The 72,089-nt window shown below is 36.0% G+C and overlaps 3 protein-coding genes and 1 pseudogene across 5 annotated transcripts; 3 read left to right on the plus strand and 1 right to left on the minus strand.

Annotated features, from left to right (window-relative positions):
* Positions 1-24,180: 24,180 nt before the first annotated feature.
* Positions 24,181-27,099, plus strand: LOC143558364 (putative protein phosphatase 2C 15). Of its 3 annotated transcripts, none has more exons than XM_077047208.1 (9): positions 24,181-24,305; positions 24,766-25,004; positions 25,078-25,249; positions 25,325-25,478; positions 25,587-25,650; positions 25,743-25,850; positions 25,964-26,089; positions 26,342-26,577; positions 26,656-27,099. In XM_077047208.1, exons 2-9 carry the CDS (start codon positions 24,789-24,791, stop codon positions 26,873-26,875), a joined length of 1,296 nt encoding a protein of 431 aa, XP_076903323.1. In that variant the 5' UTR covers positions 24,181-24,305; positions 24,766-24,788; the 3' UTR covers positions 26,876-27,099. The 3 variants fall into 3 exon arrangements, with proteins under 3 accessions (XP_076903323.1, XP_076903324.1, XP_076903322.1); XM_077047209.1 differs by having other exon boundaries at positions 24,181-24,282; XM_077047207.1 differs by lacking the exon at positions 24,181-24,305 and having other exon boundaries at positions 24,481-25,004.
* Positions 27,100-27,578: 479 nt separating this feature from the next.
* LOC143558365 (PR5-like receptor kinase) lies at positions 27,579-36,010 on the plus strand. The gene is made up of 4 exons (XM_077047210.1): positions 27,579-27,716; positions 31,631-32,219; positions 34,794-34,832; positions 34,929-36,010. The coding sequence occupies exons 1-4, from the start codon at positions 27,579-27,581 to the stop codon at positions 36,008-36,010; spliced, it is 1,848 nt and encodes a 615-aa protein (XP_076903325.1).
* Positions 36,011-44,318: 8,308 nt separating this feature from the next.
* LOC143558367 (uncharacterized) lies at positions 44,319-45,152 on the minus strand. The gene is made up of 2 exons (XM_077047211.1): positions 44,544-45,152; positions 44,319-44,411 (listed from the first exon to the last, which is right to left on the minus strand). The coding sequence occupies exons 1-2, from the start codon at positions 45,150-45,152 to the stop codon at positions 44,319-44,321; spliced, it is 702 nt and encodes a 233-aa protein (XP_076903326.1).
* Positions 45,153-57,550: 12,398 nt separating this feature from the next.
* LOC143558368 (uncharacterized) lies at positions 57,551-60,222 on the plus strand (annotated as a pseudogene).
* The last annotated feature ends 11,867 nt before the right edge of the window (positions 60,223-72,089 follow it).

A 72,089-nucleotide genomic window follows, 5' to 3' on the forward strand; every position in this document is an offset into this window, starting at 1 on the left:
ATTTATTCAAAGAACGAGTCTGAACATGCTGAGCATCTGAGAGAGAGGTATTGGAGACTCAGAAGAAAGAGAAGCTGTATGCCAAGTTTTCGAAGTGCGCGTTCTGGTTAAGAGAAGTGCAATTTTTAGGTCACGTGATTAATCCGGAGGGGATAACCGTGGACCCAGCTAAGATTGAAGCGATAACGAATTGGAAGACTCCGCAGAATCCGACTGATATACGAAGCTTCCTAGGGTTAGCTGGCTACTATAGGAGGTTCATCGAAGGTTTCTCCAAGATAGCCGCACCGCTGACCGGTATGACCCGAAAGTCGATAGTATTCAGTTGGGGGAAGTTTCAGGAGGAAGCCTTTGAAGAATTGAAGAAGAGACTCACGCAAGCTCCAATCCTTACTTTACCCGATGGCGACGAGGATTTCGTTGTTTGTGCTGATGCCTCGCATCAAGGGTTAGGCTGCGTGTTGATGCAACGAGGGAAGGTGATAGCCTACGCGTCTAGGCAGTTGAAGGTACATGAGAGTCCTTATCCGACGCATGATTTGGAGTTAGCAGCTGTAGTGCATGCTCTCAAGATATGGAGGCATTATCTGTACGGTACTAAGTGTACTATCTATACAGATCATAAAAGTTTAAAGTACTTCTTCGAACAGAAAGAATTGAACATGAGGCAGAGAAGATGGTTAGAATTGATAAAGGATTATGACTGTGAGATTAAGTATTACCCCGGTAAAGTTAACGTGGTCGCTGATGCGCTAAGTCGTAAGAATGAGGAAGTCATTGCAGCAGTGAAGTCATACAAGTTGATCTTGAACCCGAGTCTTTTTGAAGAAATCGTCAAGGTGCAGTCGGAGGTGTTAGTAGATGAAGGGTTAGTAAAGAAAGAAAGGATTTATGGCCAGCAAGACGAGTTGATGGAAAACACTCATGGAGTTAAAACTAGGTTCGACCGTATGTGGATCCCACGCTATGGTGATCTTAGAAGTCGAATCTTAGATGAAGCTCATAAGTCAAGGTACTCAATCCATCCTGGAGCTACAAAGATGTACCAAGACTTGAAAAGAGATTACTGGTGGCCAGGAATGAAGAATGATGTAGTGGATTATGTTAGTAAGTGCTTAACTTGCTTACAAGTCAAAGCCGAGCACCAAAAGCCTTATGGGAAGATGCAACCGCTAGAGATACCTGAGTGAAAATGGGAACACATCACCATGGATTTCATAACTAAGCTACCTCGTACAGCTAAGCAACATGATACCATCTGGGTGATTGTGGACCGTTTGACCAAGAGTGCTAACTTTCTGTCCATACGAGAGGCCATCTCGTCAGAAACGTTAGCAAGCTTGTTCATCAAAGAAGTTGTAACCAAGCATGGGGTACCGTTATCGATCGTGTCTGATAGAGATACACGGTTTACTTCGAGGTTCTGGAAGAAATTCCATGAAGCTATGGGGACGAGGTTGAACATCGGTACGGCGTATCATCCTCAAACTGATGGACAGTCTGAAAGGACGATCCAAACCCTTGAGGATATGCTACGTGCTTGTGTTTTAGATTTTGGTGGAAGTTGGGATGATCATCTGCATCTGGCAGAGTTCTCCTATAACAACAGTTACCATTCAAGTATTGGTATGCCACCGTTTGAGATGCTTTACGGTAGACGATGTAGAACCCCGGTGTGTTGGGGTGAGATTGGTCAGAAAGAAATGGGAAGCCTAGAAGTGGTTCAGGAAACGTCTTCAAAGTTCGATCTGATCAAAGCAAGATTGAAAGCCGCGCAAGACAGACAAAAGTCTTATGCAGATAAGCGGCGACGACCAATTGAGTTTAACGTGGGTGACTATGTGATGCTCAAGGTCTCGCCTTGGAAGGGGATTATCCGTTTTAGGAAAAGAGGAAAGTTGAGTCCGAGGTATATTGGACCGTTCAAGATTGTATATCGTGTGGGTGAAGTAGCTTATAAACTGGATTTACCCGATGAGTTAGAAGGAATTCATTCGACCTTCCATGTTTCTCATTTGAGGAAGTGTCTAGCTGATGACACGTCTCACGTGCCGTTGATGGACATTGAGGTTGATGAACAATTGAACTATATCGAGCAACCGATAGAAATCGTTGATCGCAAGGAGAAGCAGCTTCGTCACAAGATTATACCTCTGGTAAAAGTGATATGGAAACACCGCAAGGGATCAGATGCTACCTGGGAAGCCGAGGATGAGATGCGCAAGTTTTACCCTAGTTTGTTTATGTAATAGTTAGGTTTCGGGGACGAAACCTCTTTAAGGAGGGGAGACTTGTAACATCCTAAAATTTTAATGATGAATAAAGAAAGCTATGTTTAGTGATTTCGCGTTATTAATTAATATCGGGTAAGGAGCGGATCATGGACTTAGATTAATTGAGATGGGTTAAATGAGAATGGGATCTAAGGGATATAAATATCCCCTAAACCCAAGATATCTTTCATTCCTTTCATTTTCTAATACTCCAAAAAGAAAAACACACACACCACACACCACACTTCGCCGGCCGGACCAAGGGAAGAACCGGGCAGATCCGAGAGAGAGAGAGCGATTAGTGTGTTAACAAGTTAAAGAGATCCTAACAAGCTCAAAAAGGTATGATTCTTGATCTTTGAAGTTAAAAGATCCAAGCTTTTTAGTGTATAAGCGACCGAAAATGGTCGGGAAGCGTAGTGGGTGATGTTGAACCATAGCAAGGGTGTTAAAATCGCTGGAAATGCTGGTCATAAACCGAACAGCGGCTGATCTGGACAACTTCGCCTGCAACTGGGCAACTTCGCCTTCAAAGCGATGAACTTCGCCTGCAAGCTAAGTTCGCCTGATGAACTTCGCCTGCAAGCTAAGTTCGCCTGATGGCAACTTCGCTGTAAAGTTAAGTTCGCCTAACTGGTAACTTCGCCTGAGGCCAAGTTTGCCTGATGACAACTTCGCCTGAAGCCAAGTTCGCCTGATGGCAACTTCGCTGTAAAGCTAAGTTCGCCTAGCTGGTAACTTCACCTAAAGCTAAGTTCGCCTAAGGTTAACTTCGCCTAGAGCTAAGTTCGCCCGAGGGTTAACTTCGCCTAAAGTCAAGTTCGATTAGAAAATAAATTAAAAATCTAATGAAAAATGTGTTAAGACAGTTAATGGAAATAAAATTTTTCCAAGCTGACCTGGCAGCTCGACCCCAGCGAGGGGCTCTGCCCCTTGGACCCTGCTAGGGGCTGCCGCCCTAGACCCCGCTGCCAGGGGCGCTGCCCCGGACCCCCGTTCGTTGTGGGTCATATAAAGATAGAAATACATTATGAAAAGTGATAGTTAATTGATACGTATACTTGTTATACAGTCAGCCGTGCACAACTGAAGAAAGGGATTACGATTAACGGTGAGCGTAACCGTGTTCAGATGAGTTTCTAGCCCCATTTATGTGTTATGTTTTCGGGGCTGTGTGCATACTTAATATGTTTGTTAATACGCTTATCCTAAGAGATAAGTGTATGCCTTATGTGGATAATGTGAAATGTATGAATGATTGCTTGATGGTACGTGAACGATCTTCGGATATTGCACGTACTGTCAGGTTGTAACGCTATGTATAAGATAAGTATGATATGTATGCTTATGTGTATGAAAATGTTAAAGTTAATAAAAGAAAGAAATGACGGTTGCATGGTTACGAAAAGGGTACCGAGCCCTAATAATACTCGAGGTATGATGTATGGTTGTATGGTAACGAAGAGGGAATCGAACCCTACTAATATTCGAGAACTAGGGAACCGAACCCTACTAATATTCGAGGAAAGAGGGAAACCGAGCCCTAATAATACTCGTGGAAAGAGGGAAACCGAGCCCTAATAATACTCGTGGAAAGAGGGTACCGAGCCCTAATAATACTCGAGGAAGGAGGGTACCGAGCCCTAATAATACTCGAGGAAGGAGGGTACCGAGCCCTAATAATACTCGAGGAATGTAGGGCGTAATGCTCTTTATAACGTAAGATATGAAGGTAAGTTAATACAAAAGAAAGAATGAAAGTATGAAAGTATGAAAGTATGAAAGTATGAATGAAAGAATATAAGTTTATGTGTATTGTATAGTGTATGATTAACTAGAACTCACTCAGCGTATCTGACTTTTAGTATGCACGCAGGTGAGTAGGATGAGGCAGCTCGCTTGAGGAGACACGTGGCATTGAACAAGAGCCTGGCATCTGAAGACTTATGATGTTTTAATTTTAATGCTTTAATGTTGAAAGACAATGGATGTTTTGAGACAAGTTATGAATTATGTAATGTTTAATGAAAGTTTTATATTCCGCGTAAATGTTTTAATTAACTCTGATATTTAGAACTGTGTTTATGAGTAAATCCAACACGAAAGTAGGGCTACCGGTAACGGAGCCTTACACCGACCCGAATGAACCAATGTGGATGCAAACAAATAGGGTACAATTTAAAAGTAAAAGTGACACTAAAATTTTAGCGTGGAAAACCTCTCAATGCGCAAAAGTAAAAACCACGGGACTATTAGAGCCGCTTCAAATCCACTATCACCAATAATAGTAATACAAAGTCTTCTCTAGGTAAAACTAGAGGCATACACAAATCATCAAATACTTGGTACAAACTAACCTTCTAGTATATGGAACCAAACTACAAAAGAGTAAACAAGTAAGAGGTATCACCAACGAGAAACAAACCGGTCTCTAGAACGTATCTTGTCTTCAAAAAAACCACCAAAAGAATTGAGCACCAAAAAAAACTTCCCTTCGTAAGTTGTGTCGACAGAAGAAGAGGAACACCAAAATAAGGTTCTGGATTATTTTCTTTCTTGTATGCGGCAGAATAAATCACAAGAGGAAAACCTATTTATAACCTTTTTGTGTTATGTCGGTTATATGCATGTATCCCAAATAAACCTTGTTTCTCACGTGAACTTGGAGCCCAAGATAAAAACTCACTACAAATATTATGTGGCCCAAATTAAATCACCAATTGTGATTTAGATGCACACAATACGTAACAAAAGAAATAATAATTTCTTTTCTTTTCTTTTATTATTAAATAATACTAATAATAACCCATGTATAATAATATTTGTTGGGCTTTCTCATGGGCAAAAAATACCCCAACAAATCTCCTCGTTTTTGTCTATGAGAAAGAACTCACCACCCCAGCGAGTGAGCAACATATCTTCAGTTTCTCCCTTGCCACAGCTTTGGTTAACATATCGGAACAATTATCATCGGTGTGAACTTTATCAAGTTCAAATAACTTGTCTTCAATAGCATCTCTAATCCAATGATACCTCACATCAATATGTTTTGTTCTTCTATGATACATAGAATTCTTAGCAAGGTGAATAGCACTTTGATTATCACAAAAAACCACATAGCGTTGTTGCATAAAGCCAAGCTCTTGCATAAATCTTTTCAACCACAATAATTCTTTGCATGCTTCTGTTGCTGCCATATACTCTGCCTTGGTAGTAGACAAAGCAACACACTTTTGCAGTCTTGACTACCATGACACGGCCCCCCCTACAAATAACATTAAATATCCATAAGTGGATTTCATGTTGTCCTTATTTCCTGCCATATCAGAATCCGTGTAACCAACAAGCATCGGCTCCCCATTTCCAAATGTTATACCCAATTTGGAAGTACCACGTAGATATCTAAGAATCCACTTAACTGCTTTCCAATGCTTCTTACCCGGATTTGACAAGAACCGACTAACAACAACTACTGCATGGGCAATATCAGGCCGTGTACATACCATTGCATACATCAAGCTTCCAACCGCTGATGCATATGGAACACCATCCATCTCTTCAATCTCTTTCTCAGAAGTAGGGCAATCTTTTTCAGTTAACTTAAAGTTGGGAGTAAGATGTGTACTAACCACATTAACTTTAGACATCTTGAATTTGCTAAGCACATTTTCAATGTATTGCTCTTGTGACATGTGCAACTTCTTTGAAGCTCTATCTCTGGTAATCCGAATGCTAAGAATATTCTTAGCTGGCCCCAAGTCTTTCATAGAAAACGACTTGCTTAACTCTTTCTTCAGCTGAACAATTCTTTCTACATTCTTGCCAACAATCAACATATCATCAACACAAAGCAATAAAATTATGAAATCATCATCACCAAACCTCTTGAAGAAAACACAGTGATCAGACGCGATCTTTCGGTAGCCTTGCTTCCCCATAACTGACTCAAACTTCTTGTACCACTGTTTCGGTGCTTGCTTCAACCCATAAAGACTTTTCTGAAGTTTACAAACATAATCTTCTTTACCCTTAACCTGAAAACCTTCAGGTTGCTCCATATAAATTTCTTTATCCAGGTCACCGTGAAGGAATGCTGTCTTGACATCCATTTGCTCAACCTCAAGATCAAGACTAGCAGCTAAACCAAGAATCACCCTAATGGAACTCATCTTCACAACTAGAAAAAAAATCTCATCAAAATCAATACCCTTTCTTTGACTGAACCTTTTGACCACCAACCTTGCCTTGTACCTAGGCCGTGAGGTATGTTCTTCAGTCTTTAATTTGTAGACCCACTTGTTCTTCAAAGCTCTTTTGCCCTTAGGCAACTTCACCAACTCAAAGGTATTGTTCTCATACAAGGAATCCATCTCATCTTGCATGGCTTCAACCCACTCTCTTTTATGCTTATCTTCCATGGCCTCTTTGTAATACTAGGGCTCTCCCCCATCGGTGAGTAAGACGTACTCACCGGTAGAATAAAGAGTAGAAGGTTGAAGGTCTCTCGAAGACCGCCTGAGTGGGACAAATGCAGGCATATCTACTGGTAACTCGGGATGAATATCCTCATCCAACTCTGCATGCTCTTGATTATCAACATTATCAGTACCATGTTGTTCGTCATTTTGAATATCATCTTCGTGATGTGACTCAGTATGCTGAGTAGGAATAGGATCCAAATCAATGAGATCATCAGTGTACTGAGGAACTACATGTGTCTTCTCAATATCTTTCAAACTCTCATCTTCCACAAACACCACATCACGACTTCTTACAAGCTTCTTTGAAACCGGATCATATAGCCTATATCCAAACTCATCTTGCCCATAACCAAGGAATATACACTGTCTGGACTTCACATCAAGCTTTGATCTTTCATCTTTGGGAATATGCACAAATGCTTTGCATCCAAAGACCCGCAAATGACGATATGAAACATCTTTGCCACTCCAAACCCTGTCTGGAACATCATTATGCAAAGGAATATAATGAGTAAGATTAATAACATGTACCGCGGTATTTAAAGCTTCACCCCAAAAGGAATTAGGCAACCCTGCATGTGAGAGCAAACACTTAAACCTCTCAACCAACGTTCTGTTCATCCGTTCTGCTAAACCATTCAACTGTGGTGTCTTTGGAGGTGGCCTTTGGTGTCGAATACCCTTCTCTCTACAATAAGCATTGAAAGGACCAATATATTCACCTCCATTGTCAGTTCAAATACGCTTGAGCTTCTTCCCAGTTTGTCTTTCAACTAAGGCATGAAACTGCTTAAACACATCAAACACTTGATCTTCAGACTTCAAAGTATAAACCCATACCTTCCACGAATGATCATCAATAAATGTGACAAAATATAAGCAGCCCCTAAGTGTTCTAGTCTTCATAGGACCACATATATATGAATGCACCAAGTCGAGTATACTTTCTTTTCTATGAGGCGGATGACTATGAAAGGAAACTCTCTTTTGCTTACCATTCATACAATGAGAACACTTCTTTAAATGAACATTTTTCACACCAGACAAAGCATCTTTCTTCAATAAAATAGACATCCCTTTTTCACTCATGTGAGCAAGTCTCTTATGCCACATATCGGTTACATCAGAACTCGTCAACGAATGAACCGAGTCCCTGGAAATCTTTGGATGTGCCATGTATAACTTTGAAGTTCTTTCACCTCTTGCCATGATCAACAAACCACGAGTGAGTTTCCAAATTCCACCACCAAAAGTACCGTGGAAACCATCATCATCTAATGTGCCTGTGGAGATCAAATTAAGTCTAATATCCGGAACATGTTTTACATAGTGTAAAACCAACTCCATCCCAGTATCAAACTTCAAGCAAACATCCCCAACACCAACGATCTTTGATATTTGTGTATTTGTGTAATCAAATTGCAACAAAAGTTGGGTATTTGTGTATCACCATTACTTGATAGACTTTCAGTTAAAACACGTAAGTCAAAATGCGTAATCAAATCAAACCAAAATCTGGTTATTCGTGCATCACCACGACTTGTCAGACTTTTAGTTTAACATACATTGTAAAACATTGAGGATCGGAGTCACACGTCGCACGAACCACCATGACTTGTGTGACATCCTAAGGAGTGCAACCATATCCTTTTCACAAAGGGGACATGGTCACGTTAGAAAGCATAGAGTTGTGATTCGTAGGGCGTTGAGGTGGAACGATTTGGCTTAATAGGTTTCATGCCCTTCCCGAACTCTCCAGGTAAGCAACCAGGTCCAGCGTCTAATTGGATATATGCGCATTGCTTATCCTTAGGTTTCAATAACCTTGGTGTCAAGAGTTCGGGAAACAAGCACGTCCCCCTTACAGTTACTACGAACCCGCCACATAGAACCGTCTCTAAGAAGATGAAACACCAAATTTTGAAATTGCTTGAAATTCCTTTTGAGAAAACTTGTTTTGGGCCTAAGCCTTGGACTTGTGTGTGTGTGTACTTGTGTTCATGAGGCGTCAATGAAATCAACTGGATAGTAATACAGTAATAGTAAGTGCGTTTGAACAATCAAGTAAAGGCTCACATAATTTATCATGCAACCTAAACAGTTAACATAGAAGCTATAGCTACCTAGAACACTACGTCTAGTGTCCTATCTTATAGCCACGGCTATGATACCAATTTGTAACACCCCGACTAAAGCGGAAACGCCCGAGTGTGACGTACAGATTGCTCAAACACACGTGACACTATTAGGTGACCATAATAACATTATTTCATTTAATCTTCATGTAACACAAGTTTATCAAATAATACAAGTTGTAACAAATAAATAAATAAATAAATGATAAGTTTGTTCTTTGAATATCCTATAGGCATGCTATGTGTCTTCTAACTTTCATCATCGTATCTTTACACCTGTAACATATGTATAAAATAAAGTCAACTATGAACATAGCTGGTGAGATTCCCACAGTTTGATATAATACGTAAAAATCATACAATTCATGGACAAGTGATAAACGAGCAACTAAAGTCCTTTCCAGTTGGTGTAAACCAACGTACTCGGGTAATCACGCAAGTAAGGTCCTTTCCAGTTGGTAAAAACCAACGTACTCAGATAATGAGGCCCTTTTCCACTCGATACAAATGGACCTGAGTGCAAAGGGGGGCGTATGATCATACTTATTGAGGCTACCACGTGCAAGTAAATTCGAGCAAGTAATCAAGTAACACACAAGTCCATATAGTGAATTGTAGTTTGTAATTGAAATCATAATACTTGAATTTGTAATAGATACATATGCTACCCCAAAATATGAAAACGTTTAAAAAGGGGTGGTGAGAAAACTCACCTTGACATAGAAGCTAAACTTGCAATATAAGCCGAAAACATGATAACGAAGCCGAAGCAACCGAAAGTGCATTAAAGAACTCGAAACGATTAAACTTCTTGAACTATAATTAAAACCAAAAATCAAAATCTAACTAACGGGATTATAAACGTTAAACAATTTGATTTTAGGAATTAAGCATTATGTTATGTGTTTTATTAGCATTTTTATGGCCTTCATATTATAATAATATATATAAGTTTAATGAAATTTTAATGATGTTTGGTATTTAATATTATAACATAATACTAATATAAGAGTTACGATAATACATTGTACGGATTTTAAATAGGGATTTTACCTTGAATAATTATAACTAAGTTATTGAATTATAGTTAACGGATTATAAATCAAATGAATTATATAGTTAACGAATTTAAAGCTAGCATGTTATAATTCTAATGTGTTAAGGTTAACGAAGTAAAATTTGAACTAACGAATTATGAGTCTAACGGAATGGATTGAACAAAGTGTAAGCTAACGAACTTTAAAGTTAATGACTAAGGTTTAACGAAAAGAAATTTAAATGTTATTTTAATTAATGGTTTATTATTAATAAGTGAGTTTTATGATAGTTACTAAGTACGAACATGACGGTATTTTATCTTGAAAACAACTTATTTTAGCGCATTATAAGTAATAACGATAATTTAAATAGTTAACGAAGCAGAAATTAATAATCAATATAAGCGGGAACGAAAATTGGTTCTTAGGTGAAAAAGTGATAAATATAAGTTTATAATTGATTTTTAAGTGATTAAAAATAATTTTATTTAATTTAAATGATTTATAAAAATGTATGTGGTATATAATAATTAATATAAATGGTTTAAAAAAAATAACAAAAGAAATGCAATGACCCAGGTTCGAACCCGGGTCTTCATGACCAAAACACACAAAATAAACCAACTGAGCTAGAATGTTTATATGTTTATGAATAGAAAAAGGTTTATAAATATTAAACATCAAGTTCATCTTCCTCAAGAAAACCCTAGGATCTAAACCTGTTAATCCGTTCAATGTTTGTCCAAATTAGCTTAGGGGTTTTGATTTACGACCTAACACGATCAAGATGCATATAAAAGTTACCTAGTAAGGTTACGTTTGGCGATGAACACGACTTGCCGGAAAACCCAAACCTTGCCGGAGAAATTCGAGTTATATAGTGTGTTTTAGAGTGGAATGAGTTTTGGGGTGAGTTTAGACGATGGCTTAGGCCCCTTTTATAGTCACAAAGGGAGCGTTTGACGTTAATGCTCGTTAATGGAAATTTGATTATTCGGCCGGTAGTTACGGCGTGAATTCCGGGCTAATTGGTCGTAAGAATACGTTTTTAAATGATGATTACGGGTCTGTGTTAATGTTCTAAGACGTTACGAACATTTAATTGAATTAATCTTGCGTTAGAACTTGATTTTGGGCTCGCCGGACATGTTGTTGCCTCGCCGGAACTTGGCCGGAGTTGATGAACAGAAAAATGAGGGGTTATGGGAAGTTTGCGAATTGATTAAACGTCAAAAAAACCCGGAGTTCTGTTAATTGAACAACCGAATATAAAAATGAACGATTGATAAACATCAACCCTCGTGAATATTACATTAATTATAATCGTTAAACACGAAATAAAATGAAACGACGAACTGGGTTGATTTAACAAACGCGAATACAAATCTAAATGCAAATAAAAACAATGCATGAAATACACGCAATGAAACTTGAGATATATATATATATATATATATTCAATAAACAAAACCGAAAAATTAAAAGTGGTTCTGGTTTTCGGGTTTGAAAAGTAACGAATGTTACACTCATGGGCAAAAAATACCCCAACAATTCACACATCATATACAAACAATATAACAGGGAATATGCTTACCGTAGTTGATACAACTATTTTGTGCTTGGTTTAGTGGAATCAGGCCTAACCTAACTCCACAGTTGACACATACACATACATTTATAACTCACGTGTATACACGTCCTAACGTTTGAGGCTGTAGAGCTACTTAGTCGTGTCCCCAAGATATATGAATGTTATTTTTAAACGACTTAGGGTCTGTTTGGTATGGGGTAATGGAATGGACGAGGGAATGGAATTGACGAGGGAATGGAATTAACAAAGGAATGGAATGGATCATTACCATTCCATTGTCTTGTTTGGTTACCATCTAGAAAACTAAAAATGAAATGAATAATTAATTAATGTTGTTAGTCAGGAAAAAAAGAGAAGGAATAAAATAAAATTGGAGGTAAGCGGTGGTGATAGTGGCGGTAGTGGTGGTGTGCGGTGGTGGGCGGGGTGACGAGAGTGGGAGGCAATTGGTGATGGTGGTTGACGGTGGTCAGTGATGGTAGTTGGCTGTGGTAGGTGGTTAGCGGTAATGGTAGGCGCGGTGGTGGGTATTAGCGGTGGTGGTAGTGGGAGGTGGAGGGTAGGTTGAGGTGATGGTAGGTGGAGGTTGTGGTTGTGGATGGTTAATGCAGTGGCTGTAGTCGGCGGCAACGCTAGTGGTCAGAGGCGACGACGATGGTCGGTGACGGTGGGGGTGGGGCTGGTGGTGGGAGGCGGTGTGGAGGTGGCGCTGTTGGTGGATGGTGGTGGTGATCGTGATCAATGGTAATAGTGGGAGGGTGGTGGAGATGAGTAGGGTGAAAGAGGGGATGGAATGAAAAAAAACAAGGAGGTGGATGGAATGAATTTGGGGTGTTTTGGAGGGAATGGAATGGACAAAGTAATGAGTGACTCCATTCCTTTAGCCAACCAAACACACTTTTCTTCATTCCTTCGTAAAGGTCCATTCCATTTCATCTTCCATTTCTGCATACCAAACGCTACCTTAGTTTTGCTATATATTCAAAAAGGGTTAGCAGTGTAGCTTGTTGTCTGGTTACCTTTTGTATCAATGTAAACACTATTTTCCAATGAAAGATGGAATCTTTATCGAATTTCACTGAGTAAAAAAAACATTTAATGTTTATATGAAAACGAGATTCTTATATCTTTCGTATATGTATACTGATTTGAACGTTTGAAGTTACGACCCTGAGATCCTTTATCGCCAGTTTCTATGATATTTTAAAGCCTTATTTCTAGCGGAGGAAGATGAGGAGCGACCTAACACAATAACTAAGATCTCTTTGAACTAGAAAGTTTCCTACATAATATTCATACCAAGCTCGGATACATTCAACATGGATCTTTGTTCCAATATCTGGTGCCATCATTGTCACACTATTAGCTTATAACAATGTTGTGTGTGTGTGTGTGTGTGTGTGGAGAGTATGAAAAGAAAACTCATCTTTAGAGAAAAAACTTACAACCTTCTAAATTAAATATTTTTAATTAAAAATAAAAAAATATTTTCAAATTTCTGTTTTTGCCATTATTCTTGTATTTTCTTACCCTTTGTTCGAAAATAATAAAAAAAACCCCGCTGTAATGCACATACTTATTACTGCGCGATACCGTTGTATTACACATGTGTATTACTATATATTTTTAAGTATAATAGAGTTTAATTGCGTATATTCAATATTTATGTATTGTATATGTGTAGTAGTGTTGTATTATATGGAAAAAAATAATAATAAAATAAAAGTCGATGTGGTGCACGTGTGCGTTAATGTTTTATTACAAATACGTACTAATGTGTATTCGATGTGCGTATTAGTATTATATTACATATATACAATAGTGTGTATCAAATATGTGCAATAGTGTTGTATTATATTGAATAAAAACACTTTTGCATATATGCAATGCACACTATTACACATGTGCACTACACCAACGAGGTTACCGACAAAAGGTTTTTTTTTTGAACCAATAAAACATATAAGAATAATGGAAAAAAAAGAAATTTTAAAAAAGTTTTAAAAAATGTTAAAAATAGTTTTTTATTAGTTTTAGGAGTTTTTAAGTTTTCTTTTTAAAAGTAATTTTCATTTGATCTCACCCCTATATATATATATATATATAGGGGATGGAGCATGCGAGAAGTCAAGTGACAGCGAGAAGTGTGAGAAATCAATATGGACCATTGATTATATGTAATCAATGGATTAGAAAAGTTATGACAAACTTATAATTATTAAGATATTAATCTACCAATATTTTAATGAAGAAGGGTAGTTTAGTATTTGTTTTGTAAACTTTTCAAAGTGAAACTTGAGCAATTAATAGCATTTATTATTATCATGACTAACTAATTGAAAGTTACCTATGAATTTTTTAATTATTTTTTTAAATTGATGTTATTAAATAAACTAATGTTAAACAAATATAACTTTAATCAAATACTATAATATCTATAATCAGGGTTAGGTTCAAATAAGAAGTTTGATTTTCCTAAAAATGCTAGGAAGGAGAGTATTTTTGTCTTAACACTTTTATATCAAAGCCCACTTACATTAATTTCAAAAACCCACTTACATAAAACCCACTTACATCTTCAATCATCTTCTACATCCACCACCACTCCACCGCCCACCGCCACCACACCCATCACCAACCGCCACCACCTCGCCGAAAAAGTCCAAAAAAACACAATGGAAAACACTATGAAAAACACAATAGAAAAAAACACTATGAAAAAAAAACACAATGATAAAAACACAATAAAAACACAATTGTATGACACAATGTAAAAAACACAATGAAAAAAAAATCACAATGAAAAATACTATTGTATAACACAATTTTGTAAAACACAATTTGGTAAAACACAATTTGTAAAAAAACCCACTAATTTTTTTTTTAATTTTTATATTACAATATGGCACTCATATTAAAGATAAAAAGACACCCGTTATTATGGTGAATTTGTTTTTCAATAAAAACGTTGTAAAAAAAAGTTATCGACGTTTTAAAATGATGAGGGAATTTGGCATGTGCCTTGCATGTGGAGAGAGAAAGTAAACAAATGTGTTATTCCTTTTATACCCTTCCCCTTATATTCACACTTGATTTCCCCTAAACTAATCTCAACCCTGCATTTTCAAAATCAATGGCCAAGATTACTTCTTATCCTTCCTAAAAAATTTATACTTCATATTATAACCTATAATCATATTTCTTCAAATGCATTAATTATTATATAATGCCTATACAAATTTAATTATGTATTGCATACACATGCATATTCATGTATAATGTACGTGGAATCACGAATGCGTATATGAAAATTTTAAAATTGTAGGCTATTAACATGATTTTTTATTTATTATATGTAAAAAAATAAAAAAATTATTTTTTCTCGTGTAGGGCTTATATATGTACTATTTAGGTGGTATCACGAATGTGTATGTGAAAATTTTACAAGTACACGTTATAATCATTATCCGTTATTTATTATATATAGTTTAATGCAATAAAAAAAGTTTATTTTGTTTTGTGTAGGTTCATTTATGTATTGTGTAGATTCATATATGTACTGTGTATAGGGTATTTCGATTTGTGTATGCGTATTTTTATTGTATGTAGGTTCATTTATGTACTGTGTAGGTTCGCATATGTATTATGTATCTTGTATTTAGAATTGTGTATGTATAATTTTGTGCGCAGATTCATTTATGTACTATATAGGTTCATTATTGTGTAGGCTCATATATGTACTCCATAGGTGGTATTTCGAATGGTGTATGTGTAATTTTTATCGTGTTTAGGTTCATTTATGTACCGTGTAGGTACATATACGTACTATGTAGGTGGTATTTCGAATTTTATATGTGTAATTTTGTTCATGTGTATGCTCATTTATGTAGTGTGTAAATATATCGTTGCTATTGAATTTAAGAACTACTATCTAGATAAAGGTATGAATATCAAATTACGAGAATAAAAAAAATATTGATAAACAGCAATATTGAATATGATAAAATAAAAAAACAAGAATTACTTGTAACTTCTTCATACATTATGACCTACCAAATATGAAAAAATGTTCATTTTAATATAACACCCTTGTCATTAAATAAATAATAAAAGAAAAGAAAAAATGTGATTGGTTGGATTCATTTTCTCACACTTCTTGCAATAAGAAACACTTCTGAAATGAACCAAATTTCCCATATATATATATATATATATATATATAGAAAGGGTTAAAATAAAAATACATAGTTTTGTAGGAAGAGTAGGAAGGACATAAAATTTAGAGTTAGGAAACTATGTGAACCTATTTAGAGAACTATGTGGGCTAAATTCTAGATCCTAGGAAACTATTTGATATTTTTGTAACTACTAGATCCTAGATCCAAGAGCCTAGATTTATTCTTACTCTTTCTAGAAAACTATATATTTTTATTATAACTCACCCCTATATATATAAGGTTAGGTTAAAATAAAAACCCACTTGAGTTGTGAAAACTCTAAAAACTCATTCTCAACCACATGTTTTTAGTTAAAGTTTGAATCTTGTGGTCCGTAATTAAAGTTAATAAAAAATATAAACATAAACATAACTTTTTCTTTCTTATGAAAACATATATAAAAATTAGTAAAAAAATGTTAAAAAATAGCAAAACATTTTTTTTTATTTTTCATATTTTGTATTAAATGAAACAACATATATTACATGTGCAAAAAAATACAAAAAAAAAAAACAACAACGTTACATAGGGTTTTCACAACTCAAATGAGTTTTCATTCTATACTTCCCCTATATATATATATATATATAGGGGAGGGTTATCCTAAAAACAAGTAGTTTCTTAAGAAGAGTAGGAATAAATCATAGCCATTGGATCATGTTAATCAATGGTTGAGATTTAAAATTACCAAAAACCGATATAGTTTCCTAGAAATACTCTTTTACAATTATAACCTGCATAGTTTCCTAAAATTATTCTTTTACCATAGGTTTTAATGCCAAATGTCAAAAATCTATTGGTTCTTACTATTCCTAGGAAACTTCTTATTTTTACTTGAACCCTTTTCTATATATCTGTGTATGTGTATGTGTGTGTGTATGCATATATGCATATATATAGGGTTTGGATCAAATATAAATGAAATTAACGTGCTAATTATGAGAATCAAGTAGGGTAATTATATATATAAGTAGAGTAATTATGTAATTACATCGTAGAGTAATTACATAATTACTCTACTTGTATGTATAGTTACTCTACTTGATTCTCACAATTAGCATGCTAATTTCATTTGTATGTTAACCTTCCCTATATATATATATATATATATAGGATTAGGTTTATTTCAGAAGTGTTTTTTATTGCGAGAAATAAAACCAACCAATCACAAATTTTCATTATATATATGATTTATTTTAATCATAGGGGTATTTTAGTATAAATGATTTTTCTTATTTTTGGTAATTAATAAGTATCTGGAGACAGTTACGTATAAATATATTTTTCTACCATGAATTATATCTTTTTACCCTAATCCAGTTTATTATAATTCTGAATTTAACCATTTTTTTTATTTCTATCTTATTATAACAAACATACCTTCATTTTATTTAATTATGAATATAACCATTTTTTATTATAATATATACATAATTCAAATTCTCATAATCGATATCTTCCTATTTACATTTTATCAATAACAAATCTACATCATTTTTTATTTTATATTTAATTTAAATATTTTTGTATATATTATACATTTTCACTTCAAAATACCACCTACACAATGCATAAATGAACCTACACACGATAAAATTACACATATACAATTCGAAATATCACATACACAGTACATATATGAACTTATACATTACTTAAATGAACCTACTCGTGATAAAAGTTGCACATACATAATTCAAAATACCACCTACACAGTACATATATGAACCTACACATAAATTAACCGACACACGATAAAAAAGTACACATACACAATTCGAAATACCACCAACACAATATATATATATATATATATATATATATATATATATATATATGAACTTACATAGTACATAAATGAACCTACATACGAAAAAATACAACACAATTCTAAATACCATCTATATAGTACAAAATAAACTTTTTTTATATTACATTAAAACTTAATGGTCTGCTGTTTCTCATTAAAATTAAAACGAAACTACATATGATAAATAACAGATAATGCTAATAACCTACACTTGTAAAATTTTCACATGCACCTTTGTGATACTATCTACACAGTACATATACAAACATTTATTCCCCTCCCCCCACCCCCCACACGTACAAATTTGAATTCAATAGATAACTAAACTTTCACAAAGCTCCTACACATAACAGTATGTTTCTAATTTTGCTATATAGGTACTATATGAAAAAAATCCATAATATACAACCTACACAACCATAAATTCCAAAAACCATATATATAATTTATTTGCAAAATTTTAAGAGGAAAATTAAATTGTATTAATAATCTTATTAGCATTAATTGAGCATAAGAAAAAAGTAACCGTTGTCATTAATGCATGATTTAATTAGGCATACACCACAAAAGACATGTCTACCCTTTTTAATTAAAAATATGTGCTTTTATTTACGATAATGACATTTATATTAGAGACCCTTGATTAAACACAATCAATGGTTCAGATTTATTTCTCGCACTTCTCACTGTAATATCATTTCTCGCATGATCCATATATATATATATATATATATACTAAGTTATTGACCCGTGCACGACACGGGTGGAAATATAGAAATCGTCAAGTAAACATATATACAATTTCAAACGACAAATTATTTTTTAATATATTTTTTGAAACAACATGATTTTTAATTGCAATTCATATTCATATGCAAACAAAGTACTTAAATACATAAACATACAAAAAATGACTTTATATAGTAGAATGTCTACGAAGAAAATATAAAACTTTAAAACATAAACTTCATAAACTTTAAAAACTAATATTAATACAAAACAAAAAAACTTCACTAACATTATTATGGAAAGCAAGCAAATCAGAATATAAGCATCCAGGAAAGATTCCCGATAAGCATCCAAATATGATTCGGGCTTCTTTTATTCCTGGACCAGGAACCCAGTTGACGACATAAACATTCATATACAACCTAACAAACATAGTAACTAACTGACTACGAAAACTGGTTTTACATTTCATATGAAAAGTCCTGCACCCTCATAAACGAAGCACATTCAAAGCTTAGTTAAGAACCAGAACCAAATCTAAACCTTTTTAAAATGGCATGTAATAACCAGAATCAAATCCTTACGCTTTTAGAATGACCCATTTAAACACGTACCAAATCGATATCTTTTAAATTAACCCGGTATGACCAGAACCAAATCAATGTGATTTTAAAAAGACCCGTTGAAACAGAATGAAATCGATGTCTTTTTATATTGACTCTTTGACCCGAACTAAACTGATACCCTTTTAAAATGACCCGTTTTGATCCGAGCCAAAGCAAATCAAAAAAACATTTCTAAAATGACTCATTTTCATAAATGAAAATAATAACCCACCTGCAGATTAAGAAGAAAATGAAGGATAACACATATAACATTCTTAGCTTTTGAAATCCTTTCTACCAAATGCGAATTCATTATTACTGGCTGTGAAGATTCAAAAAAATATAAAGCTTCAATAACTTCAAAATACTTGAAAGTTGAAACCCATGTGAACCTTTCACTTAATTTGTGAACCTTCCATATTATTTCATTTTTCAATAGATACTAAAACCAAGCACCGAACAAACTAAATAAAAATTGAAACGAAACTAAATTGAAAAAAAAAACTAAAACCGAAAACGTAAATAAAACCAAATACCAATAAAACTAAAATAAAACCGAAATGAAACTGAAAAACTAAAACCAATAAATCTAAAACCGAACCAAAACAAAAATTATAAAAATCGAAACAAAAAATGAATAAAGTTAAACCCGTCTAAAAAGAAATTGAAGCGAAACAAATTTATAAAAACTAAAACCGTACAAAAACCAAAAACCGAAATAAAACCAAAATAAGAATAACTACCATGAAACTTTGAAAAGAAAACCTGATAGTTTTTAATTTATATTGAATTATATATTAAATGTGATTAAGTTGAATGTAATTTAATTTAATTTTGAATTATTTTATTAGTAAGAAATTATGAGAATAAATGTTATTAATGGAAATAGTTATTGTTTTAATAGTATAGTAGATATATATATATATATATATATATATATATGGTTAGGTTAAAATGAAAACCCACTTGAGTTGTGAAAACTCTAAAAACCCATTCTCAACCACATGTTTTTAATTAAAGTTTAAATCTTGTGGTTCACAATTAAAGTTAATAAAAAATGTAAACATATATGTAACATTTTCTTTCTCCAGAAAACATATATAAAAATTAGTAAAAAATGTTAAAAAATAGCAAAAAAATGTTTTTTTTTTATTTTTCGATATTTTGTATTAAATGTAACAACATATATTACGTGTGTAACAAAAAAAAACAAAAAAAACGACGTTACATAGGGTTTTTACGGGTTTCCACAACTCAAGTGGGTTTTCATTTTATACTTCCCCTATATATATATATTGGAGATCAAGTTATTCTAAAAAGGGGGACAAAAATGAGAAGGATGAGAAGGATTTGTAGAAAAAAACCTCTAAAAAATAATAAAAAATTAATTTAGAAAAATCATAACTCAAATTTTAATGCAAAAAAGAAAAATATTTCCACCGTCTTCCTCATTAAAATGAAAAAAAAATACACAATATTTAGTGAAAAAGATTATTGTGTCTTTTTTGCTTATCATTGTGTTTTGTGTTTATTTTTGTCATTGATTGTGTCTTTTTTATTCGCATTGTGTCTTTTTTTCTTGATATTGTGTTATAAAACTCAACATTGTGTCATATTTTTGTGTTATATTTTGCGATCTATTAGTCTTTTTTTTGTCTATCATTGTGTTGTTTGTTCATTTTCGCCATTGTGTCTTTTCGTGTTTTTTTTAATTTCTTTTTGGGAATTGGAATGATGGGGGAAACATTTTGGTTTTTTAATTATTTTCGTTTTTTATTTATATATTGAGTTATGATTTTTTTATTATTATTTTTGAATTTTTTTATGGATGTTTTGTGTGGCCACAAATCCTTCTCACGCTTCTAATGTTTGTCTTCCTTACCATTTTAACTTTACCCTATATATTAGTCCCAACGAAACTATAAATTAATAATTACTAAAAGATTTCAAATTCTAAGATTGTATAGTATAAAATGAATCTATAGTCACTTTTTTTTATTGAACTTCAAATCTATATTGAGTTCATCTTTAAGTCTTCTCATTACACTTAAGAGTTGGGCATGTCTTCTCATGTTGCAACAGAAGGTTGTGAAAAGCTATTGCCGCTTACAATGCTTCTTTATGAGTGACTGGCTCAAAGCTATTGAATGTACATCGTACTTGGAAATTTGAAGGTCATACCTCTTTAAATTAATAAATTATTAACTTATCAATATAATAATATATCGTTAAATTAATAAAATATCTCCGTCACAACATTGTTAATTTGTAGAGATCCTACTATTAATTTGTAGAGATCTTACTTGTATATGTATCTATTTGATTCAAAGTCGAAACTGTATAGTGGTCATCCCTTATCTTTTTGAACTTATATATGGTACCATAATGTGGTATATACAGTCGGCCCATGTATATTTGTATAGCATGTTTGTCTATGGTATAACATAAATGAGCTTATACAATAACAGAAACACAAGTACATACGCAAACGAAAACCAACACAAGAGCTCTTTTCGCTTCAATGTTTTACAAACAGCCCTTACACTTTCAATCGGTTTGTATACATATATACATACAAACTCTTGACACTCAATCCTTACCAAGAAGAACCAATATCAATTTGAAGGCAATTTTAAACATATTTTAAATCTAAGTGCAGCGTTCCCCTTACAAGCATGCTTTATTTTTGATAGGTAAAAGAACGATTAACTGAATAACATAAGAGAATTAACCAACTTTTTCCTATCAAGTGCTACCTTTGTTATGATACAATTTGGTAATCAAGCACAAGATCGATAAAGAGAAGAAGAAGAAGAAGCTAAGAGGAGAGGAAGTAATCTCAATTCATCGATACCAATTAGACTCGTTCTTACTGTTTAAGTACAGAACCAGTTTAACAACTAATCAAAGACACCCTAAACTATTATATTACAATCAAGTCCTTCTACTATTTTGATACCTAACATTTTTTTGATTTTATAAAAGTTCCTATATCATATAAATAAGAGTAGTTTACATCAAAATAGTATTGGAAATTCAGCCCTTGATGAACACACAAACACGAGATTGAACAACTTGTTCGACTCTTATTATTATAAAATAAAGCACACAAATTACAATAACCTACCCATCTATTTATACTAAAACTTTAACTTGCTCACAAGACTCCTAATTAGACTCAACCTCGAAAACCAAATAAATTATAAAAATAATAAAATCTTATTCCTTATTAAATATAAAAAAAAACCTCAATAAATAATTCATCAAGAATTATCTATAACTCATTTGATCTTTATCTCATAAATTCAAGATTAATATCTTCAAATCGAAGATAACAGGGCAACAACTATGTTCATTTCATATTTTTTTAAAAAGTTATAAAAATATTGATAATATTCAGTTTTAATTTATTGATCTTTATTTTTCAGTTTTACATGATTCTAAAATACATATTATCACCCATCCAAAGACTTCATTTAAAAGAAAGATGTCTTAGGTTCAAGTCCTGAGGGTTTAAGCCTTCAAGTTGGATCAAATGGTTTCTTTTTGTGGGTGGAATTTGGGTCGAGATTGATAGGGCAGACTGATACAGGAGCTTCTCTTGGCTTTGCGTACGTATCAGCCTAACGGCCTACGCTTAAAAATCGGGTGGGGCAATGTCCCGTAAAAAATCATATTGGGTATGCTTGGCAATGAAATTTTAGGAACTTCTAGCATCAAGCTTTTAAGAAAAAGCTCATCCTCAATTAGCTTTGTTTGGTTGAAAAAGCTTCAAGCTTTTAAGTTTAGAGAAAAGCTTCATTTTTAGATGCTACTAATACTAGTTTTATCTTTGAGAAAAAGTTAGAAGCTTTTACATTTGAATTTATAAGTTTAGTACATGAACTTTCATCAACTTTTGTAAATTTATATAATAATTACATAAATTACCCATATTCAAAACTAACTACCCCCATGACTCTTTAAAAGACTATAAATTTTTCACATGTTAATATTTTTTAAACAAGTTATATCATAAAAAAGAGCATTTTATTCTCTTTGATTTGAGTATGATATTGGTATACTTCTTTAACTTTAAAAAATTAGTATACTACGTGATTACCGGTTATGATTGGCAACAAGTTGAGTCATACGAGCTCGGGTCATGTGTAAGACCAAATTAGGGTCGGAACGAGTTGATACAAAAAGGGTTAATTTAGTTCGGTTCGTGTCGGTACGGTTTTGAGTCCAAAGGGGCCAGATCAGAACATGTTTCAGATTAAAACGGTGTCAGATCAGGAAGGGTTTCAGATCAAAAAAGGTTGGTTAAAAAATTATCTATTTGAAATTACTGTATATTTGAGCTTTGTTTCTTGATTTTCGCCATCGGTTACTTGCTTCTTACTTTTGCACGAATTACACGTCTGCATTCGGGTTATGTGTGCACTATTATTAAGTGAATCACGTACCGACACTAATTATGCGGTTGATGTCAAGTTGCGCACACACTCCGCCGCACCGCGCGGGCACCCAATTAGTTTTATTAAAAGCTCCAGCTACTCTGCCAAACATATAAATATATCTAAAAAGCTACGGCTAACAGCTACCAGTTACACCTACCAGCTTCCAGCTACTAGCCACCAGATTCCATCTAACAGCTATCAACTAGTTTTGCCAAACATACGTGTATGTTTGACAAGGAGTTTTTAGGGCTTCAAGCTTTAAGCTTTTAAAAAAAGCTTATATTCAATTAAAAGCCTTGTTTGGTTGTGGAAGCTTGAAACTTTTAGGTCATGTGAAAAAGCTTAAAGCTTGAAGCTCCTAGTAGTAGCGTTTAGAAAAAGCTACAAGCTTTTAACATTTTAATTACTTAAATAACATTCCAAAATAAGTAAATTTACTATTATTTTTTTTAGTTATACCTATTTTGGTCATTTTATATATTTTATTAAAAACTATAATTACTCTACCAAACATTTAAATATATCTAAAATACTACAGGTACCAGCTACAAAACACCACCAATTTCAACTACCTGCTAGTTTTTGCCAAACAAACCATTATCTCGGTCACAATTAATTTTGGAAACAAACCGAACATAATTTTAGCACTTTGACACCAAAAGAGCAGCAGAGTGAAGCAACACTTTCCGAAAATCATGCAACGCGTGTCAACCTTTTTCGATCTTCACCTCAACATCATCCCACTTTACAAAACCAATCACCATTGATGCAAGATTCCTTCACTACACAACTCTACATTTTTTCTTTTTCTTTTTTTTTATTTAAAAAAAAACCCAATTTTTATTCACCCAAACACATTACACAATAAAAATCAAGAATCCCATCAAACCAGCTTTTGATTATTATCCCTTTGGTGGGTTATTAGCAAGAATCACTTTCAAGAAAGTCAGCTTATTATAAAGGTGTCTCCTTTTTGGATCTAGATGTAATTTTATCTCTTCTTTAATTTTATCTATTTTGTTCCCTATTTAAATAATGCCCAATTAATTATTTGTTTATTCACTGTGATTTCTTTCTGCTAGATGTGGATGTTTATTTGACCTTGGTTTTTTTTTTTATTATACAGTTGTAGAATTATAGTTGGGAAAATACATTTAATTGCATATTAATAGCTGTCACTTATACTCCTTGTTCTTGTTCTTGTTATTCTTTTTATTGTTAATTCTCCTAGGTTATGTCTTGGATCTGAATTTTTAATTAACAGTCTAGATCTGTTAACTAATATTATTATGTTTCTGCATGTGTGTTTTAAACTTTTAATGTTTGCAACTGCAATATTGAACAATTGAAAAAACTAATTCTTTTTTGGGGGGAATTAGGTTGATTTAGGAGTGATGATGAAAAACTGTAATCTGGGTGTTGTTTAATCTGGATTTGGGGAAAAGGGTTTTGATTGATTGGTCGAGTTATGGGATCAAGGGTCGAGAGGCATGAACATCAGCATCATGATCTTGTGCCATTAGCTGCATTGATCAGTAGAGAAATGAAAAGTGAAAAGATGGAGAAACCGACTATTCGGTACGGGTACGCAGCTCAATCGAGGAAAGGTGAAGATGTTTTCATGATGAAAACTGATTGCCAGCGAGTTCCGGGCCATCAATCATCAAGTTTTTCTGTTTTTGCGGTATGTGTTCTTAATATCGATGTAACATATTGTAGAATGCTAATAACTATTTTGTTTTCTAATTATCTTGTAGATATTTGATGGTCATAATGGGAATGCTGCAGCATTATATTCAAGGGATAATCTTTTAAACCATATTTTAAGTGCGATTCCTCGTGGTCTTGGACACGATGAGTGGCTTCAAGCGTTACCGAGAGCATTAGTTGCAGGTTTTGTCAAGACTGATAAGGAGTTCCAGAGCAAAGGCATGTCACCCATGTTGTTAATTAGTTAACTACAGTTTTGAAAAGTTAATGTAGCTCATGGTTGACTTTTTGCAGGTCAAACTTCAGGAACCACTGCTACCTTTGTTATTGTTGATAGATGGACCGTAACGGTTGCATCGGTTGGAGATTCCCGTTGCATTTTGGATACACAAGGTGGTGATGTGTCGGTTTTGACAGTTGATCATAGACTTGAAGAGAATCAAGAGGAGTGAGTTATTATTATTATTATTATTATTATTATTATTATTATTATTTCTTTGAAGAAGTACCCGTGCTCTATATGAAAGATGTTGATTATGTTGTAGTGTTATTACAGAAGAGAACGGGTGAAGGCTAGTGGAGGGGAAGTAGGGCGGTTGAGTATCTTCGGTGGTGCTGAGGTGGAGGCTTTACTTAATTAAAGAAGTTAAAATATAATCAAATGACTTTGTATTCCAATCAATTTGAACCTAATTTTTAATATATTTGTTAGATTGGTCCGCTTCGTTGTTGGCCGGGAGGTTTATGTCTTTCTAGATCGATCGGGGACATGGATGTTGGAGAATTTATAGTTCCCATACCATATGTAAAGCAAGTGAAGGTATAACTAACTAATCAACCGTTTTAATGGATCCCATTCTGTTTCTAATGGGACCCACAATTGGATTTTGCATATTGTTCTGACACCATGGAAACTGTTTCTTGGTGCAAAAGCTATCGAATGCTGGCGGACGGCTCATAATAGCTTCTGATGGCATTTGGGATGCCGTGTCATCAGAGTCGGCTGCAAAATCTTGTCGTGGTTTGCCTGCTGAACTTGCCGCTAGACAAGTTGTAAAGGTAGTTTCTTTTCTTTATTCTTAACATTTTGACTTTTGAGATCAAACCTAGTAAACAATAAGTTAAACATTTTATTTGTGTTTTGGATTTCATCGTTAACTAACCGCAAGTTAGCACTTGAGGTATATTGCAAATGGGTTATCATTGATTTTGCTTAAACATTTAAAATTTCAAGCCAATTACGAATCAAAATTTTAGTCCATTGACTTTAAAAGTCAAACTACTAAAATTAACAGGACTATAATTTTTCAGGAAGCATTAAGATCAAGGGGATTAAGGGATGATACAACCTGCATAGTTGTGGACATAATTCCTCCGGAAAATGCAATGCCGCCACCATCCCCGCCACGTAAAAAGCAAAGCAAGCTCAAATCTTTCTTCTTCAGAACAAAGTCTCTTGGTTCTACTAGTAAACTGTCGAAGAAACTGTCGGCTGTAGGCGTTGTTGAGGAGCTTTTTGAAGAAGGTTCGGCCATGCTTGCAGAACGGTCGGTTTCTCTAACTACTAGTCACATGACTTTCTTATTATTAACTAGTGATGAATGTTTTATCTGGATATAATGTAGATTGGGGAATGATGAGGCGGGTGGTTCATCAACGTCGGGTCTTTTCGTTTGTGGTGTTTGTCAAGTTGACATAGCAGCAAGTGAAGGCATATCGGTTCATGCGGGGTCCATCTTTTCGACAAGCTCAAAGCCTTGGCAAGGTCCGTTTTTGTGTGTTGATTGTCGGAATAAGAAAGATGCAATGGAGGGAAAACGACCAAGTGGAGTCAAAGTCACCTAACACCTGCGTTTCAGTAGTTTAACATCAAATTTTAGTAGCCTAAACTAAACGGTTCGTTTGAATTCAGGGTTGGTGTGTATATGTGGTAATTACTAATAATGAGTAGTAGCATCTGATATGATGAGAATGTAGGTGTTGAGAGTGCTTATTATTTGGTAAAACTGTTGATATGAGTTTTTGTAGTTGAGAATAAATAAGATAGGACAAATGATTTTCATGCTCTGTTATTTGTACCAACTGGTTTCTGGTTAATTTTTTTTGAAACTGTGCTGCTCATTTGTGTACAGGAAGCAGCATGATTTTAATCTTTATTGCGTTAAGTTACGTAATGATCACATCCTATTTTTAACCATCCAAACTTGACCACATTATCGAGACGTATTTAATGGGCATAAAATTGGGTACCACATGAAACTTCATTGTGTTTTACGTAATGATCACATCCTATTTTTAACCATCCAAACTTGCCCACATTATCGAGACGTATTTAATGGGCATAAAATTGGGTACCACATGAAACTTCATTGTGTTTTCATGCTTTTGGAAAGGGTTTTGGATGAATGGATGATATGAGTTGGGAAACTAAAAGTCTTGATGGAATTGGTCAATAAGGATAGAGTTGCACAAGTTATAAGATATTTAGGCTTTTGCTAAGAGTCATCTGTATACTGCAGGGTTTAAACTTTTCTGTTGGATATCTGAAATGACTCCGGTCTTCTTTGTTGTATCCGTGCTACTCTATCTTCTACCTCTCCTTCACTCTACTGCATACATCTCTAAGCCCATCTGCCCTGAAAGTTTTAACTGCCCAGATTCAGGACCGTTCAAGTACCCTTTTTACAACACTGAAGAAACGTGGATCGACTTACTGGTATACGATCAACTTTCCTCGGGTATGAGTGTGCTATATCACCGATGGTTTTCCGGAGTATGAATTCTTCCACCTACAAAACGAGCAGCACCGTGAACTTACCCCTCAGAAAGGGACAGAGGGGTCCTCATTGGGGTAACCCTCCGGTGTGAGAATAAGATATTGTAAGAGAAGATAATAATAATCTGAAAGTGAGTAAGGACTTAGAATGTATTTTCTTGCTTACCTCCCCTTGTGGAGGTGGTGTGGTATTTATAGTGTTAGGGTTTCCAATGATTGGGCTCAGACCCAATTAGGGCCTTTTTGGCCTCCTCCTATTGCTTCGCGCCACGTGTCCTTAGGACACCTGGTGCTTTTTCATTGATTATTCTCTGACCAAGGTATTTCACCTGACCCATGTGCAATCACGTGGTAGCACATGGGTTTTGCTGGGTTGTCCACCCTTCATTGGCAGCTGTCAACATCAGCATATTCTTTATTCCTTAAAGGATACCTTCTGGAAGGTTGTCTGATGAGCACAATCATGGTTGTCCTTATCCTGATTTGGATAAGGACGTGGTTGATTATGTGCATGTGTGATATGCGCCTATCCTGGGGATGCGCGAGGTCTTCTCTTTATTCTCACGCGCAGATGTTTCATGCGCAGATGTGATATGCGCAAGCATATGTAATATGCGTGAGCATATGTGATATGCGCCACGCGCAGATGCGCCACGCGCAGATGTGATATGCGTGAGCATATATGATGCGTGAGCATATGTGATATGCGCCACACACAGATGCGCCACGCGCAGATGTGATATGCGTGAGCATATATGATGCGTGAGCATGTGATACGCGCCACACGCAGATGCGCCACGCGCAGATGTGATATGCGTGAGCATATGTGATGCGTGAACATATGTGATATGCGTGAGCATATGTGATATGCGCCACGCGCATAGGTTTTGGCTTTGTGTCTTCATGACATCCTGATTTCAAGCCTCTTGTCTATATCTTGTGGGTTGACCCGCCCCGCTCGATGTTAAGGCGGGTGCATACCTCTTCAAGCCCCCAGTCTAATGTGTGTCTTGTCTCGCGCGAGCGAGGTAAGATAGATATTAGACTTAATAGTTTGCTCTTTTAATAGAGTTTGTCTTTTCTTTTTTATTTCTCATATGTGCATTGCGCGAAATTCTATCCTTTTGGTTGAAATGAATCGTCCATGTACGTGGTTGGTTGGTGTTGGATCGCGGTGGTGTGGTGCTCGGCGCCAGCGCATGTGTGATGGCGCGCTGCTGCTTCATAGCGGTGGCACTCATGCATGGTGGGATGCACCATGGCGGCCGGATGGTTATCCGCGGTGGCGTGTACGCGTGGTGGCGCAATGACCTTACGCGGTGGCGAGGTTCACTTGTCGTGGCGCGAATGAATGTCGACGGAATGTTAATCCGCGACTGTGCGTATGTTTGGTGGCGGATTATTGACCCGTGACGACGCATCGTGATCCGTGGTGACGCGCTGCTGCTTCATGGCGATGTATTGAATTGCGGTGGCGCATGCGTGATGGCGCTACATCGAACCATGGTGGCGCATGCGCGATGGCGCGCGCGTGTGCTTGTTGAATATAAGGTATGCTTACACATTGAAATTTGAACAAGGTTGTAAGGAAATTATTAAGTACCCCTTAATAGTTGTCATATTTCAAGCTATTTTGCGATATTTTGAATATGCTGACACGCGCCTTGGCATTTCGTTATTCCTCTTTTGCGCGACGTTATCGTGCATTTATTATAGGGAATTATGAATGAGTTTTTTAGTCTTTACGTGTCAGTATGTGTTACTCTGCCTATATCCATTATAATCCCATGCGCGGCCCCGACCCGAAACCTCAACAACTATGTTTTGGCATGTGCTTTGCCTTAGTTGTGCTTAGGTATGTTATGTTCCAGCTGCGCAATACGTGGGATGGATGCTCTGAGTAATTTGAGCTAAGGCTCATATTATTGGGCTAAGGCCCTGACGTTTTAGAGTTAAAACTCGTCAACGCATCTGAGCTTGAAGCTCGCGCATGTATGTTTTACTTCGTTTTTTTTTAGTTTGATGTCAATATAATGTTGTCATATTGCTCAAATTAATAAAAGGGAGTGTGAAACATGTATGCAAAAATCAAAACCAGGCTTGCACATGCATGCCGGCGGAGTCGTGACTCGCGGGCGTGCATGCATGGTGGCGAAGCTTGATCCTTGGCAGTGCGCATGCACGGCGGCGGAGTGGTGACTCGCGGGCGCGCATGCATGGCGGAGAGTTGCGTGGGCATGCATGGCGGCGAGTCTTTTGCGCAAAACCCACATGGTGGTTTCCGCGGTGGTTTCCACGGGCGCTCACGCATGTCGGCGGAATGGTGACCCGCTGGCGAGCATGCATGGTGGCAGTCTTCTGCGCAAAACCCACATGGTGGCGGTCTTTTGCGCAAAACCCACATGGTGGTTTCCGCGGAGTGAGAATTCGCGGGCACGCGTGCATGGTGGGAGTTGAGCGCGCGTGCGTGGCGCAGGATTGAGCGCGCATGCATGGCGGGAGTTGAGCGCGCGTGCGTGGCGCAGGATTGAGCGCGCATGCATGGCGGGAGTTGAGCGCGCGTGCGTGGCGCAGGATTGAGCGCGCAAGCATGGTGGGAATTGAGCGCGCGTGCGTGGCGCAGGATTGAGCGCGCATGCATGGCGGTGTGTTGCTTAGCGATGCGCATGCACGGTGGCGATCAACTGTTGAGGTTAAAACATGAAATGAATCTGACCTGATCCATGACGATGGTCCCAAGGATGGCGCCAATGAAGAAACGTGGATCGACTTACTAGTATACGATCAACTTTCCTCGGGTATGAGTGTGCTATATCACCGATGGTTTTCCGAAGTATGAATTCTTCCACCTACAAAACGAGCAGCACCGTGAACTTACCCCTCAGAAAGGGACAGAGGGGTCCTCTTTGGGATAACCCTCCGGTGTGAGAATAAGATATTGTAGGAGAAGATAATAATAATCTGAAAGTGAGTAAGGACTTAGAATGTATTTTCTTGCTTACCTCCCCTTGTGGAGGTGGTGTGGTATTTATAGTGTTAGGGTTTCCAATGATTGGGCTCAGACCCAATTAGGGCCTTTTTGGCCTCCTCTTATTGCTTCGCGCCACGTGTCCTTAGGACACCTGGTGCTTTTTCATTGATTATTCTCTGACCAAGGTATTTCACCTGACCCATGTGCAATCACGTGGTAGCACATGGGTTTTGCTGGGTTGTCCACCCTTCATTGGCAGCTGTCAACATCAGCATATTCTTTATTCCTTAAAGGATACCTTCTGGAAGGTTGTCTGATGAGCACAATCATGGTTGTCCTTATCCTGATTTGGATAAGGACGTGGTTGATTATGTGCATGTGTGATATGCGCCTATCCTGGGGATGCGCGAGGTCTTCTCTTTATTCTCACGCGCAGATGTTTCATGCGCAGATGTGATATGCGCAAGCATATGTAATATGCGTGAGCATATGTGATATGCGCCACGCGCAGATGCGCCACGCGCAGATGTGATATGCGTGAGCATATATGATGCGTGAGCATATGTGATATGCGCCACACACAGATGCGCCACGCGCAGATGTGATATGCGTGAGCATATATGATGCGTGAGCATGTGATACGCGCCACACGCAGATGCGCCACGCGCAGATGTGATATGCGTGAGCATATGTGATGCGTGAACATATGTGATATGCGTGAGCATATGTGATATGCGCCACGCGCATAGGTTTTGGCTTTGTGTCTTCATGACATCCTGATTTCAAGCCTCTTGTCTATATCTTGTGGGTTGACCCGCCCCGCTCGATGTTAAGGCGGGTGCATACCTCTTCAAACACCAATGACACTCGATGCGGGTTGATTAAGGTCAACTGTACATTGAAGCATGAGAATATTGAATTTGGAGGACGATCATATGGTATTGTAACCAAGCTTGATTCTGGTTCTTCTGTCCTTATAAGAAACATCACATGGGGAGATCTTGTAGACATCAAGAGCTGTGAGGCTCTTATGAATAATATCACTTCTCCAACTCCTGAATTGTTTTCCATTTCAATCCAACCCCCCATCGTTACTCTATTCAAATGCACAAGTGATCCAAAGTATGTTCCAGAGATTGCTGCTTATTTCAGCCAACCTGATTACAACAGCTACAAATGTATACATCACATGTTCTACTATAAAAATCATAACGGCAACTATACAACAGCTCCAAGTGATCTCCCACATAGATGTGAAATAATACAGCTGCCAGGGTCGGCAAGTGTGTATGATGACGAATATGACTACTCCACCAACAGATTTCCACCTCTCATTGATGGCTTTTCTATTTCAATTACGCCATCACCTTCCTGTGACGAGTGTCACAACAAAGGCGGTTACTGTCTTACTCAGCAAGGAAATTTTATTTGTTCAGGTGCAGGTATTTACTCTGGACTATAAAATAAACACTGCACATGCATATAATTGAGATGTAGTCCATTCAGATTGCACTAATCCATCTTAAATAAGTGGTTAGAAAAAGTCCATACATTGTTTACCTAGTATATATTGTTAGGATTCTACGTGTGATTATATATATATATATATATATATATATATATATATATTAGAATTGAGAGAGACTAAGAGAGATCATGAATTCTTACTATTTCTTAGATTTCTGGACACCAATTCAATTTAGTGGGATCTTTCATTCACATTTTTTTCCACCATGAACATTTTATAAAACTTTTTTGACTCCCGAATTTGGAGTATCCTACTTTCACAGTTCACAGTGTATATATATATATATATAGGGTTTGGATCAAATACAAATGAAATTAACATGCTAAACATGATAATCAAGTAGAGTAATTATATATATACATAAGTAGAGTAATTATGTAATTACACCATAGCACTTGAGTTGTGAAAACTCTAGAAACTTATTCTCAACCACATGTTTTTAATTAAAGTTTAAATCTTGTGGTCCATAATTAAAGTTAATAAAAAATGTAAATATAAATACAACTTTTTATCTCTCATGAAAACATATATAAAAATTTGTAAAAAAATGTTAAAAAATAACAAAACATTTTTTTTTATTTTTCTAAAGGTTACAACATATATTACGTGTGCAAAAAAAAAAAAAAAAAAAAAAACGATGTTACATAGGGTTTTCACGGGTTTTCACAACTCAAGTGGGTTTTCATTCTATACTTCCCCCATATATATATGTGTGTGTGTGTGTGTGTGTGTGTGAGTATATATATACTATATATAATACATGAAAGATAGACAATAAGATACCTACTTTTTAAGTAATTTACAAGTTGTAAAGCATAAGTTACACATTCTATAGCATGTAAGGTAGGAACAAACTTGTCCATTATAAAATATGCATATAAATAGTTACAACATTACTCCTTCAACTTTACTAAACTTTTGTAAATTTAAGAAATATTTAAAAATTTGAACATTCATCTTTATCCGTGTATTTCTTTTGATTTTAATTGTAAACCAACTTTCCACCAACGATTTTCCAACGACCGTAACTTTTTCATACGCTAATATATATATATATATTTTTAAAATTGCACTATAATAATGAGCATTTTATTATCTTTAATTTGGGTATGGTATTGCTATAGGTTTTCAATTAAAGAGAATTAACACATTACGCATGAGCGTTCACAATTTGGTTTTAACGTTTTTTAAGTTGAACCGTGAGCCAAACCGTTGGTTCAATTTTTTTTATCATTGAAAACCGTAACTGAACCGTTGAAAATTTGAACTGAATCGTTACTAACGGTTTGGTTTCACGCATTGAGCTTCAATAATAAGTTTACAATCCTGGCCGGTTTTATATGGTCGATTTTCGGTATAAACCATAAACCAAACTGTTTGCTATGAAAATTTAGAAACCGGCTGACCAAATGTGGTGATTGGTTTAAACGTTTTCACGGTTTCAATCGAACCTTGAACATCTACATGATTATTAGGATTTTTTTATTCCCGCCGCATAACGCGGGGACCTTTCTAGTGTGTGTATATATATATATGAGGGTTTGGATCAAATACAAATGAAATTAACGTGCTAAACGTGAGAATCAAGTAGAGTAATTATAAATACAAATAGAGTAATTACGTAATTACTCTATGATGTAATATATATATATATAAATGAGGGTTTGGATCAAATACAAATGAAATTAACGTGTTAAACGTGAGAATCAAGTAGAGTAATTATAAATACAAATAGAGTAATTACGTAATTACTCTATGATGTAATCACCTAATTACTCTACTTGTATATATAATTACTCTACTTGATTTTCACGTTTAACACATTAATTTCATTTGTACGTTAACTTGTAGGGGAAAGTTAACGTACAAATGAAATTAACGTGTTAATTGTGAGAATCAAGTAGAGTAATTATATATACAAGTAGAGTAATTATGTAATTACTCCATGATATAACTACGTAATTACTCTACTTGTATATATGATCAATTAAGTGTTTTATAGTTAATTGATTGCTTTGAAAGTTTTAATTGTTTGATATGTTTGAAGCAGAAAGATGAAAGAGATGAAACTAGTTAATTACAAAAATGTCATCGCCATAAATTTATGAAACCTTCAGTTCGCACGTTTTGTACAGTATTTTAGTTTGTATTTCATCCAAACCTATATATTGTATAAAAAGGGATTAAATAAGAACTTATATACTTCCAGTATTGGGAGGGTTGTTTCACACAGGAAGAATGCCAACAACCCCGGAAAAATAATAATAATAATAACAACAAAGAGCTTTTAATTGGGATTTTGAAAATATAGTACCTCCTAATCAATAGGAAGGGTGGGGGAATGACGTCGAACATCCTGATGTATATACGCCTATATCTGCTCTGCACAACTAATTGACATAACGAACATCCCTAAAAGAAATGTTTTTGATAGCTAAAATGGAAAGAACATTTCTAACACGATATTTGTATGGTTCCATTTTTGTAGATGCGGGAAAAAAATCGCCACGGGTGATTCTTGTCTTAGGTAATTATCATAAACATAAATTCTCGTTGACTTAACCCACTACTTATCCTGAGTTACTAAACTTACTAAAGAAGTTACATCTATTATATGTTGCAGCTTTGGTTGCAGGAGTAGTGACGATATTAATCGTCATAATCTTATGCGTTAGAAAGAAACTAGGATGGATAGCAAAGTCGAAGAATAATGTCAACTTGGAAATGTTTCTAAAGAATCATGAATTCATAGCTCCAAAAAGGTACTCTTATTCACAACTCCGAAAGATGACAAACTCCTTCGAAGTCAAACTAGGCCAAGGTGGTTTCGGTACTGTGTATAAAGGAGTGTTAAGCGGCAAAAACCCAGTAGCAGTGAAGATTTTAAGTGAAGTTAAAGGTGACGGGGAAGATTTCATTAATGAAGTCACGAGTGTTGGTAGTACATCCCATGTTAATATTGTCAGTCTAGTGGGATATTGTTTGGAGGGTCATCGAAAGGCTTTAATCTATGAATTCATGCCAAATGGATCCCTTGAGAGGTTCATATATGGTCGGGGATCTTCAAGTATTAGTCATCTTGGGTGGGGAAAGTTGCACGAGATTGCAATTGGAATTGCTCGAGGACTAGAATACTTGCATAGGGGTTGTAACACACGGATCTTACATTTCGATATAAAGCCACATAATATTCTACTAGATCAGGATTTTTGTCCCAAAATATCCTACTTTGGACTGGCTAAGCTTTTCCCAGATGAAAGAAGCATGATATCCATGTCCCATATGAGAGGAACACCAGGGTATATTGCTCCTGAACTATTTTCTAGAAATTTTGGTCGTGTCTCCCACAAATCAGATGTTTATAGTTACGGAATGATGGTTTTAGAAATGGTCGGAGGGAGGAGAATTATCGAGGTTGAAGTTGATTGTACAAGTGAGATATACTTTCCTTGTTGGATATACAAAAAGGTCGTGTCCCAGGAAGAACATCTTGGACTGCATGGGATTATGAATGATGAAGAAAACAAGACGGTAAGGAAAATGATCATCGTGGGGCTGTGGTGCATACAAACCAATCCCTTGAGTCGCCCTACAATCAGTAAGGTATTGGAAATGCTAGAAGACAACTTAGCGTCATTGGAAATGCCCCCAAAGCCTTATATATTTTCTCCACCCAGATCAGTTGCTTCTTCAAGTACGAGCTAAGTCATTATTGTTCAATCACTAGGCCTTAGAAAGGTTGTTGGTCACTTGGTCATTAAGTAGTGTTAAGTTATTTATTTCATCTTAACTTGTTAAAAGTTATTTAATTTATTACTTTAGCCATATAATTCAGGAATCTGGTGCATACCGATATTGCCAATAGCAAAAATAGTTGGTAATGTAAATAGTGGGCAAGCAGATTGCAACCAAATACTTTCACATGTGTTTTGACAATCATATATATATGGCCAGGCCAGCTTAGAACATCAAGCAGTCACATAGCAAGTTTCGCAAAGCTGGGAGTGTCATCACTACTCATAATTAGCTTTCTTTTACACATTTCATCAATCACTTCATATGCACAAAAATTATGTGTTCAAATTGATGAATCAAGTTTAAAAAAACTGATCGAAGGCGTGTATTGGTAAACATTACTGAAGAAGAAAAGCATACAACATACATACCTTTGACTTAGAAATTGTTTTGAGATTGACAACGAATTAACAATGCGTTCTCCGCACAATCGTCTATTGCAATCCAGAGTAGAGAGAGAGAGAGAGAGAGAGAGAGAGAGAAACTTAGATCAATCTCATAGCTAGCTAGGTAGCCTTCTCATTGCCATTGCCCTGCTTAACTGCTTAAGTAGCTAAACTGAACAGTTGATTCCTAATATATTACATCCTAACATTAGGTACCCTTCTCAATTCTCAGTGTGCTCTTTTATCTTCAAATCTCTTTGGTCGTCAATTTCTTGAAACTTGTTCTACTTCAATGCTTGTAGGAAGGGGTTTAATTACCAACTTTCATATATAAATATATCACATTTTGTTTTAAATGGCTCTTAAACTACCACATATTAGATCCACCAAAACTACCACCAATGCTTGAAGGAAGGGGCCAGTGTGTATGGTTTGGTTTGGATCAGTATTCGGTTAAAACTAAAACTTCAGTTTTCATTGTGGTTTCAGCCTTTCCGGTTCTTCCGCTTGAGGTTGAAAATTTTGGGTTGAAAAACCTCAAAATAATGAATTTAGGTCTAAATCATCTTGTTAATTAATAACTAATGGATTCTTATATATTTAAGCAAAATTATTTGAGTTATATATTTATTAAATTCATAAATTACTTAATATAAAAAATGAAAGTTAAAAAATGAAAAATGAAAATTAGAAATTCAGTTCGGTTTTTATTATATGCAATACAAAAACAGAACCATGTGTTCGGCTTTTATAAAAACGTAACCAAACTATCAATTTTTATTTGTGTTAAGTGTTTTTAGATTTTTCGTTTGATGTACACCCATAACAGGCTAATATATGGTGTGGGCCCCATATGTCACAATCAACTAAGGCCAAGACATTTAAATATATTTAGGCGTTTGAAAGGGGTTAACTTTTACCAAAAGTCTTAACGGTGTTAGGAATACTGAAATTGTTACAAGTGATGGTCGAAGTTCTGCGTTTTTTTTGCCTTTTTGACAAAAAGGATTGGACAAGTAAGGTTTGTGTATATGAAAGCTTGACAATGGTATTTACATAAGAATTCAGGCCCCCTCTTTTAAACAGCATTTGAAATGATGATTCTTGTCATCAAGTTTGTGTCCGTTTTTGGTTAAAAATCGAGCTAAGGATCAATGAACCAAATTCGTAAGTGAGGATTGGTGCTAGTATGAACAAAATAATCAAAGTAATGATTATAGATAATGAACACGAAGATTTATACGAGGAAAAGCCCTTGGTAACTAGTATCCCGCCGGCATAAAAACCTCGGGCAGTGAAAACCATCACTACCAATTATATTGAACTTGAAAAGATTACAAATGGTGAAAGCTGATCGTGAATACAAGTGTTTCTACTAAGAGTTCTAAATGCTCGAGTATTGTGTAACAAGTGTCGTGATCAGCTATAGTTCGATGATTAAATACACAAATTTACAACGGCTACTAACTAAACTCCTACTAATCCGGACACGTTCGTTTACTCGTTCAGCTTGACCGTTTTGGAGCGTGGACGAAAAGGGAAGACCTGGTAAATATCTCATCCGCAAGAATATACAGGGATTCTGGTAAGCACGTGTTTTATCTGCAAAAAAAAATTAGAATATAACTGAAATCGACTGTTGAAGATCATTGAACCATTGAGGATCCTTAGTCCTAGAAACAGTCGCCACAGATGGTTGATCTTCGAGGATCAAAGATCCTGGTCCCAACCATTGCCCCTAAATATGATAGGTGTGAGTTGGAACAGTTGTCATGTTTATCCCGAGAAAAATGCATCGTAACCGTCGATTAAGAGCAGATGTGACCATCGCCTACCACCATATAATTGCGCCTACTTAATAGACTCGAACCCTTATATCTTCCTTCTTCATCGGATTATAAGTGTATTTCCGGCTAACTACCACTTTCTCTTTCTATTATTTCCTTTATTCTTTTCATCCTTCTGTCACAATGCCTAAAAGAAACCAAAGAGCTTCCTTTAGCTTGAGCCCGAGGGATATCACTCCTGAACTTCAGAGCCAACATCTTCTTAAAGATCCAGCTTCTGAAATTTGCAAATTCACCGACGAAGAAATCCGTAGTATCTCCGATTGTTTTCTCGAAGGAATAGTGTTTAGACCCTACAACCCCCAAGTAAAGAGTGACTGCATCTCTACCGATTGGGTTTGTTTTCCAGCACTCCCATTCCTTCTTGGCTTTTCGTATCCATTTCTCGATCTTACAACTACTTTCTTTTCCTCACCGGTATCAGCTATATCCAAGCTATGCCGATGATGTGGAGGACTTTGCACACCGTTGAAAGACTGATTGCAGAGCAAGACCTCGATTTCACTCTTCCGTCCCTTTCTTACTTGTATAGCCTCGTGACCCATGGTTCTAGCAGATTCCTCTTCAAGAGCAAGCCTTTTCAACCTCTTCCAATTAATAAGACCACCCACAATGATCTAAGTTGGAAGAACCAATTCTTCTTCGTCTTAAGAGATAATATTCCGAATGGGAACTCATTACCAACTCGTTGGATCCTGAGGGGTAGGATAGTAGATCCAGAGGATAGATGATCCTTATTTTGTTGTTTGTCTGACTACAGGTTTGTTGATCCTTGTGCAGTGTCCAACTTCTCAGATCTTGCTGCCGATCCAGACAGTGTTGGGAAGGCGAAGGCGTTTCTGTCTATGGATCCTTTCAATAGAACATTCAAGATTGTTGGTGAAGATTTAAGCGACTCAGACGAGAAGACTGCAAGTTCTTCAGAAACCATGTCCAGTAAGTTAGAATTTATTCCTTAATCATAAACTCAGTAAAAATAAGGAAAAACAATAGATTGTGAAGGGCTTATCTTTTTTTGGGCAGGTGCACAGAAGTCATCATCCAAGCCTTCTAAGAATCTGCTGGGATAGTTCTAGTTAGAAGATGTCGACAGCCTTATCTCATCTCGCTCCTCTGAGAAAAGACCGATGAAAAGCTCCAGCCTCGCACCTCCTAAGACCATCACTACTCGTTCCAAGGCCAGTATGAAAAGGAAAAGAGATCCCGACGTGGAGATCCACAGTGTCCAACATGTCTTTGATCAACTTTCAGAGGTAAGGATCCTTTATACATAGTCATAAATGTTTTGGTTGTATCTTTAACTTGTAAACTTCTTGCAGGCTGTAGCCAATTTCAAGGCTATGTATGATGAAAACGTGGCCAACACCGAGAGGGAGCTAGCCAAGTATCGTGCTGGGATATCCCTAAAGGATAAGCAGATCATGGAACTTCAGACTGAGAAGGGCACCCTGGAGGATAACCTAGCTCTCGCTGACATCCGAGCTCAGGAGCAAGTGGTTGAGGTCACCGAGCAGGCCAAGGTGTGGGCTAGCAAGGCGGTGTTAACGGGCAGGATCAAGATTGTTGAAGAGGCCGAAGACGCTGCATTTGACAGGTCCAAGTGGAATGTAGCTTTATAGAAGAAGACTCTGGCCGGGTTTGGTGATGAAGGTGAGGATGCTGGAGGCGATAAGAGAGATGAGGATGCTGGGACTAGTGGGACAAAAGAGGATGCTTCGGAGGTCAATGGTGCTGGTGAAGGTGATGGTGAATTGGTTAAGGAGTGAAGGTGCAAATGGGCGATGAAGGATATAAAAACAATTATCAAAGGTGGTTAGGGTGGAGGGATCCTTAACTTTATGGGGATGAAGCCTTAACCGCCTTTGTCTTTTGAATTTCTACATGGACATATGATAACTTTGACGTAACGGTGGATGGTCCATGTTTTCCTGGTGAAGCCTGGATCAACTTTTGCTTATAATAATATGACTCCTTTGATTTCTGCTTTGTAATCTGTGTTAATAGGATATATGATCCTTTATACTTGGGATTTCCTTCATGTATTATTTACCTGTTAGAATAAATAAACAAAAGAAAATGCAATAGTTAGAAAAGTTGGATTTAAACCCAACTATCTTGGGGACAAGCCCAAGAAAACATGGGGACAAACCCAATAAAACGTGGGGACAAGCCCAATAAATACGAGCGACGAGCTGATCCTTGGCGTTGGCCCAATTGTACGCGGTGACGAGCCTACCCCGGCGTTGACCTTAAATTGTGTATATGGTACGTCTACCATTTAATTCATAGGATCCAAGATATGATTTTTAGCCATGAAATTGTCGGCCACGTATAGTGCACTGGTCCCACAGCCTCCAATCATACCCGGATAATCGTGCGCCCCAAGCGAGGGTGTAGAAACCCTAATTCGGGAGATAAGGTGAAAACCTTATAAACCTGGCGATAAGGCCGATTAAACTTAGGAGAGAGTTGGCCAACCCATTTTTTCCACTTGAGGGCCCTATTGCTGGGCATTTATGCAATTTGACATATTTGACAAAACATGAATCTAACATAATAAACATAAAGTAAAATTTTACCAAGTAATGGACTGAAGTAATTGACTAGGATCCAGGATCCTGATCAACAAAAATACATTTTTAGATGAATCGTATTCCAAGCCCTTGGGAGCATGTCACCTTCCATTTTCATCAAACAATATGCCCCCTTTCTAGCTTCGGCTTAAATCAAATAAGGGCCTTTCCATTTCGGTGCTAATTTCCCATCAGCGGGATTAGTTGTATTTTGGAACGCCTTTCGAAGAACTAAATCTCCCACTTCAAATCTTCTAATTCTGATATTTTTGTTGTATGCACCAGCCATCTTTTGTTGGTAGGCGGCCATCCTGAATCTTTCTTGGTCTCTAAGTTCTTCCACAGTATCTAGATCTTGGACAAGATTCTCGTTGTTTGTCTGAGGATCACGGATGCTTGTTCTGGTTGTTGGATACACCATTTCGGTGGGGATCACTGCCTCAGCTCCAAAGAATAATGAGAACGGCGTCTGTCCTGTGGCATTCTTTGGAGTTGTCCTATCTGCCTAAAGCACATAGGGTAGTTCCTCAGCCAATTTACCCTTCTTTGCTCCAAGCTTCTTCTTCAGGTTGTTGACGATGATTTTGTTGCTTGATTCTGCTTGGCCATTTGCTTGTGGATGGACTGGTGTTGAAGTGATCATCTTGATTCCCCAGCTGTCACAAAAGTTAGTAGTTCTTTTCCCAATAAATTGGGAACCATTATCACAAATAATTTCAGAAGGGATTCCAAATCTAGTAATAATGTTACGTTTGATAAAGGATATAACTTCCTTTTCCTTAACTTGAGGAAAAGCCTCAGCTTCGATCCATTTAGAGAAATAGTCTGTCATTATTAACATGAAGACTTTTCCCCCTGGAGCTGTAGGAAGCTTACCCACTATATCCATTCCCCATTTCTTGAATGGCCAGGAAGAGATGATGTGATATAAGGGTTCTGCCGGTTGATGTAGAATGATGCCATGCCTCAAGCGTCGCACTTCCTAGAATACTCCATAGCATCCTTTTTCATAGTAGTCCAGAAGTATCCAGTTCTTAGAATCCTGGAGAATAATGCTCTGCCCCGTATGGTTGTCACAATCTCCTTCATGGAAATCCTTCAGCACTTCTTGGATCTCGGATCCTTCGATGCATCTTAAATATGGACTTGCAATGGATTTCTTATATAGCATATTATGTACAATAGTATATTGTGATACCTTGGCTTTGAAAGCTTTGGGGTTCTCTTCTTTTGGGATTTCTCCATCTTGAATATACTTCATTATCGGAAGGATCCAGGATGAATGATCAAGAGAATGATCCTTAGGATCCGTGTGTAGACTTCCATCTATTTCCATTGCTTGGCAATCCTCAATTGCAGGGGATAAAACGTGGATGATAGGGATTTTTATGTTCTCTAGGTGCTTCAAAGCTGAAGCTAGGTTTGCTAAGGCATCAGCCCCGATATTTTCTTCTCTTGGTACCTGTGTAATTGTAAAATAATCAAAGGATCCTGCAAGATCCTTTACTAAAGCTAAATATTTAACCAATTTCTCACCTTTGACTGCATATGAGCCATAAAAGTGATTAGCAATTAATAATGATTCTACAAAAATTTGAAGATATTTGATTCTCAAACCTTTGGCTAGTTGTATACCTGCAATGAGCGCTTCATATTCTGCCTCGTTGTTAATGGTTTGGAATTCACAAGCTATCGAATGGGTAGTATGTCCCCCTATGGCGATTTCAGTAGTACTCCCAATCCTGTTCATTTGACATTTGAGGCTCCATCAGTGAAGAGTGTCCAAGGATCATTGGTTTCTTCAAGTTGTTGAACTTCAAGATTGGCTTGTTCATCTAAATCGCTACTGAAATCAGCCACAAAGTCCGCTAGTGCCTGTGACTTAATTGCATTTCTAGGCTCATATTGAATATCATATGCACTTAGTTTTACAACCCATTTGGCCATTCTACCCGATATTTCCGGTTTTCTAAGGACATTTTTTATGGGGTAATTAGTTTTTACAACAATAGTATGAGTTTCAAAATAATGTCTTAACTTAGTTGAAGCCATGATTAGAGCAAGAATAAGTTTTTCCAAATGAGAGTACCTAGACTCGGCATCGAGGAGACTTTTACTTACATAATAAACAGGTTGTTGGTTACTTTCGTGATCCTTTACCAAGACTGCAGTTAAGGCGGTTAGGGAAACGGATAGATAAAGGATCAATGGTTCTCCATTCACAGGCTTCATCAAAGCGGGGGCTGAGGATAAGTATTCCTTTAAAGCGGTGAGAGCGGCTTCATGTTTCTCCATCCACTTGAATTTCTTGTTTTTCCTCAGGATGTCATAAAAATCTTTAAATCTTTCTGAGGATTTCGATATGAACCTGTTAAGTGCTGCCACCCTTCATGTTAATCTTTGTACTTCTTTGACATTTGTTGGGGACTTGAGATTCAAGATAGCCTGAATATGTTCTGGACTTGCCTCTATCCCTCTTTTGGTTACCAGATACCCAAGGAATATTTCGGCTTTGACACCAAATACACATTTAGCAGGATTTAGCTTCATGTTGTATTTGTCAAGGATGTCAAATGCTACTTCCAAATCCTTAAGGTGGTTCTCCGCCTTCTTTGACTTTACCACCATGTCATCGATGTAGACTTCCATGGTGTCTCCCAACTGTTCCTTGAACATCATATTGACTAGTCTTTGATATGTAGCACCTGCATTTCTAAGACCAAACGGCATAGCAATATAATAATATATGCCCGTAGGGGTTATAAATGTTGTATCCTCTTTATCAGATGGTTCCATCTGGATTTGTTGAAATCCTGATGAAGCATCCATAAAGGTCAACATTTCGTGCCCTACGGTAGCATCCACCATGGAGTCAATGTGGGGAAGAGGGAAAGGATCCTTGGGACATGCCTTATTTAAATCAGTAAAATCGACACAGACCCTCCACTTTCCGTTTTTCTTTCGAACTACAATCACATTGGCTAACCATTTTGGATATTTTACTTCCCTAATCATACCTGCCTTTAGTAGTTTTTGTACCTCTTCTTGGATGATCGCGTTTCTTTCCGGAGCGAATTTCCTTCTTTTTTGATGAATAGGCCTGAAAGAAGGATCAATTCCAAGTTTATGGGTTATAAAATCTTTAGAATACCTGTCATATCTTCATGCTTCCACGCAAAGGTTGACTTTCTTCGTTGTAAGAAGGATATTAAATCCTTCTCAATGGATTCTTGTATTTCAACACATATTAGGACTTTGCCGTCAGGATCCTCTGGGTGCAAGATCACTTCCTTAGAGTCTTGTTCCCTAGTCTCCATGACATTTCTTCTCATTTTCTATAATTGCTATGCTTCCCTCAACCTTTTTTATAGACTTCATTGAGGAAGTGTAGCAATCCTTAGCGTATTGCTGATCACTTTCGATTTTCGCTATCCCCCATAGGGTAGGTATCTTTACGCATTGATGGTAAGTGGAGGGGACTGCCTTTATTTAGTGTATCCATGGCCTGCCAAGAATAACATTACACTAAGACAAGGAATCGATAACACAAAATTTTTGAATAGAATTTACTCCCTATATATATATATGGGTAGTTTGATGTCCCCAATGTATTCTTCGTTTCCCCGCTGAATCCTACAAGAACTGAGGATCGTGGGACGATTTCTAATTCTGGGATATTCATCATTCTGAGTACTTCCAATTGGATGATGTTAACAGAACTTCCTCCATCAATAAGTATCCTGCGGACATAATGGTTAGAAATAAATAAAGTAATGACTAAAACGTCATAATGAGGATCCTGGACATTGACTCGATCATCCTCATCGAAGGATATAATTCTTTGCTCCGCCATCGTAAAAGTATTGATTGGCCTTTCACCATTCTCCAGTTTGCATTCTTTGGCGTACTTCTTTGCAGCCGAATAAGAAGTTCCGCATATATCGGATCCTCCAAAGATCATGTTGATAACTTGAGCGTCTGGGAGAGGTGGAGCAACCTTTTCTAGAATTAGTTCAGGATCCTGGTTCCTAGGCTTTTTTCTTCCGAACAGCTCCTTAAGATGACCCTTTCTAAGGAGGTAGCTTATCTCCTTTCTTAAGGCTATGCAATCCTCTATCATATGGCTGAAGTCTTCATGAAAGGCACACCATTTCGATTTGTCTTTGGGGGGTGGTGCCTTCTCATTTTTCCTTGGCCATCTTGCTTTGTCGCCCAAGTTCCTAACAGCAAGCATCACTCCTCCCATATCTACGGAGAAGCAATAATCAGATATTCTTGGACAATCTTCGTCGTCCTCCTCCTTTTCTACAGCATTGATCTTCTGGCCATTTGGTTTATTGTATGGCTTGGAGTTGTTGTTTCTGAATTAGGATCCTTGCTTCTTGTCTTGAGATTCATTTTTTACCAGAGTGCTCAGTTGATCTTGTATTCTTTGATCCTCCTCCAACCTGATGAATCTTAAAGCTCTGTTTCGGACTTCATCTAAGTTCCTGCAAGGGGTCATCACAAGATCTTGATAAAATGGAGAGTCCTTTTGTAACCCCATTTTGAATGCCTCAACAGCTGTCGGGACATCCAAATTTGGAATTTCGAAGGCCTCTCTTCCAAACCTTGTAAGGAACTGCCTAAGAGGTTCCCCACGAGGTTGGACAACTCCATATAAATCACTAGTTAATTTTTCAAAGGACCTAATACATGAAAATTGACTATTAAACAAATTAATCAAATGGGAAAAAGAAGTAATAGAGTAAGGAGGAAGACTTAGCAGCCATTTAAGGGCGGATCCAGTGAGGGTTGAGCCAAAGCCTTTACACAAGCAAGCTTCTTTCAATCTATCTGGGATTGGATTAATTTCCATCCTCTCACGATATAAGGCCACATGTTCCTCAGGATCTGTGGATCCATCATATATTTTCATACTAGGGGTAGTGAAGCGCTTTGGTATCTCAGCATCACAAATTGGTGGAGCGAACCTGGATATGTTATGGCTTCCTACCGATAGTTCGGGAATAGGTTTGATGACTCCATGCACACTTGATATCATATCATTGAGCTTTTGTAGCTCACGGGCTATGGTTTGGTTGATCCCAGTATCCTGCATACTACCATGGTTAGTGCCAAAAGATAGGTTATCATAAATGTTACATTTTATGTGATCAAAAGATCTAGCTCCATAGCTGCGTCTGGGGTATACTTTTTCAGCATCAACGGTTGGTCCAGTAGGGGCAGCGGTTTGCATGGGTATGAAGTCACCTTCATGGACCTCTAATGGCTTAGATCGGGGTTCCTTCAGAGGTTCCTTTCCATAAGGATTGTAGGATGCCGATGGATGATGGATTCTGTTTAGAAGCCTAAGGATCCTAGTTGGAAGATTGAGGATCCTTGAAGTTGGTGGGTGGAGGATCCTTGGTGAAATCCTGAGGGTCCAGACTGGAAGGCCGAGGATCCTTGCGAATGGTGATTGGAGGATCTTAAGGGTTGACCTAATGATCCTTGTTGAAGGATAGATGATCCTTGTGAGTATTGGTCAGAGCATTTCTTCTGGAAGAGGTCCGAGGATCCTTGTTGGGGGTAAGAGGATGCTGGGTCCTCTGACCCGGGAAATCCGGAGTGCCAAATTCAAGCATTTTTAGCATGATAGGGCTTGCGTCTTCAGCAGTCTTCTTAGTTCTCCTGATTTCCTTGATCTCATGGAGGATTATCTGATTAGTCTTGTTCTGCTGCTCCATATAGCTCTTTATCTGTGAACACAAAACAGAAACATCATTGTTAGCAGTTACCGTTTGGGAAACAGTAGTGGATTTCGGTCCGGAGAAAACAGCAGTCTCTTTCTTCTGAGCGACAGTATAGGCTTTTGTGGCTTTTTAGAGCCAGGTAGCGTTGGCAAGGTCACTTGAGCCGGGATACTTGAAGCAGCAGTTGTGGGAATAGCTTTTCCTTGAGAGGCCATTGAGTGGGTGATAGTAAGGATTGAATAAAGATAAGGATTTTTCGTGATTAAAGTACCAGATGCCCCACGGTGGGCGCCAAATTGTTTTGGTTAAAAATCGAGCCAAGGATCAATGAACCAAATTCGTAAGTGAGGGTTGGTGCTAGTATGAACAAAATAATCAAAGTAACGATTATAGACAATGAACACAAAGATTTATACGAGGAAAAGCCCTTGGTAACTAGTATTCCAGCCGGTATAAAAACCTCGGGCAGTGAAAGTTATCACTACCAATTATATTGAACTTGAAAAGATTACAAACGGTGGAATTAAAGCTGATCGTGAGTACAAGTGTTTCTGCTAAGAGTTCTAAGTGCTTGAGTATTGTGTAACAAGTGTCGTGATCAGCTATAGTTCGATGATTAAATACACAAATTTACAACGGCTACTAACTAAACTCCTACTAATCCGGCCACGTTCGTTTACTCCTTCAGCTTGACCGTTTTGGAGCGTGGACGAAAAGGGAAGATCAGGTAAATATCTCATCCGCAAGAATATATAGGGATTCCGATAAGCACGTGTTTTATCTGCAAAAAATAAATTAGAATATAACTGAAATCGACTGTTGAGGATCCTTGAACCACTGAGGATCCTTAGTCCTAGAAACAGTCGCCACAGATGGTTGATCTTCGAGGATCAAAGATCCTGGTCCCAACAGTGTCTACCTCTTCTACACACAGCTGCATATGCCAATACTACCTGCCCGGAAAGTTTTAGTTGCCAGATTTTGGTCCGTTCAAGTTCCCTTTTTACAATTCTACCGATACTAGATGTGGTTTGATCAAGATCAACTATACTTCGGGTAACTAGACTGTTCAAATCGGAGACCAATCATATGAGATTATTGGCAAGCATATTATTGGTCCTTATGTCTCCATCCAAAACAATACATTTCAAAAACTTGTTGAAACAAAAAGCTGTGAGGCATTATAATAGCTACAACAGATGCAAAGACCACAACTACTACTATATGCTTTTCAGCAGTCCTACATCAGTCCCAAGTGATATCCTAGATAGTTGTGAGGTGATACAGTTGCCAAGGAGAGTACATGGCCAAGTATCTAATCACACCGAAGTATTTTCTCTTCTCACTTCTCAATTTTCAATTCGTTTTTCTAACATCTTCTTGTAATGAGTGTTCAGATGCCAAAAAGGGTATTATGGCTTCTTTTCACCATTTGTCTCTCCTTTACTATCCTATGTGTGGCTTATCCTTCGTTGTTTGATTACTGCAGGAAAACAAGTCCAAAAATGGATATTGATCCTAGGTAAACTACCTCGATCTTCAATATCTATTTCTTTGTAAATTTATGTTGTTAAATACATGATAATATTGGTTGTGTCATTTAAGTATGGCTATGTTGTTTAATATCTAATAACTGTTGTAAAAAATGTGTGCATGTACAATCTAATACTACAATTCTGCCAAGTATAACATATAGAGAATACAAGAAGATAATAATTGATAAAGCTTTTCACACTTATTCATTGATAATTGTACATTCTTATACAGTAAGGAAAAGCATGATTAAAGGGATTCATATATGCACATTCCATTGTTTATGCAATCACAATAAATGTAAAAATACAAATAGATGAATGCCATAATTATGTTGGAGGAAATAATGATTGTGCATAATTTATGCATTTTCCTATGCAATCACAATAAATGTAAAAATACAAATAGATGAATGTCATAATTATGTTGGAGGAAATAATGATTGTGCTTAATTTATGCATTTTCCTTAATATGCTCCCTCAAGATGGACGGTTTTGTGATAAGTCCAATCTTGGATTTAAGGTGATGAAATCTCGGTCTTGGAAGTGGTTTAGTGAGAGCATCTGCCAGTTGGTCGTCTCCAGAAATGTGTGTTACCCTGATGGAGCGATCATAGACTTTTTCCCGAATGAAATGAAAAGCGAGTGCAAGATGCTTCATACGAGAGTGAAAGACCGGGTTTGCAGAGTATTGTATTGCACTTAAGTTGTCACAAAAGATGGTTGGAGTTATTATGGATGTAAAACCAAGTTCCTTTAGCAACGATTTGAGCCAAATGATCTCAGTTGTAATAGAAGCTACGGCACGAAATTCAGCTTCCGTTGATGAGCGTGCAAGAGTGGTTTGCTGTTTGGAGCTCCATGCAATGGGGTTTGACCCGAGATAGACGATGTAACCGGTAGTGCTTCTATAATTATCTTTGTCACCCGCCTAATCAGCGTCGGTGAATCCATGAAGCTGTAACGGTGAAATTTTTATTATTAAGAGACCTTTATTAATTGAACCATGCAGATACCTTAGTAACCGCTTTAGGGCACTCCAATGTGTTGAACTTGGTTGATGTATGAATTGTGACAGTTTGTTGACGGTGAAAGCGATGTCAGGCCGTGTGAGAGATAAATATTGTAATGCACCAACAATTGCTCTATATTCTATTGCTGTGGTGAGACGTGTTCCTCCGTGCAAGGTGATGGGTTCAGAGCATGTAATTGGTGTGGCTATTGGTTTACACTCACTCATATTGGCACGGCGAAGGATATCGTTTATATATTTGGATTGTGAGAGTAAGAGACCATGTGGGTGAGGTAGGACCTCGATGCCAAGAAAATAAGATAGATCACCAAGATCCTTTAAAGAGAACTTAGTGGAGAGAGTAGAGATAAAATTAGTGATGATTTGATTAGAAGGACCGGTGACAATAATGTCATCTACATAGACAAGGATGAAGATGGGAGAAGAACCGCTTGTTTGGATAAACAATGATGGATCCGATACGGTGGGTTTGAAGTGTTGGGAATGGAGATAAGCTTTGAGTTCTTCATACCATGCTCGAGAGGTTTGGCGTAAGCCGTAGATAGCCTTATTTAGCTTACAAACATGGGATGGGTAGGACGGATTAATGAATCCGGGAGGCTGTGCCATGTACACGTCTTCCGTTAAGGTTCCTTGAAGGAAGGCGTTATTAACATTCGAGTTGGCGAAGATTCCACTGATGTGAGACGGCAAGGGAGAGAATGAGACGAAGGGTTTCGGGTTTGATAACCGGACTAAAGGTTTCGCCAAAATCAATGCCCGGCCTTTGGTGGAAACCTTTGGCGACAAGACGCGCTTTAAGGCGTTCGATTGAGCCGTCCGGTTTGTATTTTGTTCGGAACACCCACTTGCTTCCAACAAGATTAGGAGTGGATGCGGAAGGGACGAGAGTCCATGTGTGATTATTTTGTAAAGCTTCAAACTCTTGAGTCAGGGCATTGCACCACAAAGGGTGTTTTAGAGCTTGAGTAATTATAGAAGGTTCGGTAATGGGTCCTTTTGTTGCGGTATATAATTGAAAATTTTTGTTGTGGTAGCGTGGATTAGGCTTGCGGATTCTGGTAGAAGTGGTGGGTGGGATTAGTTGAATGGTATTTGATGTTGGGTTGGTAGAAGAGGTTGGGTTGTCGGGTGAAATTGGGTGGGGCTGTCCGTGGGTGTAAGGCTTGGGTTGGCAAGAGGTGTTGGGCTATTGGGAGGCATTGAGCTGTTGCATTGAGTTGCTATGGGGTTAATGCTTGGATTTTCGGTAGATGGTGGGGATGTATCAGTTACATGTTGTGAGGTAGTGAGTGGAGAGTTTGTGGATAGTATAGAAATATTTATAGGAAACCAAGAAGTGGAGTCCGGATGTGGGGGGTCTGGATTGTTTGTGATGGTTGCATAAGGGAATTCATCTTCAACGAATTCGATATGTCTAGATGTGTAGATTTTATTTATGAGAGGATCGAGGGCATAATAGGCACTTTGAGATGATGAATAACCAACAAAAATGCATGGTTTAGATTTTAGGTGAAGTTTGTGGGGGGGCGTATGGGCGAAGCCACGGATAACAAAGACAACCAAAACTCCTTAGTTTACTATAGTTTGGGTGTTTGCTAAATAGACGATGGTAGGGGGAGGTGTTTTGGAATGTTGGTGTGGGGAGGCAGTTTATTAGATAAGCTGCGGTGGTGAATGCCAAAGGCTAAAAGTGGGAGGGTGATTTGGCGTGTGATAGAAGAGAGAGGCAGGTTTCGACAATGTGACGATGTCTACGCTCGGCATAGCCATTGTGCTCGGGTGTATGAAGGAGAGAAGTAAGATGTGAGACACCTTTCGATTGAAGGTAGGATGTAAGTTTTATGTATTCTCCTCCGTTGTTTGAGAAGAGTTGGTTGATGGTTGTTTGAAATTAATTTTCAACTAGGTTTTGAAAGCGAATGAACGTAGATAAAGAATCAGATTTGTTTTTAATTGGATATAACCATATGTATTTAGTGTAGTGGTCGACAAATATAATGTAATATTTGAATCCGTCAAAGGACGTGATTGGTGATGACCATACATCAGAAAATATTAGATCTAGGGGTGCTTTAGAAGGTACGCTTGATTGATAGAATGGTAATTTTTGGCTCTTGTGTATTGGCAAGAGTTACAATTATTATGTGAATTTGAAATGTAAGAAATAAAGGAAGATAAAGATTTCAAAGTCTTATTATTTGGATGGCCCAAACGATGGTGCCAATACTTAGACTTTGTCTTTTGCAATGAGAAAATTGTGGGGGCATTTGAGGGGGGTGAAGAGCGTATTTCATATATCCCGTTTTGTGCCGTGCCTTTGAGAAGAGGGGTTTTGGAACATGGGTCCATTATGACAAAAACAGAATCATAAACTTAATTTTAAATTTATTATCTTGGCACAATCGGGATATAGAAATGATACTTCTAGATATTGAGGGAACGCAAAGAACATGCTTTAATATCAACGGAGTGGTTTGTGTGTGGATTACGAATATGAGTTATAGTAAGTGACAAACTGTCGCCGATTATGAGATCATCGGTGCCATCATAAGGGGTATGAAGGGACAATGCGTTTAGGTCATTTGTCACATGATGTGACGCGCCAATATCAAGTAGCCAATTTATTTGTGTTGGGCTGTTTTGTACACTCATCGTGTGCACCTGTGGTGATACTTTTGAGACCTGTACATTACAAGTAAATGGCGTTGTAACCGCGTTAGTAAACATTTTGTTGAACGAGCTACAATTTGCAATGGTATGTCCTCGGGTATGACACCATTGGCAACGACCAAGGAATGGCCGGTTCCCACTAGAAGTGGCTGTGTTTTGTGGAGTTGGTAAAAGAGGTGACTGTGATAGGTGACCAGCCCTATTTTCATTGCTATGGCAGCTGTGGGCGGCAGTGGGTGGTGCATAGGTGGGTTTAGTATATGGGATTGTGAAGAAGGGAGGAGGTTCTCTGCCATGGTAATGAAAATTAGGACAGTAGTGATGAGAAGGAGATGGAGGCTGAGAAAAAAAATTAACATAGGCTCTATGATACCATATAGAGAATACAAGAAGATAATAATTGATAAAGCTTCACACTTATTCATTGATAATTGTACATTCTTATATAGTGAGGAAAATCATGATTAAAGGGATTCATATATGCACATCCCATTGTTTATGCAATCACAATAAATGTAAAAATACAAATAGATGAATGCCATAATTATGTTGAAGGAAATAATGATTGTGATTAATTTATGCATTTTCCTTAATATAACATACCAAGGTTTGTTAATTAGGTAGTAGACATAAATAATTTTCACAAATGGATCCATTATTCTAATGGACTATTGGATTTTGATAATCCCAATTTGACCTATTGGACAGTGCTAAACCCAACTTAAAAAATATTTTCTGGCAGTCTCAGCTTTTAACCTATTTTCCTATAGCAATCTTATATGTACTTTCTATGTCACCAAGAAACTAAGAAAATTTCCAAAATAGCCCCTTTTAGAGAGAGAGAGTCCCCAATAGCCATTTTTTCTTCAAAATGTTTTAGAATTTGGACTGTCAAGACGCATTAGGAAAAAATAAAAATAAAGAGGGAGCATGCCAAATTTCGAAAGAAAGTCAGGTAGGAGACGAGATTTGGGGAAATAATGAAGGTAAAGTCCAATTTCTTTTGTAATCTTGGAGCAAAAGTTCATAATTTTTCAAAACTTTTTTTTTTCAAAAAACCGTCTTGAGAGACTGTTTTTTTATGTTTCCTACCTTTCCCGTCCATATTTTCAAATTCTTGGAAAAATATATTTTTTACAATTATACCCCTGAACCACCACCACCACCTTGAACCACCACCATCACCGACGCTGTCGACCCCACCCCATCACCACCACCGACGCCGTCGGTCCCACCCCATCACCACCACCGTAGTTATTTCATAAGTTTACCATTATCATGTGAAAGTTGCAAGTGTGCTCTCATAAGAAAGAAACCATATGTTATTATGTGAGAACCTTTAATTTTGGTGAGTAATATTATTGTCACAGCCCCGGCCCCTATACCTCGGGAGGAGAGCCGTGAACGTTGAGTGGTGGTATCGGTGTTTATTAAAATAATTTACAGCGGAATATTTCATCAGAACCGTAGTTAGGAAAAATTGATCAGAGTTATAAAACACCGTATTTCTTATTTCATAAACTAGGATAAAAACCCATTTTTATACAAACATAAATTTTATAGGGATAAACCATAATTTACAAAACACGTTTCTTTATTCTGGTGACAAGCTACTTATTTAAGTTGGAAGCCTGCAGACATCATTCCTTTGTCTCTAACAAGTCACTTGAAACATGTTTAAAAATATTTGATCAGCAGGAAATACTGGTGAGGACATTCATTTATAAATGACACATTTTACAATTACAACATTAAGATGTTTTTACATCTGCCTGCTTACAAATTACCAAAAGGTACTTGTCACTCGACCGTATCTATGACTGTGGTCATATTATTTATTGGCTAAGACTTGTCCAATAAGTAACATGTAATAGCCCAGTAGGCAAGCCTTGTATACAAAACCCACAATACCAGTAGTAACCATCCCGTAAGTCTACAGCGACTTAATCATTGTAATGTATTTAAAATCCTTTGAAAATATTTGGACTATCTGTCATGAGTTTAATGGGTTTAGAAAAGCATCATGACAGCATTGGAAAATCAGTTGTTTCACGCAAATGTGAGTTGTGCAAAAAAAAAAATCGAATGTCTCACCTTGCAAGTTTATATTTAACAAGCCTTCTGATGTCAAGCACCTAGATTAAGCACAATGTAATATATCTATATTAGTATAAACCCATAATTATAACGATAATCACGAGACATGAAACTTTACACGATGGCACAATGTCATACCTTGTTAAGGTAGAGCTTTTGGATTCGTGTTATAAGTTCCTTTCGATCGGAGAGGTACCGTTACAACTACTCGGGTATGATATCACCTTATATAAGAAAATATTGAGAGAGAAAGTGAAAATGAACGAGTTGTGAAGTCTAGAATCCCTCCCTTTTTATACTCGAAATTGAGCATATTCGCGTCGCGCAAAGGAACCTTCGCGTCGCGCAAAGTTAATGTAGGGTTGTCGAGTCAGCCCTAGCTATGCCACGTGGCATGACACGTGTCAGGTATGTATCACCGTTGCGTGACTTCCACTTCGCGTCACACAAAGGACAAAACACTTTCTGGATAATTAGTACAACTTCGCGTAGCGTGAAGAATCTTAAGCTTACTCCTTCGCGTCGCGCGAAGGAACAAAAATACTAAGGCGACCCTTAAGCGGCTCGCGGCGATGCGAGCATGCGAAGTGCGCCATCAATGCGCCCATTGCACTTTGTCTGTGCCCGTCGGGTGCTTCGCACCCTCCACTAGGACTACTGGGTGTGTTTTGGCACATAAGAATATTATCATGTGAGCTCTCTTCCTAATAAAGTGCTTACAAGTTTTGTAATCTAACGATGTGGGACAAGAATTAGGAATCCTATTTATACCATGGTGGAAGCCTTCCATTTTCTTTCCTCCACCAATGTGGGATGGAATTTCACTTCCTTTACATTCTTCATTCTTCCTTTCTTCTCTTTTCCTTCTTATTTCTTCATTTCTTCCTTTAATTATTTTATTTCTTTTTATGGTTTGTTATAATTATCCACCGTATTTATTGCTAGGAATAATGTGATGGTATAATTTTAACCAGTGGTGATGGGTGTAGCGGTGGTGGAGGCGGCTATGGTGGTAGTGACGGTGGTGGTGATGGGGTGGGGCCGACGGCGTCGGTGATGGTGGTGGTTCAAGGTGGTGGTGGTTCAGGGGTATAATTGTAAAAAATATATTTTTCCAAAAATTTGAAAATATGGACAGAAAAGATAGGAAACATAAAAAAAACAGTTTTGGAAAAAAAAACCGTCTCTCAAGACGGTTTTTTGAAAAAAAAAAGTTTTGGAAAAATCTGAATTTTTGCTCCAAGATTACAAAAAAATTTGGACTTTACCTTCATTATTTCCCAAATCTCGTCTCCTACTTGACTTTCTTTCGAAATTTGGTATGCTTCCTCTTTATTTTTATCTTTTGCCAAAGCGTCTTGACAGTCAAAATTTTAAAAAATTTTAAGAAAAAAAGGACTATTTTAGGGACCATCTCTCTAAAAAGGACTATTTTGAGAATTTTCCCAGAAACTAATGGGGCTACTTTTCAGTTAGTATAAAAAGGAAAAAGATCGCTGGTATAAAGTAGACATGCAAATTATAGGCGAGCATATACATATTAATTAATACACACATTATTTATATCATATAACTATTAAACAATATTAATTCATTAGTTGAATATTGGGTTTTCTAGTGGAGACTTAAGTTTGATTATTACTTGTCTCACTTTGGGTGGATATTGATAATGAAGGATTTGAGCTAGGTCTTGTGCAAAGGTTGTCAGTTAGAACCCCGAGCCCAACCAGGTTTTCGTCCCACCGTGTATTACACAAGTGAGTTATGCTCTTGTGGTGGTACAATGTCTGTCAAGTAGCAGCCAACGGTATTGTTTCCCAGGGAAACGCCTAAGCCAAACTCTGAAAGCCAGTGTTGGCAGGTTAAGACAAAATAATCTACCCAGAGTGAGACAGCGGGGTTTTGCAAATTTAAAGAGTGCGATGGTCTAACACAAAGAAAATAAAAAAAAATTAGTAGAATACTTAGTCAATGAGCATAAAGAGATCTGAATATTTGATCGTATAACACAAATATGATTTAAAGTTAATCATAACTTGAATCTAAAACTTTTGGGTTTTAAAAATGATCGTTTAAAGTCTTCTTGAAACTCCCTTCGTCTCACAAAAATTTGCAAAGTTTACTTTACATGTAGTTTAGTAACGTCGATCGACTGTAACTTGCATCATACTACATAAAATAACAAGTAGGTAATGTTAAATGTTAATAACTTTCTTTTTTTTTTCGGCCAAATTATTTTCAGGTTTGATTTGTTACTCATGACCAGCTGTATCACTAGCTGTCTTCTAGGCATTTTATCGAACATGTAATATGCATGCATGTAAAGCAACATGCCTGTTAAAATAGTTTCGAGATTGCCAATGATGATTGGGAATTCACGACCAATGAACAATGCTCTACTGCAATCGAGAATCAGCGAGCGCAATTTAATTGCAACCGAAATGAACATGAGCCACAAAATCATATGTGAATTTTAATTAAAAAGCTTTAAAACACAAAATGTCACTTACTAAAAGCCTAAAATATCACTTACTAAAGTAGAAAAGGAAAAATTGATGAATCAAATTCATCTTACTTTTAGCATGTTAGCTTTTAATGCAAATGTGAAAATTGTATTTCCTAAAAGATGTTATACTGTTAGCTCGATTTGTTTCAAATTAATACCAATTCAAATATTTGCATTCGGATTCAAACTCAAGTCAAATCGAATTCACTAGGGTGTGAACGAACCTGATCGAATTCAAATATTTGATTCAGTTGGATTTTCCAAACTGAATTTAGTTGTCTGTAAAAAGTTCTCAATTTAAATAAAAGAAAAATCATACGATAAACAACATCGTTGCACTTAATTTTAAATAAATACATGTCCTTGGTATTGATTTTAGGTGTTTTTCAAAATGATATATCCTACGCTTGAAGGTGTCCTTACCAAGCATCACATGTTCAAATCACCTTTCTGAGAATTAGCAACTTAAGTTTTTCTTAAAAAAATTCTAATTCGGTTTTGTATTTTCTTGGTTGTAATTTTAACATTTCAAATTTGTATTTTGGTTTGTAATTAGTTATATAATTGGAGGACTGATTTTGTACTCTTTGAAAGAATGTTTCTAATTTGGTTGACTCTTTTTGCAGTGTGAAGGTGATCACACTGGGCTGGACTTTTGTATTAATTTGAAAGATATTAAAAGGATTTAGCACATGTGTTTAAAACATAATTGCAGTATTATATCAAAAGTAGACGAGGGGGAGGTGGTAAGCTGGGTTTTTAAATCAATAATATTCCACTCTATCTTGGCTTTAACCATCTTTATGTGTTTTCATAACACAAAATGATTCTGAATTCCACTGTGGATGGCTCATAACCATCTTTATGTTTCGAGAGAATGTTTCTCTTTTCTAATAAATTGAATTCGTCACTTGCTAATTAATTAAAGATATTGATTCCTATAGTGGATGTCACGATTGTCAATTTGTCGCCGGCCATCAAATGTGATAGAATCTCATAAAATATTAAGACAAACTAAGGTTAGCACTCAAGCATAAGTTAGGATTTACGACATCATTTATCAGAAATATGAAAAGGAAAATAATGCTATCTTGTTCAAACTTGTTACTTTTATCTCTTGCTCTTTCTAAGTTAGCTTATGCATCTTTGGAAGAAGCCATTGGTCTTCTTGAATGGAAAGATAGCTTGCAAATTCCAGACAACTCCCCGATGTCTTCTTGGGCAAGCCCGAATATGAATTCTACTGATTCACCATGGTCAAGTGTAGTGTTAAATGATGACGGGACCATTCATAAGTTGTACCTCCCATATTTTGGACTAAACGGTAAGCTTATCCACTTCCCATTCTCTTTTCTGCACAATCTTTCTTGTTTTGAGCTTAGTAAAAACCGCTTTTGTGGTCCGATCCCCTCACAAATCCGGCTTCTGTCCAAACTTGTTTATCTTGATCTTTCGTTGAATATGTTTTCTGGGGCAATTCCACCGGAAATAGGGATGCTAGCCAATCTCCAGACTCTCCACCTTTTTGAAAATCAATTAAATGGGTCAATACCACAAGAGATTGGTCAACTAACCTCTCTGTCCGATCTTGATTTGGGTGATAATTCTCTTGATGGAGAAATGCCTTCAACATTGGGGAACTTAAGAAACCTAGCTAACTTATATCTGGTTATAATAGGCTTTCTGGTCAGATTCCACATAAGTTTGGACAACTTTTCAATCTTGTTAAATTAATTATTAGTAACAACTATCTCAATGGTATTATTATTCCCCCTACCATAGGGAATTTGAAGTCTCTCACTTGGATGGATTTGAGCGAAAACCAACTCAGTGGTTCTATTCCTTCATCACTAAAGAACCTGAGAAACCTACAGCATTTGCATATCCATGCGAACAATTTTTCTGGCCACATACCACAAGGAGTAGTGACAAGTCTAAACTTGTTAGAGATAGAAATGGGCAATAATCAATTGTCTGGCCCTTTGCCCGAAGATTGTGCCATGGAGCAAAGCTTCAATATCTATCACTAAGTTATAATCAACTCACCGGGCCTATACCTATAGGCCTAAAAAATTGCTCTAGCTTAATAAGAGCTAATTTTGAGTTTAATCAATTTACTGGAGATATATCAAATAGTTTTGGTGTGTATCCAAGTTTAGTATTCCATGACATCAGCCATAACAATTTTAATAGGAATCTATCTCAAAACTGGAGTAAATGCAAAAATTTGACAGCCTTATGGATGTCATATAACAACATCAATGGTTACATACCACCTGAGTTTGGAAATTTAACTCAACTAGAAAGCCTTGATCTTTCCTCAAATAATTTGGTTGGTGAGATTCCAAGGAACTTGGTAAGATGAAAGGTATGCAGTACATGTCCTTAAAAGAAAACAAACTTTCAGGTGTCATACCTCAAAAACTAGGATCACTTCATAAGATGGAGCATTTCGATCTTTCCTCAAACAAATTGAACGGGCCGATACCAAGATACATCGGTGAGTGGGAACAAATCCTTTACTTGAATCTTAGTAATAACAAGCTCAGTGGAAAAATCCCATCTGAGGTTGGCAAATTAAGTAACCTCACCACACTTGATTTCTCTTGGAATTCACACACGGAAGAAATACCAAATGAAATTCAAAGTTTAGTAAATTTGGCAAGCCTGAACCTTTCGCATAATAGATTGTCTGGTTCAATTCCCAATGTCTTTGGAAAATTTTCTAGCGGGATTGATGTAAACCTGTCTTACAATGAGCTAATTGGTCCAATTGCCACCTCATTAGCTATAATCATGAATTTGTCCATACAAGTATTCCAAGGCAATCTAGGTTTGTGTGGAAATGTTACTGGATTGAAACTTTGTGAAAGTCAAATTGTGGTGAAAAAACATCATAATATCTTTCATCAAAGGCTCATCCTTGTAATAATACTCCCCCTTTTGGGGGCAATTTTACTCGGCTTAATACATATATTAAGTTGGAGAAAAAAGGCCAGGTGCAACGTAACTGCTGAACTTTTTCTAAATAGTAATGAATTCCTCGCTCTAAAAAGGTACTCTTATTCACAAATCCAAAAGATTACAAACTCCTTTGAAGTCAAACTAGGCCAGGGTGGCTTTGGATCTGTGTACAAAGGATCATTAAGCAATGGAAATTTAGTGGCAGTGAAGGTTTTAAGTGAATCAAAGGGTAATGGTGATGATTTCATTAATGAAGTTGCCAGTGTCAGCAGGACGTCCCATGTTAATATTGTCAGTCTAGTGGGATTTTGTTTAGAGGGTCGTCGAAGCGCGTTGATCTATGAATTCATGCCTAATGGATCCCTTGAGAAGTTCATATATTGTTGGGATTCTTCAAGTATTAATCAACTTGGGTGGAAGAAGTTACACCAGATTGCCATTGGGATTGCTAGAGGTTTAGAATACTTGCATAGGGGCTGTAACACACGAATCTTACATTTTGACATAAAGCCTCATAATATACTTTGTTGGCCCAGACGGATCAAACAATCAGATCAAACACACAAACAAACAAACGAACATGGGATATTGGGGTGACAACCCTCGATTCTTTTCATATAATCAAACGAACATCACGAACATAACAAACTTACATGGAGAAGAGACTCCTTTGGACTCTCACACATAAATCTAACAATCTAGACTCTATTTATAGACCTACTAAACTTGCTCTTCAAACCAAACCTAACTTGGAAAACAAGACAAACTTATTCTAGAATAATCCATAATATTTTTACCATACTAAACAAATATTACTATAAAACTTAACGAAACAAACCCTGAACTTTAATCACTTAACAAATCAAAATTAATTCTTCATTCACCCCCTTAATCTTGAATTTGTACCACCAAGATCTTGAATCCCTAATAGCACTCTCAGCTCTTCAATTTCAATCAAGGGTTCATCTTTACCCTTTCTTTTCAGTTGTTGTAACATACTTGTTTAACAAGTTCTTCATGCTTATCGTTCAAACCATCCACATTGATCTCACATACAACTTCATTCTCCACGTTCTTCTTTCTCACTTTTCTTTTCTTTCTTTGCTCATCAAAACTTGTATATGGGCTATTCATTCCTTCTTTATTATTCCTTATTGGGCCTTCCATTCTGACAATTCTTCTCAACCTTTCATTCAGTTTTGACATTTCATCAACAAATGCTCGATTGTTGACTTTTACACACGCTTCTAAATCCACAGACTTCTTAGCTGCATCCTTTCTTTCATTCATTACCATATCCTTTCTCTCATCATCATGTTCAGTAGCAGATTTCTTACTTCGCTTCTGCTCACTTATCTTAACAACTTTCTCATCTTCAAGGTTGTCTGAGTCAGAAAAACATACCTGAAAATTCACTATCTTCTCTTCTTCTTTAGAAGAAAGTCTTTCTCTTCCTTTAATCAATCTTTCTTTTTCTTCACAATCCAAACCAGCTAGCAAAACTTCTTCTTTCTCTGCAGCTTCCTGAGCTTCCTTCTTACGTGCTTGTTCTTCTTGAACAATCGCATCTAACCTTTCTTTCTCAGCGATCTCATTCAATCTTTCTTTCTTAGCCGCTTCTTGAGCTGCTTTTTCATCTTCTTCTTTGCGTACATAATCAATTCCTAGAAATCGAATCTTCAAAGCACGCCATACTTCCTTTGCATTCATGAGTATGCCAACTTATACCAAGATGTCTTTCGGTAAGGTTTGACATATGAACCCCAACGCTGTGTACATATTCCTTTCATCTACAGCTACGCCAACTGTAGGCTTAATAACTTCCCAAAAACCATACTCTTTCAGAAATCCCTCCATCTTTGTCGACCATACTTTGTAGTTCAATTTCGTCAATACTGGAAGTCCTCCACTCACCATCATGTCTTTCCTATCTTTACTTTCTTATCTGGTTTTCTCTTCCAGTTGGAATTGATTTCCGATCCCGAAACCAATCTCCAATAAAATAACCAAACACCACAAATAACTTTTCTTTTCTAATTCATCATGAAAACAATCTTGATTTTCTCCGTACCCCAAAACAATCTTGCGAAACCCGTTCCTTCTTCTTACTCACAATTCTTGAACCCGAAATAAAAACTCGTTAATTGCTTGCCTTTTCCTTTTGATAGATTTTTTACGTGTTTCCTACCTTGTTTCCAATCTTTTAATTAATATAACTATATGAATGGTTCCAAAAAATAATTGAAACATGCACGTATCTTTTCACCGACTTACCCAAACCCCACTAATATGTAATTTAGTTTTTGAATATATTCAACTACTAAAACCAAGTTGGTTTCACCAAATAAGTTTTCCAAGAAGAAACGGAAATTCCAAAGGCACGGCTTCGGAAGGAAAAAAAACTCTTACACTTTCTTTAGTCTTTTCTTGGTGACGAACACAAAAAATGAAAACGGTGGGATCTTGACTACCGAACTCTCATCGAATAACCTGGTGTGTAATGAGCCTAAGCCCTGATGGCAATTGTTGGCCCAGATGGATCAAACAATCAGATCAAACACACAAACAAACAAACGAACATGGGATATTGGGGTGACAACCCTCGACTCTTTTCATATAATCAAACGAACATCACGAACATAACAAACTTACATGGAGAAGAGACTCCTCTTGACTCTCACACATAAATCTAATAATCTAGACTCTATTTATAGACATACTAAACTTGCTCTTCAAGCCAAACCTAACTTGAAAAACAAGACAAACTTATTCTAGAATAATCCATAATATTCTTACCAAACTAAACAAATATTACTATAAAACATAACGAAACAAACCCTGAACTTTAATCACTTGACAAATCAAGATTAATTCTCCATACTTTTGGATCAAGATTTTTTCCCTAAGATATCCGACTTTGAGCTGTCAAAGCAACTCCTAGAGAAAAGAAGCACGATATCCTTGTCTTATATGAGAGGGACGCCTGGGTATATTGCTCCTGAATTAATTTCTCTGAATTTTGGTCCAGTCTCCCATAAATCAGATGTTTATAGTTATGGAATGATGATCCTAGAAATGGTTGTAGGGAGGAGAAATGCTAAAAATGATGTTGATCATACAAGTGAAATATATTTTCCTGATTGGATATATAAGAAAGTTGAAACAGAAGAAAAACAACTTGGACTGCATGGGATTGTGAGCAATGATGAGAATGAATTAGCAAGGAAGATGATTATTGTGGGTTTGTGGTGCATACAAACTAATTTCTTAAACCGTCCGGCAATCACCAAGGTGTTGGAAATGTTAGAAGGTGGCTTAGAGCTATTGGAAATGCCTCCAAAACCTTCCATATATTCACCAAAAATATCAGGTGATCTTTCAGCTACAAATTAGTTGCATTCTTATTGTTTACTATTAATGCTTTATAATGTTTGTGCCATTTAAGTATTGCTATGTTAATTAACTCCTAATGACTGTTTAGAGAATGTGTGCTTATACAAGCTAATACCACAATTTTGCCAAGTATTACATTCCAAGGTTAGTTTAGTTAATCAGGTAGTATACAAAAATGTGTGAATTGCATAGTTGCATTTAACTACCTGAATTAGTTGAATATCTAGTTAAGGAGGATAAAGATATCTAAAATAATTAGATTCATTAAGACAAATATGATTTGAGGTCTAATTATAACATGAGTCTAAAAGTTAACGCTGAAAGCCCTTGTTTTTGTTTGTTGATACTCTCTTCTACTCACAAAAATAGCAACATTACTTTGGCGTAAAATAGAGGAATCTTGTGAATCAACGCCAATAGCAAAAATCGTTGATGGTGGACAAACAGATTGCAGCCAAATTATTTTCAGTTCGGTTTGTTAATAATGACCAGCTCTAATAATTATGTCTCTTTAGAGCAAAGTTTAACTTTTGGATAGCCAATGCTTCCATGCTGGTCTAAACAAGCAAGTTTGACAATGAATCATCACAAGCTCTCGGTTAGGCATTTCGTCGAACATGTTATATGCATGTAAAGCAACTTACTCGATGAGAACTGAATTAAGAAAGCAACTTGTTATATGCATGTAGGCATTTCATCGAACATGTTATGTGCTGGTAAAGAAAACTGAAGAAAGAAACCAACAGTCCAATATCATATGCGAATGTTAAAAAGCCGTGACACATAAATAATGCTCAAAAGTTAAAACATGATTTGAATTTTGATAGGAACTCTCACCGTAGACTTTGAATTAAAATCCTAAAATATCTGATAAAACAAAAAATATGTTGTTAAGTGGAAATTAAACTCACTACCTTACTTTTAAAATAAATCCTAAAATATCTGATAAAATAAAAAATATGTTGTTGGTGGGAATTAAACTCAGTACTTTTAAAATGTTTATGGCTTACCAACTCAAATAATAAGAATTCATGTTAGTCTTCTCTTTTTCCTAATTGGTAGATTCACAACCTTCCATTTTATTACTTTTAAAATGCAAATACAAATTATTCTTACTACTCTATGTATTTTAGAAAATTATTTTATTTTTTGAATCCTAAAATATCTGATAAAATCAAAAATATGCTATTGGTGGGAATTGAACTCACTATCTTATTTTAAAATGTTTATGGCTTACCAACTCAAATAATAAAAATTGATGTTAGTCTTATCATTTTCATAATTGATATAGATTCACAACCTTTTATTTTATTACTTTTAAAATGTAAATACAAATTATTCTTATTACTCTATGTATTTTAGAAAATTATTTTTATCTTATGAATCCATAAGATATGTTAATAATATATATATATATAGGAGGGATATGTTGAGAACCATGTTAAGTTTTAAGAACTTAAGAACTCAATTCTATGCCACCCATTTAATTAAATGGATTGGAATATGTGGTTGAGATTAAATCTGACAAAAAAGTCAAAGTATGAGAGAGAATAAATATGCAAGTGGTTGCACCAACTTTTACGTCCGTTACACGTGTGTAAAAAGTCGACTCGGTACGTAAAAAATTATGTAATTTTTTTACGTGTATGTAACCTACATATATTACGCATGTGTAAAAAAAATTCGAAAAAAAAATCGTTACACTGAGTTCTTTCGAGTTCTTAAAACTCAAAGGGGTTCTCATTTGAAATCTCCCATATATATATATATATATATATATATATTCCAATTCATTTAATTAAATGTGTGGTCTAGAATGAGAGTTCTTAAGTTTTACAACTCAACATGGTTCTCAAAATATCCTTCCGCTATTTATATATATTACTAAATACAACTTTTTAACCACCCGTGTATCACACGGGCTCTATCATAGTAACTTACTAAGATAAAAGTAGAAAATTTAACGAATCAAAATCATTCCGGTTCAAATAAAAGAAAAAGGTTAATGGTCTATTTGTTTTGGGATATAAACTTTGTTTAGGATTTATTTGATTTGAACTTTTAAAAAATGATGATTTTATTGAGAATGTTTCTGTTTAACGTGTTTCTCGTTCAAACAAAAGAAAAAAGGTTCATGGTTTTATTTGCTTTGGACTTTATTTGATTTAAACTTTCTAAATTGGTTAGGCTTTAAGCAAATAGGAGTAATAACGTAATATTTTTTTTCAGGGATAGCGAAATACGAAAACTGACTCAAAAAGAAATATATTTATACTACTGACGAAAAATTGAGAAGTAGCGGGGTGCTACGTACCCTTAATCGTGAACTACATCCGCCCCTGCTAATGGCATGTTAACTGTTTTTTCTTTTTCTTTTTTTATGTAATTCTAGTAGCTTAGTTTGCTGTTAAAAATTAAATATTAGCATTACAGTTCTTTTACGTATAAATATATTTATATATAATAATTTAGAACTTTGGTACCATAAAGTCTTCATTGAGTCACTTGGCGACACCTTACTAGTGGTATTTTTTCTTTCTTTTTTTATTTCAAGCCCGTAACGTACGTAACAAAAATCGATCGAAAATCAATTTTGTTTTTGTTTTATTTTAGTTATGGTATCGTAACAAACGTGACGGAAACTGATCGAATTCACGTAAATTCACAGCGTTTTGTTTTAGTTCTAGTACCGCAATGAACGTAATGAAAAACAACCAAATACTGATTTTTTTTAGTTCTGATATCGTAACAAACGTGACGTAAACCGACCAAGTTCGCGTAGACTAACCATCTAAACACCTGGGATCGATAACGGTTGGGTTTTACCAACGATCGAGTTTTACTGACCGACTACACCCCACTGGTCCACCTCAAGAGTATTTTGGGAGGGGGGGTTAGTTCCAGTACAATAACATACGAAACTAAAACCGACTGAATTCGTGTAGACTTACCGTCTCAACGCTTAAGACCGACAATACTTGGGTTTTACCATTGCCTGAATCTTACCAACTTGTTTTGCCGGGTAAAATACTAGTTCTAAATAAACAGATTATTGATTCGTGGAAAAAATAAGGCAGCTAAATAAACTAAAACTTATTTAAATAATAACTTATGTATATTCTATAGAATTTATATATTCTATTGAATCAATATTTTCCAGAGAAAAAGCAAATAGCAAAAAACCATGCAATGTACGGTTAGGAAAAGGGTATACATCCCTCAACATCATTGTTCTTATTCGTCACGTCTGCGTCATGTTAGTTTTCCCGTCATTATTTAACATCACCCTTCGACACCCTTCAACCAAGGAAATACATCATTCTCCACCATTATCCATTTTCTATCTTTTTTTATTAAATTAAATATTTTTTTAAACGGAAATGAAGAGATTAAATAGGTTGGCCCCACCACCATTGGATGAATGACCCGAATGACCATGGTCATTCCCCTCAGGTCACTAGTGAACCATTCTTGGGTGGGGCGGTGTTCACTGGTGTTACTCGGATGACATGACAGCCACGTCAGACCATTTGTCAACCCCTACTGGTGTATATCGGTAGGTCTTAGCCTACTTGATATAGTACTTGTCTTTTAAAAGGGAGTTCCTAGTTTCAAAACTTGCGCAACAAAGTAGTTTATAAATATTGATGTGAAAATAAAGTACAGTCAAATTTACCGTTAAAAGAAATGAGAAACCATAACTAATCATGTGTATTTAAAGACAAAATAGCAAATATTATCAAATTGTGTTTACATTATATTCAATTTTATTTAAAGGTACTTGTGTATATCATATGCTTTTCTAATGCTTAATTTTTTCAAATGCATTAGGTTTTTTTATATAGCCTTCGTAACCAAACATGGATATGCCAAAATAGTAGGCTATGTTATAGATCATTCTTTTCATTTGTTATCAACATTTATTACGACACTACAGTATCAACCAGGGATGGCCCAAGCGTCTGGGCAGTTGAAGCGAATAACAAATCTGGAACCCTTATAAAAAATGTTTGGGTTCTTACTCCGTATTTATTTGACTGTTCAAGAAACTTAATAGCCTCAAACCAATTTATAAACTAGGTGAATATTTTCATACAAAATAAAGTTGGTAACCAACTTATAAACTACATTTTGACATAAAATGGGTTGGGTTCGTCAAATAAAACAACATATCATGATATAATATTATGGTTCTATTAACATTTTTAGGATGGCATTTTATGCCACAATAACTTTTATTTATATAGATGAAACGTACCTGAAAAGTAAAATTAAGAAAAGATAGTGAAGAAACACTAGATTAACTCTTGGTATTTAACCCAATATCACAACTGTTGATGGATAACACCAATCTAATCCCGAGTGGGCTTAGCTCAATATTCTTCGGTGAACCAATACTATCAACAACTTATGAACTCCGGTGGTTGTAACCTGCAAAAACAAACAACGTGAGCTCGTTACGAGAAGGGGAATAGGGGGTCTTCTCGTAACTGTGACATTCGTCAATTTTTATTATTTGTATTTGTATTCGTTAAACCGACCCGTGTAGAAACATTATACGAGCCAAGAATCTAGTCGCAAATCGATACGTTAACTCGTGTTCATACATTAACGGAATACTTTATTGATCATGGGTGATGAATACATTAGGTGAGGAGAGAATCCGGCAGCATAACGTTACAAGGGATAAATATGGCACAGATCTCTATGCTAAACAACTATGGAATGCCTATTTATAGGCTGGGCTCATTCGTTAAACTATAGTAACATATGAACCTTCTCATTCGTTAACATTCCTAACGAATAAGTCTTTCCATAGCCCCATTCGCTAAACACCCTTAGCGAATGGGTATACCTTAACGAACAACTCACCATTCGTTACACTGTAGTAACGAATGGACTCTTAATCTTAACAACTTTAACAAATCAGGCCTCATTCGCTAAACATCCTTAGCGAATGAGCCTTTATACATTAACAGTAAAGACTAAACTACCCCTATCCTATTCGAACAGCTGCGGACACCAAATCCGTGCACTTACAACCCGTTTTGTCGTTTCGATGTATTCTTGTTTATCGTTCATCATTAATTTAATATTCATGATGATTTACGGTTATCCAATCGTTCATTTTCTATTATTTCTTATCAATTAACGAACTCCGAGGTTTAAAGGTTTTATTAAATTTAAACAATTTGCAAACTATTGATACAATTTGTAAACTATCTAAGTTTTATAACTTCTTTTTCAATTTAAACACATTTCTAAGTTCAAGGTCTAATATTTAAATATATTTTAATTTCTAATCTTAAAACAATATGAAACTTTAAGGATTAATGTGTAATTTTGATTTAAATTATATTATTATATTATTAACCAGGCCAGGCCACCCCCCCCCCCATCACCTCGTTTTTCCGATGAGCCACAGAACTCCGGCGCCATCAAAACCCACATTAAACTCGCGTTTTAAACCAATTTAAGTATATAAAACTAGTAGACCATAACAGCGGCCACTAATCAACATCCATAACTCGCAATTAACAACGAATAATGGGTAATTAAACCTAGAACAGTCATAATATTATTAAAATACCAATCATGATCATTAACTCCCTATGCTCCAATTGAGCCAACAAAAAGACCTAAATCATCATCTAAAGTTGCCCACAACATCAATTTAAACTGAAATACTCTCTAAAACCCGTAATCGTTCGTCCAAGTTCGTACTCCGGCCAAACTCCGTTCACCCTCACTCAGTAACAATTCCAGGCAATCAATGTATGCACTATGATCGTTTTTTGTCGCCTAATAAAACCCCTAACCTAATTTAAACGTACATGAACGGATTTGTTAAATTGAAAAGCTAAGGATTTGAGGTTAGGGATGAACTTGGGTTTTTATATATATATATATATATATATATATATATATATATATATATATATATATATATATATATAATTGTTTCTGTAATGTTATCAATTTGTTGTCTGGTCCAGTGGTTAGTTAACTTGGGTATGGCCTATGAGACCAGGGTCAGGCCGTTTCAGTTTTATATATTTTTTTGAACCATGTTTCATTTATATTATAAACCAATTAAATTGTCATAAATTTTTATAAATTAAATAAAATTAATTTAGATTGAATAAAATTAATTATAAACTAAATTTTACCATTTTTCATCTAAAAACCTACTTTTCACAACCGTTAAATTTTCACGAAAAACTGTTAATATTATATTAGTTCCATTTCGTTAATATTTATAATACGTTAACGTAATTGTTTACGAGATAAAATTATAACGTTAAAATTCGTGCTTCATAAGTAATATAATTCTTATATTAGTGATAAATTATTAATTAAATAATATTAAAATAATAACAAAATGTTAATTTTCCGTTAAAGCCTAAAAATAATATTATAATATAAAATGCCATAGAATAATAAAATATATATTAAACTAATGCATAATTTCTAAACTAAATTATTTAACTTTATAATTCTGTTAGTTAGTTTTTTTATTTTGTATTTTTTTAATTATAGTTCGTGAGGTTCGATCTCTTCGATTTCTTTAATGCGCTTAAGGCTTTTGTTTCTATTTCATCTTCAATTTCAAATGTGAGTTTCTCACACTCCATTTTTAACGCATTCACACACTTTGGGGGTAGCATAAATATCCTACCAAAATCATTGCTTAATTATTCGTTTACAAACTACAATTCATATCATGGACTTATGTGTTACTTGATTACTTTCTCAAATCTTACTTGCGCGTGTTAGCCTCAATAAGTATGATCATACGCCCCTTTTGCACTCAGAGCCATTTTGTTATGAGTGAAAAAAGGGCCTCATTAACCGAGTACGTTGGTTGTTATCAATTAAAAATGGCCTTACTTACGTGATTATTACACATGTCATACGGAATTGTATGATTTTATTATTATATATAAACAAAACTTGTGTGAACTCACCAACTATTTGTTTAGTTGACCTTTATTTTATATATATGCTACTGGGACAATCATTAGAGGATGATTCATGGAGAAGACACTAGTACTTAGGTTATATTAATAAATGAACAAGTTTGTTTAATTTTCTTATAATGCAATGTATTTCTTGTATACGAACTTGTGCACTTGATATTTAAATTAATTAATCATAATACTGTCACTTAATAATGTCACATGTGTTTTGAACAATATGTATGTCAAACTCAGGCATTTCTGCTTTAAGCCGGGGTGTTACAGTCTCTTACAGATAGCACCCTCTGGCATGAGAATCAGTATTGTAAGTAGTGAGTAATTCTTGATTAGAATGAGAGAGTGTATGTGCTTACCGTTACTCCTAGTGTGGTATTTATAGCCGAAGAGGGGAGAAGATGATTGGACCATGTGTCCCACTCAATGGAACCTTTCATTCTTACGGCTATGCATAATAATGGATCATGATCGGTCAAGCAATTGGCGTGCGGAAATCCTTATCGTGGGCAAGTACAGCGTTGGCCTATTCTTACTGGTCCATCGTGCTTGCGATAATCCCAACCTGTGATTGTTTCTTTCCCTTCTTCATCACGTGTTGTCCTATGCTTTATCACAACAAGTCTTCCGCTAAACTTCTTTAGTTATTAACTGCTAAGTGCTTCTTTCGCGGAAGATTTATATCTCTTTACGCGAAAGGTATTCTTCGTGCGGGTGGTTTTCCTTGGTTTAATCGTACTTCCTATATGGGGGACATTTGTCCCTCTGTGGAAGATCTTCCGCACCGCAGAGGAATTTATCCTCTTACTTAAGTTAGTACCTACCTCCACAAATAGATTTTTTTATAGATCAGTTTTTATTAGCATAGATGAAGACCAAGGCCGAACCGTTAGTGTTACAAACTAAGGGCTTTCGGCCCTCATAATTTTTGAGGCCCCAAATTAAAGAAATATATATATTGTAATTAATGTATACTATATGTAAAGAGAATCTCAAGGACCTCTTAATTTTTAAGAGGTACATGATTTGTTGCTAATTTTACAACCTTTGTTGCATGTCTTAATGTGGTTAAGAGGGCATTATGGACTTTTAAATAAATGTCATCCACAAACATATTAATTCTTTAAATACAATTACATTTTTTACCCTTCAACAATACTAAGCTTTTGTAAATTTAAATAATAACCCCCTTAAGTTTACCCATGAATTTGACAAGTTTATTTATTTTTTTTGTTTTCTTCTATATCTTTTAACTAGTTTAGAGCCCGTGTCACACACAGAATAATTCAAATTATAAAATTATAAGTAAAATAAATAATTATACATAGCGTATATGAAAAAAATGTATTACATCTATGCTTGTATCTATACAATGCGTACATAAATTGATTTTATTTATATCATAAATGATTTTTTTATATGAACTTAATAAAAAATATGTTTGTGCAAAATCGTACCCGAGAATGCTTCTTTCTATTGAAAATTCATTCTCGATGTCATATATGTATAATTGAAAGAATTTTGGTTCTGAACCAATTTCGAAAATAAGACTTCTCATATGATAGTAGTTATAACTACTTAACCTAAATACAAAAGAGGCGTTACCTTTATTGATATATTTATCAATTTACCACTCATCAAAGGAAAGTAGGATATTAAATTGTAGCAATGGATGTTCTTCAAGAAATATGTTTTTCTGAGCTAAACCGTAAAAATTTTTTGATAAGTTTCATAGGGCTTCTCGACTTTGTCATAATGAGAAATTAAAAAATAACATTTTAACCCATTCAATTTTGTGAATATTTTGTTTCATTTGAGCATAGTTTTGCATGACATGCTTCTCATACAATGTTTTGATCACCATTGAAGAAAAAATTTGTGTTGGCATAAATATTTCAAATTTGATAAAAGTTAAAAGCAGTGATAGGCATGGGGGTGGCATGTCGAAAGTGTTCGCAATCTTTTCTTAAATTTTAATAGTTGAGGGAAAAATAGTCAATTTACCAAATCCCGAACCTTTTGATTATTTCAAAAAATGCCCTTAAAAATAAACTTGAAACCCGAATCATGTTTAAAATTATAACTTTCATACTTTTGACATTTTAAAGTCAACACTTTGAACCCATAACAAATTTGACAATAAATCTATTTTGCATTCTCAAACTTTTAAAAATACTTAAAATTTTCATTTTTGACCCGTAACAAATTTTGATCTAAATGTAGTTAACTTGTACTAAACAATCTATTTACCAACTTTTGACCCATAAAATCAAATT

This window comes from Bidens hawaiensis, unplaced genomic scaffold (assembly GCF_021521415.1).
Source record: "Bidens hawaiensis isolate Kalapana, Puna unplaced genomic scaffold, B.hawaiensis_p1.1 tig00019445_1, whole genome shotgun sequence".
Lineage (NCBI taxonomy): Eukaryota > Viridiplantae > Streptophyta > Magnoliopsida > Asterales > Asteraceae > Bidens > Bidens hawaiensis.

Coding starts and splice junctions, on each gene's coding strand:
- LOC143558364 (XM_077047208.1), top strand. CDS start 24,789: ATGGGATCAAGGGTCGAGAGGCATGAACATCAGCATCATGATCTTGTG. Junction 25,851..25,963: donor CATATGTAAAGCAAGTGAAG/GTATAACTAACT, acceptor TTGGTGCAAAAG/CTATCGAATGCTGGCGGACG. Junction 26,578..26,655: donor TCGGCCATGCTTGCAGAACG/GTCGGTTTCTCT, acceptor GATATAATGTAG/ATTGGGGAATGATGAGGCGG.
- LOC143558365 (XM_077047210.1), top strand. CDS start 27,579: ATGACTCCGGTCTTCTTTGTTGTATCCGTGCTACTCTATCTTCTACCT. Junction 27,717..31,630: donor CGTTCAAGTACCCTTTTTAC/AACACTGAAGAA, acceptor CATACCTCTTCA/AACACCAATGACACTCGATG. Junction 32,220..34,793: donor TTTTATTTGTTCAGGTGCAG/GTATTTACTCTG, acceptor CCATTTTTGTAG/ATGCGGGAAAAAAATCGCCA.
- LOC143558367 (XM_077047211.1), bottom strand. CDS start 45,152: ATGGGAGGAGTGATGCTTGCTGTTAGGAACTTGGGCGACAAAGCAAGA. Junction 44,412..44,543: donor TCCCACGATCCTCAGTTCTT/GTAGGATTCAGC, acceptor TATTCTTGGCAG/GCCATGGATACACTAAATAA.